Here is a 72,089-nt window from a genome sequence, read left to right on the forward strand (position 1 = left end):
TCATCATCTTCTATTTTAATTGCGCTGCCGTTGGGACATTTTATCTGATCACACCATGTTCCATTCAAACAGATTAAACTAAGTGCTTTCCTGTTTATCGATTATTATTTTTTTTCATGTGAAGGCACCACCAATAGTGCTCGTCCATCGAAGCCCAACTATTCAAGAAAGCATTTCGTGAGCAGCACATCTGAAGCGCTTGCGTCAACATTTGGCCGCGACGACGAAATTGCCACTGTTAGCGTCAACACGTTTGCGCCAGGTGCTTTTCATCTCCGACCAGGAAGGCAAAAAGCTATGCACCCCCTCCCCTACTGGTCAAGTCCGAAAGAAAAGCTTCGTAATGGATGCAAAAAGCGAAGTGATGTCTGCTCTGTTTTAACTGGCTTGCTGTGGAGAGGTTGAGGTTTTATTACCTCGGCTACTCCATTTCTATAAATTCTAGTTGCAGAGAAAAAAAAATGTTACCGGTGTGGGGATGCATACAAAGCCCTAGCACCGCTACACTAACCGAAGAGCAGTGGGAGGCCAAGCTATCGGACCCAGACCTGAAGAATCAGCGAAGCCCGCGGCTACCTGGAATATGGAGGCCGCCCACCTTGGGCGCACAGTGCGCTTGCTCAAAATAAACGTTCATTCTCTCTCTCTACCCAAAATAAAAATTGAGCAACTAAAGAAAAAAACATATAGCACACTCAAACAACTTAAAATACCATGGTAATGTACACTTTGCTCGCAGACGTTCACATTGCAATAAAGCGACCACGTGCACGCACACTAGTTCTATCACAACGGCCTGCCCTTATTCTCCGACTTTGTAAAGATGGGAGTGTTTCGAATGCTACATTGCCGTTACCGTCAAAAACTTGCACGGGCAGCACGGCCATAACAGACAGGTCCGAAGGTACACGACAGACTCGGCCAGGTTTTAGAGGCGCTCCACCCCCTGTGCGCATGCCCATGTCCGCACTGGAGACAGGAGCCAAATGAGTACGCCATCACGTTGTGTTCGCGGCTGTTATATATGTAAAAAACCTCTTTATTTGCAAAATAATTTCACGAGGTCGCTTTAGCGCCTTCTGCGTAGATGTTGCACGACGGATGCGAATGGCGCCGCTGCCAGCGCCTGGACGAGGAGTTGTAGCGCTGCGGTGTCCGTGCCCAGCGCCGCTGCCAGCGCCTGGCGGCCGTAGTGAGAGCGCAGTCCCAGGACCATGGCAGCAGTGGCGAACCCATGCGCCGACAGGCCTATCGCACGGTGGACGCGCCGCAGCACGGAGTACTTCAGCCACGGGTACTGCTTGCCCACCTGCGACAACGACCCTCTAATGTGGCGGATTGGCCTGCATGCGAACTTCTGGATAATATTTCGAAATATTACATATAGTTAGGAAACATGAAGGACGGACTGCAGGAATATTGTGCACAAGAGGTACGTTGGGAGGCTAGTCGGTTAGGCATTATTTTGAGAACATAAACTGGGACCAGTTAACCGTCAGTGTCCCTCTTCAAGAATTCCGGAGCTTTATGTTCTGGTGTAGACAGGGGTAGCGCACCACGGTCATGCGCTCATGATCGTTCTTGCGCACGCGCAGTGTTCGAAGAGGCAAGATAGTGTGCTTTCAATAAGCTAGCTAATCTGCGTTGTCTTCTTCTATCCCGATCGTACCCAGCGCGTTTGAAGTTCTCAAAATAAGAACGGACGTTTTTTTCTAGAGTTACTGTATAGGGAGTATGCAAAGCTTGACGTCATCAGCGAGGAGCGCTAGCGGCGGGGTCGCCATTTTGACGGTCCGCGCACTCGCCGCACGCGCAATAAACTCGCTGCACGCGCTGTGTCAGAGATCCGTATATACGGCACAAATGACTAGAGACCTCCTGCACGCCGACGCACGGACACCACGGACGGCGTGCATACGAACGGACCTCAGATGGCGCGGCGATGGTGCTGCCGCCTTGCGGATCAAGGCTCAGTGCATACTCCCTATACCCGCCTCCCTTAGGAGTCATATATAGTAATTTTAATCAACGCCTCCTCTAGAAAGATGCCTCCCGCGTGAGCCAAAAACCTCCTGCCCTACCCTTTAACTTCATTCAGAAGCCACGGTTGTGGCTATTTCGCGCAAAGAAACAACAAGGGAAGGGTTAACTTTCGACTGCTTATTCCAAAATTTACTGCAGTGCTATATATGTATATGCAAAGGCATGCGCGGAAAGCAAGGCATACATCGAACAGATAACGTTTTGTGCAATGCAATACATAGGTATAGAAATGCGCAATAGGGCAGGCTCACAACGATCGGATAACATCTTAAGCCATGAAGAGAGTTCGCGAGCACATGGAACCGTTCGCCGTAAGTTTCATTAGTTACACCGCTAACCACGCAGTCGATCCATACCTGTCGATGACTCAAAATCACTTCTAATATCCTCTTGAAGAAACACACACACACATAGTGCCGTTCCGCCGAGCGTAACACGGCACCGAGGCTAAAAGATCGGTCACTTCTCAACACACGCTAACAACGCGCCGGACGGTCTGGAAGGGAAATGGCCGCCGCCGCCCAATGTTTCCCGCGTGCAGCCTACCTTTGCGGTACTCTGATTTTCCAGTGATTCTATTGCAAGCCGGCTACCTTTCTGTGCACAGAAAAGTCGCCGCTCGCGCACGCTAGTTGAAGATTTGGGCGGTGCTGTCAAGCGGCTGTGCTCATATGCTTTTCATGTCAGGTCGGCATGTGACTCGACCACGTTGCGTATTTACGAAAGCACAACCGAGAATTGAAAACGCCCGCGTTCTAACGTTGCTCGCATTCGCAATGCAGTATCGAGTGAACCGGCTACGGTATGTTGAACCATAAGGTAGTATTAGCGTGTCTGTGATTCGTAGTCAAGCAATAGATTATAGCTGTGCGTAACAAGGCGGGTACTGCGTGAAAACACTCACGTTGGAAGTGCGCAGCGTCAGGGCCGCCACTCCGACGGTCCCCTCGACCAGGCTGAGCAGCAGGGCGGCCAGTCCCGTCCACGAGTGCCACGTGGTGAAGTGCGGTTTGTTTAGGCCGGCCTTGTGGACGAAGGCGGCCCAGCAGCCGAGCAAGGCGCACGCTATCGACGCCGCCTGCATCACCCAGTGCAGTCGCGTCCGGCCAAGGCGCACCAACAGCACGGCGGGATGAGTGATCAGGCCGTACTGCGCACCCGTCGATTGTAATCTCACTTATAATCAAGGGGCGCGTTTTCACAATTACGAACACCGTTTGCACGTCTCGTGCACCTTTACTTAAACTGACACCAATTTTCGACGCTGGCTTTTACTATGACCTGTATACAGAGACGGCTATGACCAAGTGTAAAAATCTCAGGAAATGCCGATAAAATATTTTGACATTAAAGCCGATTTTCGCAAGGCGCACCTATCGGGACGTCAGCAGCGGCGTATCAACTTGTTCACGAGCGGGCAAGCTTCGCTCACTCCGTCAGCCGCGTATTATGCCATGGACAGTGATTGACGCCCTTGTATACCCACACTGTTGGTCTTGTAACGCATTCATTTATTTATACAGCCCTGCTAGCCTCTAGATAAGGCTGTAAGCAGGAGTAACAAGTACAAAACGAAGTTTACATATTAAATACATCAAGATACAACAATCGTGTCACATGAATCGACAAGAAAAAGAAGGAAGGGGAAAAAAAGCGCTCCTGAAAAGCGAGATACAAAGCATATGCGCAGCGTTTCAAGCACTGGTATGCGCAAACTCATTGCAGAAAGAAAATGACAGACCTTATATTCACATAAAGAAAGGGAAAAAAACGAAGACGTGACAGGCATTTCACATCAACTAAAAGGGGTTCAAGAAAGGGGTTAGAATGTGCTCTCGAAAAAGCAAAGTAAGTGCGAGGCATATGGACAACTTTTGAAACTAAATCTGTTGTAAATGATTGTCAAGTGATTACAACTGAAGAGCAATCAGTAGTTGGACATTCCACAGCGCTGGCTGGTGTGTGTGTGTGTGTGTGTGTGTGTGTGTGTGTGTGTGTGTGTGTGTGTGTGTGTGTGTGTGTGTGTGTGCGTGCGCGCGCGTGCGCGTGCGCGTGCGTGCGTGTGCGTGTGTGTGTGTGTGTGTGTGTGTGTGTGTGTGTGTGTGTGTGTGTGCAGAGGGAGAGAGAGAGGAGAGAGAACTTAAGTCGCACTCAATTTGACGTGATTTTTCTTATACAGCGAGATAATTTGCTTAGCAGTGTTTAAACCCGTGAACAGGGGGCGGGTGCTCGAGCCGACGTTTCGACAAGTGGACTTGTCTTATTCAAGGCTACAACTGATTTCCTTAGCTCTCGTGCGTATATGCTTCGCGCCCTCTCCACCACAAGGGAGGAGGGGAGGGCAAACGAGGCAAGTGCCAAAGTGGGGTTTTCCTTTCTTTGCGCGTGCGCGTGGTCGTGAGACATGGAGGACAATCTTCACAGCGTAGGACAAACTTTATTACATAGTTACGTGATCGCTCTTCTGCTGATGGAAAACAGTTGGTTTCCCAGTGCGCCTGCGACCACTGTTCCCCTAACTTTTCTCAGTGCCCCCCCGGTAGATACGCCTATGGACTTCACGCACCAGTATGGCTACTTGTGATGACGTCAGGCACCAAACCATTCAGAATAGTCGCTTGTGCGTCACCATCGGAGACATGGAACGGAGCAGTTGTGGTGACGTCCCGATATCTTGCGCGAGTATGACGAGAAGCTCACTTCATGCCGTGACGTCAGGGTACAGGCAGAACCGAAACTAGCTTTTAAAAGCATGTTTTAATTATTTTTTTTTTCCAGAGCGCACTCACGCTTGTGCATTTTATAGGCTCTTGAGGGCTTGATGTTCCACTTGACAAAAAAAAAAAAGGCTGCAAATATTCGTGTTCGTAGCCCCTTAAAGGGGTCATGAAGCACGCCTTAGGCTTGTTGAAAAAACATATCCTGCGGAAAGCTGACACGGCCGGCTATGAACTGCTCAGCCAAATATTGCAGTCGTGCGCGCCGCGTAAAGGCTACAAGCGGAGCGCGAAGTTGCTGTTTTCTCAGGCGTCGTCTATTCAAACAGAGGCCGGTTCTCACTCTCGTCGGTGGGGGGTGGGGCCTGTCAGTTGACGTCACTGGAATGCCTCGATGCGCGCGCCCCCGCTTAGAGTGGTGTCGGCTTTTGGCAAGGCAGATGCCGCCTCCTCGGCCCTGCTGTTGTTAGGTGGGTGCTCGTTTCCCTCCAGTTTTATGCGCTCGCTGCTGTCACCATGGCCGGGTGTTGCGTGCCGCTGTGCACTAATCATTCCAGGAACGCTGAGAGCTGTATCGTTTTCGAAGATACGAGGTTTTTTTGGACAGTAAAAATCAAACGTGACAAGCGGAATCCGAAGAACACATTATGCACTTGCAGCGTAAGTTTCCGGCTGGTATTTCGAATGGCATGCAAGGATAACTCCTGCCGGTGTCAACCATGCGTAATAAATGGGCACATTGATATCAGCTACATGCTTAAAATATTTTGGTTCACGTGTGCATGAATCCTGCATTTTTCTTCGCAAACATTCTTTACTGCACTTGGTTCGTCCTGTATCTGCCTTTGGTTTTTGCTTTCGCTATTTTTGTGATGTGAAATGTATCATAGAATATATTATGCGTGTTTGTCTGCAGAGCAGATCCTTCTTTTTTCCTAATAATAATTATTTGTGAGAATTTACGTCCCAAAAACCACGATATGATTATGAGAGGCGCCATATATTGTCGAAGGCTCCCGCAACTTTGACCATCTGTAGTTCTTTAACGAATACCTAAATCGAAGTATACGGGCCTCTGTCATTTCACCTCCATCGAAATGGGGCCGCTGCTGCCGGGATTCGATCCCGCAACCTTCATGTCACCAGCGGAGCATCATAACTAAAACCACGACGGGTTCTTGTTTTCTATATCCCTTTCTGTGTTTCAAGTACGCCTTCTGTGCTGGTCTTATTCCCGTGTATGTGTGCTGTTACATTTTTTTATCCTTCCCTGTTTCTGTGTTTCAAGGTTACATTTTTATCCTGTGTTAAATCATTATGCAGTTCCTGTTTTTTTTAATCGTTTATGATTACTGGGAAGCGACTAGTGGCAATTGTATTTTATTGTGTAATTTGCGTTTTATTTGTGTAATTGCTTCTGTCAGCGCAGCATTAATGCGCACAAATAAATGCCCTGTACACTGGATATTAACGCGCGCGCGCGTTAATATCTAGTGCGCACGCACGCACTCACACACACACACACGCACACACACATTGAGTATTTTATTTCTTTGAGGAAGCATAATTTATTTATTTATTAATAATGTAAGCCATGAAGGCTCATACAGGAATGCGCATGCAAACAGTTCTCGCGAAGCGTCTATACAGAGAAGACGGGGAAGCATTGTGTACAGTAGACACAATAAGTCAGTAAAAAATAGAAGAAACAAAGTCAAGTTGTACAATGTGATGTAATCGGGGTTCTGCCCATAGGACCGGAGCCAGCCAGAGTCCCGGGGAGATGTCGAGGAGAGGAGCCAGGAGCTGTTAACAGTAACGTTTATTTACAGGTAGCGTGTTGCTACATGATGGGGTTAGCATCATGGAAGCTCTCGGAGCTCGTGAGAGCTTGAGAGAACTTGTGAGAGCTCGTCGGGAGCGCATCGGCGCTCGCATTTTATGTGCTGGCCTTCCCAGGGTTCCCTGTAGGAAAAAACAATGGAGGCCAGGACAGTCCAATGAAAATTTCCATCTTCACCTCCGCCCCCAAAAGGGGAAGGTGAAACGCCGCCTCCTTCCCAACCCACGAAAGGAGAAAGAGGCACATCCAGTTCGTCCCATGGCGAGGGAAAAACACTGCCCACCGCGCACACACGGCACAGCACGAAGAAGTTGAGTCTTACGTGGAAGTCAATTTCGTAGTCTGTTGCAATGATGGTTATGCGCGAGGCAGACCACGAATTGTGGAAACAGCGGCAACAAGGCGCCACGGAGAACGTGGGAAATGCATCCGCAGACGGTTCCCAGACGCTGGGTCCTTTGTCCGGGGCACCTTGACGACAAAGCAAGCCGCCTCGACGGCCAACAACTCTTCCTAATCTGTCAGTCGGTCAGGCGTGCCCAAAGGGTTTTACGAGGGGCGCAGACAACCTGAGAATATTAGACGAACGACCTTCGTGTTGTCGCCGCTCTTGGGGCATCTCTGGAACCGCTGACCCGGAAGAAATCAGGGTAGTCCTAGCCGCAACGTCTCATGCGTCAAAGCGGCACCAATCCAGGCAGGCCGATCATAACAAATGAGCACCCTCATGGAAAACCAATTAATACAAAAATTCGGCAGATCCCACGTACCGTGGGAGTCGATGTTATGCGAAGCATGCGGCGGGTAGGTGAATGTGGCGTAACTTTCTTTACTGAGGGACACGTTACAAAATGACGCTAAAGATATGTTTAAATTTTATACGCACACATATATATGTTGAAGAGCCGCATATGTGTCCCGAGAACGCACGCACGTTTCTCAAACTCGCGTGCATGTGTGGAAGAAGTTCTTGACAGTTCTTGAACAAGGGCATCATCACCGTGATCAGTGAGCACCAGCAGCTGGTCATGACTTGTTATAGGATCCGGTCGTGATCGTGGTGACGAGGGGCCCATGTGTAGTGAAGTATGTGGTATAGTAGAGCTGTTGGAATTCGTGGATGCCTCGGTCATTTCGTCGACAAATCGGCTGTCGACAGAGCCGGCGACAAGTAGGAACTTGAAGCCACCCTTCGCGTTGGTGAGGTATAGGCAGTCGAGGCTGGTAGGCCTGGATAGCGCTACGTGAACCAACATCAGTGGATGGTGTTTGTCGTATTCGTAGACTACCTGGGCGTATGTGGCCTACGTAGCCTAGTCTACAAAGCGGCTGTCAATCAATCTGGCATCATCCTCGGTCAGCATGAGGCCATCGCCCAGCCTCGTAAGAAATGAAGTGGACACTGCGTCGTTCTTGCGGACTAAGTCCAATTTACGGTGCGGCGATGTGGATATCATATGTAACTTTCGTTAATGTATTCCTCCGGGGTCGAGCATTGCTTCAACATAGCTTGCTGAATCGTATGAATACAAACGTAATGTTTATTAGACTGCTATAAAAGCGGAGCCAACACTGGAACTACAGACGTTAATCTGATATGATGCCTGTATCGTAGGAGTACACATCGTAAGAGTATCATGTAGTGTTTATTGCTTTCTTGTAAAATTAGATAGCAAGCACCACAACCACAATTGACGTTGCACCGATATTACGCCTGCGTAGGCTGTTTTTCCAAACCAGTTTATGGACCTGGCATGGCTCCGTGGTAAAATACCTGATTGCCACGCAGAATGCATGGGTTCGATTCCTGCAGGGATCCTAATTTTCATTCATTCCATTCGTTGAGTCAACGCTGCCATTGTTGGTTTTCCTTAACGCTCTAGCATTTAAGTTACCAATGTCCGTTCTCGCCGTTCCTGGGTAGATATAAACTGTCAATCACCTTTGGCGCATACCCGTACACCGCGGCCTGTGGTAAACGGGTATGTGCCACACGTTTCTAGTGGAAAGGGTTTGACAACGTACGCGACAGAATTTTAACGTTATTCATGTCATGACCCGGCAATCATATTCGTCAAATCCTCTTACCCTCCCATGCAAATTTTGGTCTTCACCAAGTTAAGGAGGCGATCATGAGAGCACCCAGACGTAGGCGGCTAGATAGATAGATAGATAGATAGATAGATACGTAGATAGAAACGCTCAAAGTGCCAGAGGTTCGCTAAGAAATGCTTCGCATTTAATAAAAAAGACGTCTGCCTCGATGCCATAGTGGTTATGGTGCTCGGCTGCTGAGCCGAAAGTCGCTGGTTCGATCCCAGACGCGGCGGTCGCATTTCGGTGGAGGTGAAATGCTAGAGGCCCGTGTATTGTGCGATGCTAGTGGACGTTAGAGAACCCTAGGTGGTAAAAAGTTTCCGGAGCCCTCCACTACGGCGTGCGTCGTAATCATATTACCGTTTAGGACCGTAAAACCCCAGATAATAATTTTAATTGAAAAGATAAATAAACGACGCAGTGGATATGCAGCACCAAATGCAGAACAGTATTGGAAACACTCAATAACAAGGGCCTGCAATCGGGCATCCAAAAAAAAAAATGAAAACTGTAGATACAAAAGGAAAAACACACAGATACTGCGCGTGTATGCAAAGATTTATGGCATAGTAAACACGTATTCATCATTCTGATAAGGACTCAAGGTATGCAACTCGAGTGCCGATACAAATGCGGCCTCAGATTAAAAGCAAGAAATGTCAGCAATATTAATCATAAAGAAACTCTCATTTCATCTTAGCCGGATATTTGCACCATACTGCCCCTCGGCCCCTTACCCTGTGTACAATATGTATGATGCCATTTATAATAAACGAGTACATTGTTTGCAAACTTAGCAAAATAAGCCACCTTAGTCGCGCTTAGGTAGCTTCGCATCACTAAAGTGAGTGTGTTGGGATATATATACTGCTGCTGCTGCTGATATGTATATAAATACTTTAAACGATTCTTTGTGTATTTGGAATGCAGAGTTTACGAGGAAATTAAGTAAGGATTTAGACTTAACTCTGTCATTTCTGAGGTAAGGAAGAGGATTCGTTTTCAACGTAACAAAGCCTACATCTACCTCTAGCGCATAACACATGCACAGGCCGTCAGCTTACATGAATTACATGCTCCCTTAATAAGCACTTAAGCAAGAACAGCACTATAAAGCTGTCCAAGCTTCAAAAAAGAAAAGAAAAAATCCGGCAGATCCCACGCACTGTGGAAATCGATGTAATGCGAAGCAGCCAGCAAAGAGCTGCATACATATCGCCTTGTTTGTCTTTGAGCCAAATGAAATCATTCATGCCATGACTATAGTTCACCATATATCGCATGTTTGTCATGCACGCATGCATGCACATTCTGGCATATACCAAGCCAATGAAACGTATATTCTGGTATATAAAATGACCATATACATATACAATATGCATGACCTGTCATTTATGTTCATCACTATTTCGTGTCATGCCACACCAATTTTGGTATATATCCAGTCAACAAAACGGCCGCAAGCGCACCATGACAGTGTCATGTAATTCATACCGTGCATGACATTCATAACATGATTCGCATGTTAAGACCTGTCATTTATGTTCATCATACAGTCACATCAGGCAATACCAATTTTGGTGTATATCAAACGAGCAACATGGCCGCAAGTGCACCATGAGTGTGGCACGTTAAATCATGCCATACATGACATGCAGATCATGGTTTCTGTTACCACCTGTCACTTATGTTCTTCATACGTCACATCGCGCAATACCAATTTTGGTGTATATCAATCTAGCGAAACGGCCACGACTGCGCCATGAGCTTGGCATGTAAATCATGTCGTACATGTCATGCATGTCATGACTTTCATGTTACCACCTCTCATTTAATGAACACTAACAGACAACAATGCCAAGGAAAGTATAGAGGACGTTATTAGTAGTAAATGTAAGGTAAATGTGAAGAAAGAAAAGTGGACGAAACGATAACTTGCCGCGGGCAGGGACCGAACCTGCGACCTTCGAATAACGCGTCCGATGCTCTACCAACAGAGGTACCGCGGCGGCTACGCCCCCGTCCACTTTATAGTGTATATATGTACATTTAAACGTGGGAGCGTCAGTCAGCGCCTGGCACTGACTGACGCTCCCACGAGGCGACATAATGCACTGGGCGGGGCACCTCGAACGGCGCTGCCCTCTCCTCCGGAATGAAGCGAGTTGAGAGGGAATGCGTCAGGTAAATGTAGCGATCGCTATATCTCCGGTCCTACTTCACCTTTTCGAAAAATTCTTTCGGCTATATATTCCCGGGAAGGGTCCGATTCGTTCCAGGGTGTTTTTCACGCCAAGCGCGAGGGGTGGTTCATGACCCCTTTAACGCACCAAAAACAAATTCACTCTGACGTTTTAAGGGGGAGTTTTTCCGCGCAGTCGTTACAATCTTGCAGACGATCATCTTAACACTGTAAAGAGCCCCCTGCAAGAAAACGCATGACTTCCAGTGAAACATGGATTTTAACTTCCATTCTTTACTGCAGCTTTTGGGGATAACGTACACTGAACTACACCCGAACGATTTCCTATAACCTGGTATTTAACGCAGTTAAACACGCAGGCAGTGTCACAAAAAGCAATTAACATGTGCTACTGTAAGAAATACGGGCGGGCACACGCGAGCGCCTGGCAAAAAGCCTCGATCCCCAATTCAATCGACACTCGGATGGCGCTGTCAAAGGCGAAAGTCTTAGATGCCTCCATGGAGGACAAAAGCTAGGAGGGAGCGTCAAGTAAAAATATTGAAGCCCCATGCACCATAAAAAATTAAACGGGAGCATGCAGGAATTCTGACCACCACGGCGTATGCAGAACGAGGAGGGGAGCGGCGTCCGAGGAGGTTGGCTTGTGGACGCTAATAAGCGCGCGCGCTCGTCAATTTTTGTTTTTGTTCTTGAGCCCACCAAAAAAAGGAAATGAAAAAAACGCCAGGCCTGCGCTGAAACCGCAGCACAGTCACAGCGAAAGCTGGAAGAGCAGCGTTTCTAAAGCACCGTTGTAAGCTCTCTTGGGGCTACTAATACAAGTACACTAGCAAGGTACCCACTACGCCATAAATCACAATTTTTGTGAAGTTCGGAAGCACCCACTAAGCCATTATCCGTCATTCTGCGGAGAAGCGAGGCACCAGCTACACGTCTGTAAGCATTATGTGCACTTTGTTGACGCGACGACTGATGACGATGAAGAATTATGGCTCAACCCTTTGTAATGGGTTGGAAGCTTTAAACGGCCCACCAGTTATGTAATTTGCATTAGGTGACGATCGGTCGCTACGTCCCTCTCCCGCCATGCTGTATAACATACGTTGACGTGGGAGAGAGAGGTAAGGGGGGGGGGGGCGAAGAACTTTACTGAGACCCCGAGGAAATGGATCATGCGCTTATGGGCTTCCTTGGCAACTAATACAAGTGCACTTGCGAGGAACCCACTATGCTATAAATCATTGTAATTTTTGAGAAGTAGGAAAGTAGGCATTATGCCATTCTTCGTCATTCTACGGAGAGCCGTGGTACCTGCTAAACGCATGTAAGGCATTATGCGCACTTTGTTGCTGCTGTGCCTGATGACGATGAAGAATTATGGCGGAGCCCTTTGTAATGGGTTGGAAGCATTGAACAACCTTCTCGTTGCGCAATTCGCATTGTGTGACGCCTGATTACAGAATTCGCGTTGTGCTACGCTTGGTGTTTATTTTACTCTTCTACCACGCTATATTGCATATGTTATTCTGGTTCCTTCCCGACATGAAGCCTGTATAGGACCTTTTTGCAAAGCAGTTTCAAGCACCGGCATGGCTGAGAGGTTGAATACTGGCCTCCCACGCAGAGGGCCCAGCTTCGAACCTCGTTCCATCCTGGATTTTTTTTCTTATTTCGAGCGATAGTGGTTACGGACACCGGCGGCGGCGGCGGCGGACAACTACGGCGCCAAAAACGGCCGGTGAAATGATCTCATAACAGCTTTCGCTGTAACAGAAGCATCATGGGAAGTGTGACACGAAAGCGAGGAGCAAGCGGCTTCAGAGGAGGTTGGCTTGTGGACGCTAGGCGTGCTCCCTCCTATGTACACTGCAAAAAATATATGTAAAAGTACAGACATCATTACAGAAAATGTCTGTGGTCACACAGAGAATTTCTGTTATTTGCCTTTAACAGAAATGTGTACCTGAAAAAAACAGACAATTTCTGTCTTTAAGGTCAGCGCTTTACAGACAATTGATCACGTGTCTCTTAGTACTTGAAAAACAACTATAAAAAATAGACTGCACCAAGTAATAAATTGCTTATATTTTAGGAAGTAAGCCAACGGTAGCAATTAATTTTGTTTCAAGTAATATGCGTATTTGTACATGTTGCGGTCCTTGCTTTCGGCGCGCTTCAATGCACAGATTCAAATTTCATGCTGCTAGGCCTCGTTTCTTCTTTATGGACTGGACCAACTGATGCTCCTCGTTGTTTGCTCGTCGACGGTCTGCTACCATTGAACTACTGCGCTTTGTTACAGTTCGTCCATCAGGTGAGTAAGAGTTCCCTTGCTACTTTATGTGATTACTGAACTCTATTATGTGTTACTGAAGTGCTATTACGTGATTATGTTGTTGCTATAACGCTCGATGACAACGGCTCGTGTAGCCATACGCAGTTAGCAACGTTTTTTGAACCAATGGTTTTAGAAACGTTGGTTGCTAGTGCACGTCGTATTTAGCTGTGCTGCTGCGCTTAGTCGTGCGGCAGGAGGTGTAAGCAGAGCAGTACTGCCATTTGAAATGTGCCAAACGGCTGCCGCCGTCTGCGCAGTGTGCTTCGCTGTCACCGTGTCGAGCGTACTATCGTGCACGCCCAGTTCAGGCGTTGAGTGCGCGAGATTGAGTCACACTGCAATGTGTTCGTCCGTTGTCTGATGTGTAAGGAGCTAGTTTAGGCGCACCGAAGCAGGGGCTCCGCTAATGTTGCCATCAAAGAATGTGTTCGTGTCATGTGGCGTTGGCGGAATGAGTCCCATTTATGCGGATCGCGTGCGTTCTTAGATTGCTATGATGCGTGATTTTTGTTCTGCTTTGCCAGCCTCGTTATAAACGGCCAGGGGCGTAGCCAAGGGGGGGGGGGGTTGGGGGGGTTCAAACCCCCCCCGAAATTTTTCAATTTTGCTTGCGTATATATGCACGCACACATACAAACGCACGCACGAACGTATATGAAGTATGGTTGAACCCCCCCCCCCCCCCGAAAAAAATTTCTGGCTACGCCCCTGTAAACGGCCCTTTATAGCCCAGCGCAGCGTTCGTGTCAACCAGCGTCAGCAGAAGTTGGCGACGCCACGTTCATTGGTTCGTCACGTTACGTTAACGCGAAAACCGAGCACTACGTCGACTTGACGCATGCGCAGTTCAGCACGCCCGGCGTCCCTTCGTCACGAAGAACGAAGAAATGCAGACACCGTGAAGTCAGGGTTTGGGTACAGTGTTCTTTGGGTAACGTCGCCGGCGCGGAATGCAGCATGTCGCATCTCGCGCCGGCTGCAGCAGAGGCGCGGCGCGCCGACGGACGCCGGACGCGCCGGTCGTGCCGGCCTTTGTGCTGCACGTTTGAATAGCGTAGCCTCGCAGTGCCGAGCGTGCGCACGCTATAGAGGGTCTTTGACACCGGAGCGGTAATGTCTGCCTATTGAATTGTATCGTTCGAGATTCTGTTGGAAAATATAACCATTTAAAAAAGTGACGCAACGCAACGCCTCAACCAGTTTCATATTACCGCAACGATTCTGTGCCCTACTCTACATGAACAGCACTTATCGAAAAAAATGCAGTCGAACACGCATATATCGAACCACACGAATTGTTGCGCATCTGAAGCAGTTGTAAAATCCCATGCAAAGTGTTGGGCTAGTTCACGCAAATATAGTGCTCCTCTTCACTGCACATTCGATATATCGAACGCGACGCCACGCCCAAGGCCTCAAAGTGCACTGCACCACACGTGCAGGAAGTCCGCGCACGCGTAGCGTAGAGACTGTAGCACCTGTCATTTGTTCCTTCCCTTTTTCTGTTTCCTTTCTTTTCTTTTTTTTTTTTGAACTTTGCGTTACTACAAGATATGTACGCGTGGCGACAGATAAGTCATTTTCAGTGCCACAGTCTGATAGAGTGTCTTTCCTCACTTCTGGCTCACTGGCTTCTTCGTTGACTGGCCGACCCACACGCCTCTGCGCGCTTATTGGTTCGCGCCTGGGTTCGGGAGAGTTGGACATGACTCATCTGTTCATAGTACAGCAGCGGCTCGGCAAAGATGTTGAGCCAGTTCGGCGTCGTCGGCAGACGCGCCGGTGAAAGCAGTGTCGTTTGAGACGGCGTCAGGCCTCAGGTTTGTTAGAAGCCCGCTGGCTGTTCTTGTATACGCGTTTCTCCGGCGTGGGGGAAGGGTGGGGATTTGAAGAAGTGGCGGCCTTTGATGAATGCGCGCTCCTTGAAGGTATCGGCGCCGTGATTTGACGCTGCATTTTAAATGTGGTGTAAGCGCTTACTTGTTCGAAACACGCTAGCTGTTCTTGCACGCGTTTCGCTGGCGTGAGGGGGGGGGGGGTTGTGCTTTGAAGTGGCGGCCTTACATGAATGCGCGCTCCGTCGAAGGTATCGGCGCCGTGATATGACGCTGGATCTTGAATGTAGTGTAAGCGCTTACTTGTTCGAAACACGCTGGCTGTTCTTGCACGCGTTTCGCTGGTGTGGGGAGAGGGTTTGAGCTTTGAAAAAATGGTGGCATTTGATGAATGCGCGCTCCTTCGAAGGTATCGGCGCCGTGATTTGACGCTGCATTTTGAATGTGGTGTAAGCGCTTACTTGTTCGAAACACGCTAGCTGTTCTTGCACGCGTTTCGCTGGCGTGAGGGGGGGGGGGGTGTGCTTTGAAGTGGCGGCCTTTCATGAATGCGCGCTCCGTCGAAGGTATCGGCGCCGTGATATGACGCTGGATCTTGAATGTAGTGTAAGCGCTTACTTGTTCGAAACACGCTGGCTGTTCTTGCACGCCGTTCGCTGGCGTGGGGGGAGGGTTTGAGCTTTGAAGAAGTGGTGGCATTTGATGAATGTGCGCTCCTTCGAAGGTATCGGCGCCGTGATTTGACGCTGGATCTTGAATGTAGTGTAAGCGCTTACTTATTCGAAAAACGCGTCGCTGGCTGTTCTTGCACGCCATTCGCTGGCGTTGGGGGAGGGCTTGTGCTTTGAAGAAGTATTGGCATTTGATGAATGCGCGCTCCGTCGAATGTATCGGCGCCGTGATATGACGCTGGATCTTGAATGTAGTGTAAGCGCTTACTTGTTCGAAACACGCTGGCTGTTCTTGCACGCGTTTCGCTGGTGTGGGGGGAGGGTGGGTGCTTTGAAGTGGCGGCTTTTCATGAATTTTCGCTCCGTCGGAGGTATCGGCGCCGTGATTTGGCGCTGGATTTTGAATGTGACTACAGCGCTTACCTATGACTAGAGAGTATGTCTTTCTCGGCACCAAACTGGCCTTTTGTAGCGTTAGCTCCACTGGCCTAGCCGAGCCAGTTTCGCGTGGCTCCTCAAGACACGTGCTGCTCATGCGAGGATCAGTGATGTCACGCACAGGAGCCGGCACCGGTCTGCGCTTTCCAGAGGCGTGACGTCGTAACCGTTGCAGACGTATTGGCGCCGGCGCGCGCGCAGCTATTCGCTTTGGCTGTGCAGTCGCCGTCTGACACTGCGCTGGAGCCGCCTGATAGCGCCTGTGACTGGCGTTTGCCAGTGTGGTATAGCCATGGAGGAGAGCGCAAATGCTGCTCAACGGCGCAGAAGAGCGGTGAAGCATAACTCATCGGATCCCGAAGTATATAGTTGCCTGGCAAAATAAATATACATGTGCCACATCATACGCATACCATGTGTGTGTCATTGGAGCAGCAGTAAGCATGATAACCAAGTTAATCCTAGACAAGCAGGAAAGCTAAGAATAATTAGCTGAACCTGTGCTAACGCTACGTTATCCTGGCATAGCCGAGCTAAGCCACTGCAAAAATTTTTTTTTTTATTCAGCACTTCTTCCTTCTTGTGCATTTCACGTGTGCTGCCCGTTGAACCCCGTTGACCTGATCGGCTTTTTGCTCATCAAATAAATCATTTATCACCGTCGTGTGCCTATCGAAGTTGCTACTTTCGGATACGCCAATCCGTAATCTGCCGTCTTTTCGCAAGTTTACATATTTGTCAGAGGCGTGCTAAGTTTTTATTACGACCACAATTTCGAATATCGAAATATTATATATGCAACTATTTCACAATCTCCATGGAGTTCGATATATCTGGGCTCGATTGTACACCGAAAATAGAGTGAACCATCGCAGGTGCAGACCAGCACTTTCAAAATGCGCCATTTCACTTCCACTTAGGGCAAGAGATTCGGTGCTAATGCAGCTTGAAAATCGTTTGTGGATTTTTTTATCTTCTTTCTTGCATTGAGTGTTAAGCATCGCTGGGGCGATCAGAGTGTTTGAGAGTACGCAGTGTTAAAATATGCGCAAACCAGGGGCGTAGCCAAGGGAGGGGGTTGGGGGGGTTCAAACCCCCCCCCCCCCCGAAATTTTTCGGTTTTGCTTGCGTATACACGCGCGCATACAAACGCACGCACGAACATACATAAAGTATGGTTGAACACCCCCCCCCCCCCGAAAAAAATTTGTGGCTACGCCCCTGGTGCAAACACCCAGTTTTACCAAATTGTTTAAAAGGGTATGAGCTTGAGCTTGTTGATTTGGCTTCATAACAGAAAACAGCGCGGGCAAACGGGTCTAGAAAGTCCTGTCAGCCTTTCTTGTACCGTTTGCCACGCTGTTTCCTGTTATTAACAAATTAACGAATTCTATTTTGCCTCGTGCCTACTTATTCGATCAATGCTCGTTTCTTTACTCAAGGATACCATCTGGGATGATGACCTTGAGGAAATGCCAAGTTGACCTTTCATATTTGCGAAAGGTATGCTATTCTCCCCTTCTAAATATGAGTAAATTTTGAACCCAAATTTTCAACTTGCAGGTGGTGGTTTCCTGACAGCGAAGTCCTTCACAGTTTGCATTGACGACGTTCCTCTCATGCAAGCATGCAGTCCTAGAGAGGCGTTCAAGATATTATTCCTGGCAGACTTTGCGCCAACGTTGCCTACCCAAAAAGAGGCAAGTCTCACTCTGGAGTTCACTCATAGGTAAGATTGAAACTAAACCTTGGGCACAGTACTTTGGTCAATAACTCTAGCTTTCCGGTAACATTGAAAAAAAAAATGTATGGCATATCGCTCACATAAAATACCTTTATTTATTGAGATGGCTTCATTTAGTTAAAAGGAAAGGAAAGCGTTTTGGAACAAAATTACTAAAACTAAACCATTATCCCTTCAATGAGAAGCTACCTGTTTTATGGTATACTGCTTGCGAGTATCCACAAACATACTGGCTGTCAGTACTTGACATTAGAAGGTTCAAATTCTAGTTTTAGTGTTAGATAGGTTAGGAGTTTTATTTTAGACTTATGTGGCAATATTGTATTTAAAGTGAACGTAATGTAAGTAGACATGGATGTATGCAGAAAAGCCTATTCTTAATGAAGAGCTAGTGGGTAACTTTGTAGTTACACTGTATCTAAGAATATTTAGGTACTTCTGGACTGCTAAACAGAATTGCCTCTTCTTTTTAGGTCACTTGCCACTGTCAGTCCCGGAAAGGGCACAAAGACTGAGCATACACGAGGGAAACAGCACATGAACCCGAAAGTGGCGTCATTGATTAGCTTCCTCAAGGACTTGACTTATCATCTGTGCCTGCCAACTCGAACAATATCGCCGGGAGATTTCCTAATCTGGACCCGCTGTGATACTGTGGGCATAGTGAACGAAGCGGGAATTGTAATGCCTTGTTTTTCTTTGTTAGACACAACATTAATTACAACAGACAAGAAAGCCAAGGCAAGTACAGGGGATGTTATTTGTAGTCATTACGGAGCAAATGTCAAGAAAGCGAAGTGGACGAAAAGATAACATGCCGCTGGCAGGGACCGAACCTGCGACCTTCGATTAACGCATAGTGACCGCTTGTGATAGTGTGGGCATCTCTCGTATTTCAAGATGCACATGTTGGCAACTGCCTGAACTTCTATGTTTCATGTCAATAAACTTGTTTGCATTTCACTCTATGGTGCACTGAATTAACGAATTTGTGAGAGGATGCGTGCTATAAAGGGGACAATGCAGATGCAAAAAATTGTGGTGCTTTCTGTTTGTGAGATTTTCTGTTCTTGCACCTCATACATTTTAGGTTTGCATAACCTGTCAAATTGCAGAATATTTGTCAACTGACGTTGCTGCGATGAGAAAGAAATGCAATTTCAAAAATTTCTTGTTACTTAAAGCAGAAAGCTCATTTTAATTACAGAAACTTCCTGTACTGAACAAATGAAAAAAAAAACTTGTCATGTCACAGAAGATTTCTGTACTAAGAAACCAAAAGTGTAGTACAATTACAGAAATTCTCTGTTAGTGAGAACCGAAAAAACATTGTAAAGGTACAGAAGTTTTCTGTTGCTGAAAACAGAAAAATTATTTGAAATTACAGAAATTTACTGTTACTGAGAACAAAAAAATATGTAACATTACAGATATTTGCTGTTACTGAAAACAGAAAAAACCATGTATATTACAGAAATTTTCTGTTAGCAGGAACAGAAGAGACATGTAAAATTACAAAAACGTAAAAACAGAAAACAGAAAGAGAACAGAAATTTTCTGGCAGGCCAGCTGCCAGAAAATGTCTGTTTTTTTCAAGAAAAATTTTTTACAGTGTATATATATATTTTTTTCTCCATGGACGCCTCATCAAACGCGAAAAGTGACCGTCGGCGTCGGCGGAGTCAACACGTGATGCAAAAACTCATCATCGTGTGATGACGTCATCACGACGTCACAGGCCGCCACAATTTGTGACGTCACATTGCGTGACATCTCATGATGACGTCATCACAATACATCGACGCTTGGTCATCGGTGGGCCGATCACGGAGGCACTGCAAAACTACGTGAGGTGCAGAAAGCTGCCAATTCCTCCGATCCCGGAGGAGTGCAAGACCACGTTGGTTGCGGAAAGCTTTCGGGCGGGATCAATAAAATGGACTGAGAAGAAAAAAATCACACTTTCACCGCAAGGGCGAAGGAATGAATGCGATAGCAACAAACAGTAATGTTATACGAAGTAAGGCTAGCAGCTAACTCTTTTGGATCCGATCTCGCGTAACTGAACAAGACGCTGGTGTAAGAGAATACGGCCGCTTCAGGGACAGAAGCGGTTCTCGAGAAGTCTCTTCGCGTTGAGAGCACAGCACGCAAAACGGTATGCGAGTCGTTTTCTGATGCCTGCCGAGATAGCCAACAATCGCGACCGCGCCCTTATGATCAAAGTTCACAGTTGCTGCATAGCGTCCATTCATGCTCCGTCAAGACGGGCGGGGTGTTTCCTCTGCTTGAGGAGCAATTGACGGCAGGCCTCGCACGCGGGATGATGTAGAGTGCGCGGGCATCAAGGCACCCTAGGCTGATGTTATCACATGCGCCTTCCGTGCGACGGAGATGGGCCGGCTCGTTTCAGCTCTGCTTCAGCCGCGTTGGTCGCCAGCGCTGGCGCGCTTTTACTCGCGGGTAGAACATACGATGCGCGGGGCGATGTTTTCGATTTGGACTTTATACGGAACATGACGGCGACGGCAAAAACCGGTCGGGAGTGTCCATATAATTGTTACCGCAATAAAAAGAATTAAAGATGACTTCCGCCTTCTATTCGTCTTAGTGAAATGCATAAGGGACCTTGTGACCTTTGTGGAAAGCGCGACGCTTTTCCAGGTTGCAGTCTCACTGACAGCAAAGAGCAGTACTGTTTTTCTTAGTCATATTTTACTGTTTCTGTGTGTCTGTGCTTGTATGACGCACGCACGCAAGCACGCACAAAGGGAATGTAAGGAGATTAACAGTGGACGCTCTGCGTGGCATGAGCGCCTTATCATTGCGAGCGGGTGCGCTATCAGCTGCCGTTTCGTATCAACACTTCTAGCGAGGCAGGAGTGCCAGGAGAATTGCGGCGTCCTTTACACTTTGTCTGCGACACCGCGAATCGCCCCACGCAACCTTTGGCCCCACACCAGTTTTGAAGCCACGCACTCAGCGTGTTCCAGCTCGTACTGCTCAACATAGCACGTTTTCCAGCATGCGCTGCCATTCGAGTATTTCGTTGAGGATGCTTTCCGGGTTGTTAAACTGAGATATATGAGCTTCTATGTGTTGCTCGCAAAATAATAAGAATTGCGAGACCAATTATCTGAATGAGGAGTATGCTTAGACGAACTATATGTAGGTAATGAAGATTACTCGGCTATTTATGCATTCTGCACGCTAAGGTAAACATGAGCACAGATAAAATGCGAGAAGAAACGCACATGTCAGACGGACAAATGCGAATCTGTGTTGTTTTTGTACACTCGTGTCGCAGCAGCTGCCGTGTGTTCAAAAAATGAAACCTGCCCATGGTATAGACTCTAGAGGAATGTTCTGTGGATACTGCGCAGGAGAACACTTACCGCCAACACCGCGAGCGTGGGGTGCCACGGGAACAAGAGGCCTGCAAATATTGAAAATCGACTCAGCATCGGATGCGCTCGAAGCACTCTGTATTGTTTTACTTTCTTTACCGCCCAGATGCTGGCGATCGATGTCGTAACAAATTGGCAGTACAAAAAAAAACAAAAACAAAAGAAAAACAGCGAGAACAAAGAGCCAATAAACAAGCTACTTAACTGGCTGATCATCCTCTTTGAGGCAGTTGTTGCGCCTGTGTAATTGGGGACCGAGATTATGCTTAAGCCTCGTTGAGAGTAGCACACTTACAAAAAAGAGAAACAAGAAGTGATGTGTCCACGTTTTTTGACAGCGCATTACTCTTAACTATAAGTCTTGGATAATCAAATATACAGGGTGTTTCAACAAATGTGTCCGAAAATTCTCAAAAATAACAGAAGCGTGATGTTTGCTGGCTGCCTTCATAATTAATCCTTTTGTGGTAGCAGACGTCTTAAGGTAGCTAGAGGAATCAATTAGGGCAGTGATTAAATAAGTTAAGTTAACTACCTTTTTAATTGGTGGAGACAGGCGGACGGGTTAAGTGGTATAACTGGAGCACTTGCTGCGATTGCCGATGTGAGATTTCCAAAAAGGGGCTGCTAATCATTTTAGCAGAGTGATGAAACCTGACCTGGCGAAACCGAAGTGCGGAAGAGCGCAATTGCCACGTTCTTCCGAGATAACGAGCGAGCGTCGATCGTTGTACCAGCCCACGCATCCATCGATTTCGCTTCGTACGTGGTTGTGCGCTTGCGATTATAGCACGCGTGGTGCACGTACACATTTGAGCAAAAGTACACGGACCACGGGAGCGCGTGCCGAAATTGCCGTCTGCTGTCGAGAGCACTGCTAGAGTGACCGCACTGCTCTGGCGAACGCACTGCCACAGCTAGCCTACCACAGCTATACTGGCTATGCTTTCGAGAGCAGACGGAATTTCGGCACGCGCTCCCGTGGTCCGTGTACTTTTGCTCACGGTAACGAACAGTGGAGAACTAAGAACACTGCACTCTTTGCCGAAAACAGTGACGTCATTCTGGCCGTCTGCTAGTAGCGCTCATTGGCGCTTCCGTTTCGCTTTCGACGGTGAATTTGGTCAAATTTCATTATTCCGCAATAATTACCACAGGCCACTTTTTCGAAACCACAAAGCGGTAATGGTCTCTTCGCAGGAAGGACATGAAATCTCATACTTCATTCGACCGCCTGTCTCCACTAATTAAAAATTTAATTAGTTTAATTTATTCGTTACTGCCGTAATTGATGTGTCTACTCATCTTAACTGTCGCCACAGAAAAAATAATTAGAAAGGCAGCGAGCAAATATTCCATTTCCTTTATTTTTGAGGATTTCCGGACATATTTCTTGAGACAACCTGTAAAGTGGCGAAGTTATACACCTTTTCAACGAAGGCTCCCTGGGTGCCGCCATAATTCGCCGTGGTAGGTGTGCGTGATCCACCCAAAATGCACTGCCGAGGCAGTGACGTCAGAGTGCGTCAGCCTTTGTATACTCTCGTGCCACAGTCCAAAAAGGAGGTGCTCCCCCTTTCCATTGAAAAGGTCTATACATTTTTAGAATATGCACTTTAAGAAACGCAATTTCCAGTACCTATGTGTACCATGCAGTTTACAGTTTGTCAGAAGCCTTCTTCGAGCGCCCAGGGACAATGCAAAGTGTAAAGCAGCATTTTTAGATGTTGAGGGCGGGAATTACGAATTTCTACATACTCAGTGAATGGTTATTTGGCGCAATTTTGCCATTGTAATACGTGCCTGGTGGTCATTTATTTTCAGGTTGAACATACCGCTAGCTGACCAGTGAGCCTTGGAATGTAGGTATAATGTCTTTCATTCAAGCAAACCGATCTTCGATCAGTCTGCCACAGCTGGCATCTACTATGTATAAAACCGTGCGTATTATATAAAGCGTGTTTGAAAAACATAAAATCGTTCGTTATCCTGCACTTTCTTGAAATGTAACTTCATCGTGCGTAATCATCGTCTCTGCCGAAAGTTTTACCAACTTTTCGCGAAAGACAAGATGGATGCGCGGGCCTCGTTCTGTTTCATCAGAGAGGTGTTACGTGATAAAAACCACGATGATTGCGGAGCACGCGTATAGTGGGGCTCTCCCGAGTAAATATGAGCCACTGGGGTTCTTTAACACCCACGCAAATCTAAGCACACGGGTGTTCTTTGCATTTCGCACCCATCGAAATGTGGCCGCCTTGGCCGGGAATCGAACACACGTATCGGAGCTTGACGAGCGCGACGCCTTAGACAAGCCAGCATGCAGTGCGAGTATTCTCTCGAACTCGGACGCTCATGCGCGTGCGAGCGACAGCATCTGTGCGACAGCTGTCCTATTAGGGCTAACACCAACAGCAAAATGAAGCCCGAGAATTGTTCGTTGAAGAAAACTCAGTAATAAGCTCAGCAAAAATCTCTTTCTGTGTTGCAAGTGAGTCACTATATGCTCTGTTTAATAAACGGGCAAAATGGGACACTTCACAGGCATGTTGTAATGAAGCAATGTTTTCAAGGCGCTCATTTAGGCCATAGCAGCGGATAGCGAGCAGTAATCAAGGCACGCGTAAAATCCAAATTGCTGTCCGCGGCACATGTTGTAGCAAAGTAAAAGTTCGTAATAGCTTTCTTCAATAGCTCGGTAGATGGTACCATCAGTAAGAGCGGCGCCAATTTGAGTCGTTTTTTTTTATTGTGAGTGTTTGAAACGCAAGGAAAAAGTGGTACACATTTGTACCACTGTCCTGAAAATGGTTAGTGTTGTTCGAAATACCGCACAAACTTGTGATAACAATCAGGGGCGTAGCCAGAAATGTTTTTCGGGGGGGGGGGGGTCAATCATACTTTATGTATGTTCGTGCGTGCGTTTGTGTGTGCGTGTATATATACGCAAGCAATATTGAAAATTCGGGGGGGGGGGGTTGAATCCCCCCCCCCCCTTGGCTACGCCCCTGATAACAATGCAGTAGTTCTGTTCTGCTATAAATGGGCTGCTTTGGAGAGGTTGAGGTAAAGAGCAGCTAGGCTATTCCATTTATGTATGTTGTACATAAAAGATAGATAGATAGATAGATAGATAGATAGATAGATAGATAGATAGATAGATAGATAGATAGATAGATAGATAGATAGATAGATAGATAGATAGATAGATAGATAGATAGATAGATAGATAGATAGATAGATAGACAGACAGACAGACAGACAGACAGACAGACAGACAGACAGACAGACAGACAGACAGACAGACAGACAGACAGACAGACAGACAGATAGATAGATAGATAGATAGATAGATAGATAGATAGATAGATAGATAGATAGATAGATAGATAGATAGATAGATAGATAGATAGATAGATAGATAGATAGATAGATAGATAGATAGATAGATAGATAGATAGATAGATAGATAGAAGTTCATCGCATAACTGAGGAGTCAGGTATAAATTTTGAAATTATTGCCGGTGGGTATGGTGTGGCCTTTAAATATATTGCGCTCCGTATAAGAACTCTGTCAAAGGTTTGTAGGCCACTGCGCACGTGACACATAACACAACCGTGTACATCGACAGCTTCCACTAAGAGAGAAAAACAGGGCCCATGCTTAGCCAAAAAAAAAAGTGCGAGAGCAATGCATGAAAAATGCCTCTATCGAAACTCACTTCCACAAGGGGAAGCACTGTCATGCATCCATCTAGTAGAACGAAGTTCGTAAGAAAGCTTCCTGACGAAAAATGCCGGAATCCGTATGGATTTCTAATTTGGCTTCGCTCTGCAAACGGGTGGATAAAAATTCTTCCCGTTCAAGAACTATACGACCTGTAGTGCATATCGAGGCTCGCGTGAACCGACAAATACTTCAACTGCGCTTAAGTCGTCTGCAAGTAAGTACATGCAAAAGTCGCCAATAAAATATTCGCTTCATCAAATTGTGATGTCTCGATTCAGTGGCGGTTACAGATTCGTAAAAAGCGGCCGCCGTCGCCTTGTGGTCACGGCGCTCGGCTGCTGACCCGAATGACGCGGGTTCAATCCCGGTCGCGGCTGTCGCATTTTGATGGAGGCGAAGTTCTAGAAGCCTGTATACTAAGCAATATTGGCGCACCTTAAAGGACCCCAGGTCGGCCAAATTATCAGGGGCCCTCAACTACAGCGCCTCACACGGCCTCAAACCAACCGACCAAAGAGATTTGTAACACCGATGCTTCACTTCTTTGAAACTTGCGGGTCTGCCAGTATAGATTAGTGCGGCTTACCTCACAGACCTTCATTCATTTTGGTTAAGTGGTTTCAGAGTAAGAGGAATATCGCGTTGTACGAAGCTCCCCGCAAAAACAAGGCCACCGAAACGAGATGCCGCGGACGAAGCCGGTTGACGTCACAGAATCCCGTTTTCTTTTTGTTCTTTTTTTTTTCTCCCCGCGGCGTTCCCATATTCGAAGAGGGGTGAATAAACCCTCTCTTTTCTTTCTCACTCCCGCCCCAAAAACAGCATCGGGACGACGGCACCCTGACGTCACGCAGACTTCGCGAACAGGCTACGACCATGTGCATGGTGTGCGCCTCTCAGCCGAGTTTTCTTCGAACGCCAAGCGTCAAGCTGCTGCGCTGTCCCACAACGCTAAATCCGAAAGCCTTGTAGCGCGCGTACGCGAAGCTCCCCATAGCGCTCTGCGCATGCGCATCGATGACCCGCTATTTCTCTCCAGAGTGCGGCTTCTCCTGGCAACTCTGCTGTTCGCAATCCGTCGTTTCACTGAAGATAGGCACGTTTCATCACCATCAGCCTGACTATACGCCCACTGCAGGGCTATAGAAGTAAGACTGACACTTGGGCGAGAATTGGTATGGATTCATAATTAGGAATCGTTGCAATAATAATAAGTGCTGGGGTTTTACATATACCAAAACCACGATATGATTATGAGGGACGCCGTATTAGAGGGCTCCGGAAATTTCGACCACCTGGGGTTCTTTAACGTGCACCAAAATCTAAGTACACGGGCCTCAACATTTTCGCCTCGATCGAAAATGCGGCCGCTGCGGCCGGGATTCGATCCCGCGACCTTCGGGCACCATAACCTTTAGACCACCGTGGCAGGTATACGAATCGTTGCAAGAGTCAGGACATCGTGACAACTCGAGAGATAATCGAGGCATATACAAAATCAAAAACAGTCATATATCAGCTTCCCAACCATCGCGTTGCATCACAAAGAAATCTCGTATTTAATGATTAATTTGTTTTCTGCATTTTTGCTCTATTTGCGTAGCTACGTGTGGGTCTACCTTTTATGTTCTCCTCATGCGAATAAAACTTCAGTTTTTTTTTTTTTTTTCGAAAGTCTGCCCTTAGGCATAATATTTATTCAGAAATACACATATAAATTTGCTTCGTGTATGAAGTCCAGTAACGAGCGGTGGTGAGGTCCACTAATCCAGCGGTCAAGGTCGGGTGGTCGGCCAGGCCTGAGGCCTGTTGCACGTAGGTGACGACGACGGCTTAATTGTAGACCCGTGCATGTCCACAATAGGTGTGTGACAGTTACGTCGCTGATTGGAGCGTCGAGTCGGCGCTTGTGTCTGTGTGTTGTCAATGTTCTCGTCTTATTTCACGGCGCCGTTTCATAATTATGGACAAAAGGCATCTCGCACATGTTTCTCCATGCAATTAACCTGGCCCCGTGTTTGCTGCGGCCACGTTATCCCCGCAAACTTCTTAATCTCACCTGCATCCCCTGGCCTTCTCTTGGAATCTGGTTTGCAAGTCTCAATGAGCAGCGAGGCTTCTCGCCACATGCCCTGCCCATTTCTTTTTGATTTTGACTGAGATGTCCTTAAAATGCGCTTGTTCCCTGAACCAGTCTGCTCGCTTCTTGCGTTACACCCATATGCGGGTGCGTTTCAGGGTAAGGAGTTCAAAAGAATCTGCGCAAACTTAACCGTGCTAGCACTATAGCCTTGTCGTAGCAAAGCCACGTTCACAGCGCACCAACCCACCGTTACCATTCTCCGCAATGCAAAGGGAGAGGCAAGGACACAAGCGGGGAGTACCTTGATGACGAGTTTGTTTGGGCACGCGTAGTTATCATAACCTTTGCAAAAAGAACTGGGGCAGCTACGCACTACAGGCGCGAAGACTGAGGAAAAGCTGGTGGCCTTTCCCTCCTCCTCAGTTCCCTTTCCCTTGCTATGCTATGCTATACGCGGCTTTGATACGATTTACCCCCTCCCCCTCACCGTGACTTCCATTTCCCACCCCTTGCTATAGCGGCTATGCTATATGCTTTAACCTCTCCCCTCCTCCTCGCTTCCCTTTCCCTACCCTTGATACGTGGCTATGCCACGCCTTAATCTCTCCCTTCCTCCTTTCCCTCATCACCCTCACTTCCCTTTCCCACCCCTATACTATACATGCCCTATACCCTTATACCCCTATACTATGCATGGCTATGCTATGCTTCCACTTCGCTCTGTACAGCGGCGCCGAGTTTTGAGCGGTCGTCGGCCACGGACAGAACTCCAAGCAGCTGCGCGGTTATTAAAACAAAAATCTCGCAGAGTCCCTTATGCACGCACCTATATAAGACGGCTCGAAGGCGAAAGCCGTCTTCTTCTCACTCGGTGTGCTGATACTGCCCCGCCACCCTCCGAAAGCTTTCCGCACCGAAAGTGGTTTTGCACACTTCAGGGTTGGGCTTGTCCAGGATCGGAGGCACCTCACCTGGTTTTGCACTGCCTCCGTGATCGGCCCACCTTTGACTAAGGTACGATGTCATGTGACGACGTCGTCGTGTGACGTGGCGTCACAAATTGTGGCGGTCCGTGACGCCATGATTACGTCATGTATGGTGACGTCATCGCGTGATGATTGTTTGCATCACTCGTTCCCGACGCCGCTAGACGCAAACGGTCAAGTTTCGCGTTTGATGAGGCATCTAAGGATTTCGCCTTAACATGCGCGAAACGTGTACAGGGCAAGATGGTGTGAGTAAATAAGGAAAAGACGGTGAAAAAAATTTGCACTCCCCACCCCGTGCCTCCCCACCGCCTTGCCTGCGCACGCCTATGGCAATGCGTCTAATCCTTATAGCATGTCTTTACTTCGAGCATCTCATACGTATTGTCAGCAAATGTACGTAATATCCCGAATACCGGCAAAACAAAGAAGAAGCAAGATCTACGCAGAATCTTCTTTGGGGGTGGTCTAAATGATGCATAAGTGTTGTGTAGAGTTTTATTGTAGGCAACTCCAAGGTTGCGGCTTTCCCCAGAAGCGTCAGCCAGCATCGGCACGGCGCAGCCTTCGTAGAAAGTGTTCTACTTTCCCATTTGTTTTGCACCGCTGATACAACGCACTCGTATGGTTCATATATACTCACCCTTTACAAGCGTGGACTTAAAAAAGAAAGATGATGTCTAGCCCCGTGGTTAAGACACTTGCCTTCGGAGCGCGGGGTGGCCTAGGTATTGAAACTCAGCACCACAAAAAAATAATAATAATAATAAACTAAAAAAATAAAGGAAAAAGGGTACTTCGTTTCATACACTTTATTTCGTTATAGCGATTCGTAATACGTGACAGAGAGACGGACGGAAAATTTCCTCGCTGAGCCGGCATCGGAAGACTTACGCATCTAGAGAAAAAAGGTTTCGCGACAGAGCACCGTACGTGTACATAGGCAATAGGGGCTTCATTCACGGTTTCAAGATGTCTTTCTTTTTCTTTTGTTCACCTTAATTTGGGATTATTACTTCCTGCCTTTATTTCACAGCTTTTAAGGCGAGGGAGCCGTCGCATATTTATTTTCAATCGCGTAGAAGTCGACGACAATCGACCCTGACTCTGGTAGCAATTACTCGCAAAACAGTGAACGCCGAACCCGGTTACTTCGTTTATGTTCGCCTCTTGCTCTCTCCCTTTCCACTGTCCTCTTTTTTTCCGTACCCCTGCGCAGGGCAGCGAACCTGAGCTAGATATATTTAAAGGGGCCCTGCAACAAAAAATTAAGCAGGCTGTTTTCAACGCTTGTTCTGGTACTGTGGAATGCGCCGACATCGTTGCGAAAGTGGCACCGCCGAAAACGAAGCCGTTATAATTTTATTTCACCGGATATACTACCTTGATTTCGGACTACAGCGACACACGTCGGCCATTTTTGTTATGGGAAGTAACGTTTCGTCATGTGGCAGTGACGACAAAGGCCGACGTTTCTACAAGCGGACTTCTCTTTTTGAAGGCTGGAGCCAGCCTTGAAAAAGCTGATTCCAGCCTTGAAAAAGACAAGTCCACTTGTAGAAACGTCGGCTCGAGCACACAACCCCTCCTTACGGATTTTTAAAATATTTTCTTATCTTTTACGATTTTGGTTGATCTCCCTGCCTTTCTCGCATTTTATTATCTCTTGCTTTTTATCTTTCTTTCCCTTCGCACACCCTCAGCGTATGGTAGAAAACCAGATATTTTTTTTTAATGTTTAACCTCCCTATCCATCCTTTGTTTCATCTATCTCTCTCTCCAGCAATCGGTTTCGAACCCAAATCTTCAGCACAGATGCCCGATGCTCTAATCGTAGACTAACTAGTCTCACTAGATAGATAGATAGATAGATAGATAGATAGATAGATAGATAGATAGATAGATAGATAGATAGATAGATAGATAGATAGATAGATAGATAGACAGACAGACAGACAGACAGACAGACAGACAGACAGACAGACAGACAGACAGACAGACAGACAGACAGACAGATAGATAGATAGATAGATAGATAGATAGATAGATAGATAGATAGATAGATAGATAGATAGATAGATAGATAGATAGATAGATAGATAGATAGATAGATAGATAGATAGATAGATAGATAGATATGCATAGGTGTGCGTACAGAGCGGTCAAGGGGAGGCGCTCCCCCTCCCCTAATCATCTAGCGAGGGCGCCAAGTCAACGCCATATCGGACCTGTCCCGTCATTGTCTAATATGCAGGGTTGTGGCCATGCAAACTTTCGAATATCATGGCAGCAGAAGTCTCCTGATGTTACACAACAAGAACGGTTTATTTCCCACCTCTACACGTAAGAGAGCCGGGGACCAAATGCAGGCCATTGTAAGCAGAACATCATTGCTTCATTTTCATTTTTGCATCCATTGAGAACCGCTTTCGTTCGGAGTCTTCCAATGGGGGAAAAACTACGGTGACACCTTGCCCCCCTATTAGAGAACCCTGCGCACGCCCTAAGCAGATGTGCCAGGTGTCCACTCCACCTCCGCGCACAACTGCTTACGCATCTGCCACGTGATGTTCTGTAAACCTAGACCAACGTATACGAGCATTGGAACCCACGACCTCGAGTATACGGCATTGATATTTGTTCCGCCAAAGGACAAGCTTAAATTGGAAGACAATTACTTCCTGAATCTCGTCCTCCGTTCCAACCACACTCTGCAACGGCGTATGAAGATTTTCTTACCGAAGTAAGCAATAAGAAAACAAAAGAAATAAAAAGAAAAACATAAGGTACAAAAAGAATCTAGAACTAAGGAATATGCAATAAAACAAATATATTTTTATGTATACGTACGTAAGAAAGAAATGAAGTTATGAAGCGGGACCCGATATTTTACCGAAAACTGCGTTGTCCACACTCAGTCTCAATCCAGTTGAAGAAAGTTTCCCCTTCTTCCTTGTTCCCTTCGAACCACACAGGTCAAACTATTCTGACATGCCCAAGCTACGCTACAAACGAAAAGCTAACATTATCTACACAAAATGCGTGAATTGAGACGCCGAAAGACATCCCAACTGGATGGTGTCCGCTACGATTTGAGTTGCTGCAAAGGAGACTCGCGCCCCCTACCGCCACGCCAGAAAAGCTCACGTTTAAAAAGCGAGTCCTGCAACAACTGAGGGGTTGCGACTTGTGTTTGCCGCTCGCGGTTCGTTCGGCGTCTTTTACACCAACAGCAAATGCGTCAACGTTCATTTCTGCACAGGAATCAGCGTCCAGGGTGCTGACATTAAGACGGGGCTATTTGACAACGCCCTCAATCTCGTGCAACATTGTTTCAATCGTTAGAAAGCATGGTCAGGTTCTTTGATACGCGGCTGCTCTAGTGACATTGCTTTTAAAAATTGCGGTTTGTCTCTGTGGACGTAAACGGTAGCCGGTAGCCTCTTGGAGCACACAGCCGTTGAACACAACGCGCCGCGCACAGTCACGGAACAACGTTCAAGCTACTGCCTAGACCGCGGGCGCCATCTACGTGCGGCGAGCGAAAACGGTAGCATCGAACTGGAAGCAGGAGTACGCAGGAGCAACGCACACACGTGGTATGTACTCACGCCAGGTGTCCGGCTTCACGGAGTACAGGACGAGAGCAGAGAAGAGGAGCGTCGTCGCGAGAGCGGCCGCCGTCGCGGACCTTGATCCACTGGCCCTGTTCGCCATTGCACTTGGCCGGCTTGGCCTATGCGACTGCTTGGCCTACCGCGGCAGAGGCAAATGCTGAGCTCCGGCAGGGGGCGCGCCCCCTTTATAGCTTTTATTTTCTGCGGCGTCTGCACTACAGAGCGGAAGCCACACACATGAATAATCTGTACACGATATAAAAAAAAATAATAAACGATGATAGTTCGGCGGCAGCACTGCCCGGCGTCCAGCGCTCGGGTTATGGTGTCACTGCAGCACTGGGATGGACTTTGCGGCGGGCGAGAAGACGAGCTGCGGCTCGAACGGCGAGTATGGGACGAAGGGCCCGAACGGCGGGAAAGGCGGCAGGTTGAAGGGACGAGTGGCCGAAAGCGGAGGGTACAGGGGCAGCGTGAGCTTGCCGCGGTGGTGCGCGGCGGCGGCCGCCAAGAACGGGGAAAGGCACAGGGCACCGGCTCCTCCGCTGCCCGGCGACGGGCACGAGTCGGTGTCGGACTCGGGCCTCGCCCGCTTGCCTCCTCCGCTGCTCGTGGACGAGACGTCGTCGGCCGCCGGCTCGTCCTCGTCGGAGAGCGAGCGCTTGCGCTCACGACCTTTGACGCTGAGGTCTTGCGGCGCCTGCGCCATGCTCTCCATCTTGACGTGGAAGGGTATCTTGTTCTCCGTCTTGACGATCTCCGGGAACGAGACGAAGCGGTAGACGAACTTCTGGCCCAGCACTTTCTTGATGATGTTCTTGTCGTAGTAGTAGCGGAGCGCCCGGCTCAGCTTGTCGTAGTTCATGTTGTGCTTGTTCTTGCGGAGCCCCCACAGGCGCGCCACCTCTTCGGCGTTGACCAGCTTGAATTCGCCGTCTTCGTTGGTCCAGGTGATCATGTGGCTGTAGCGCTGGCTCAGCAGCAGCTCGAGCAGGAACTGCCACAGCGTGATGTTGCTCTCCATGGCGGCAGCTGCTGCGCGACAAGAGGAGCGGCCGCCGACCGCAGGAAGCGGCTCGTTGGTGCTGGGCGGCCCCGCAAGCAGGAAACGGCCCAGCTCAGGAAGCGGCCAATTGCCCGGAGGCCGGGGCTCACCTGCGCGATGGTGCTGAGGCTCGGGCGCCGCGGGGGCGGGCTCCTCTTCGTCCGTCGGCGGTGGCGGCGGCGGCGTCGCCGCCGTCGCGGCAGTCGTTCGCTGGTGGTCGTTGCAGGGCGGCGACTCCGAGGGCGGCTCCGGCGTCTGGGCCTCGGGCCCGGGGCCGGCCGCCGCCATGGAGCGCTGCAGTAGATGCCTGAACCTGGCCAGCGCTGCGCCGTAAGAAACAGGAGAAGTCCTGGCGCGCGGTTGTCCCGTTCGACGGACTGAGCGCGACTAACGGTACATCGGGGCCAGCGGGCCGCCGGGCGGAGAAAGGGCGCTTTCCTTCCCGCGCCGCCGACTTGACCCGCTCCATCCGGGCCGCCCGGCTTTCCCGAGGCCCTCTCCCGAAAAAGTTTAGACCGGGGCTACCCCTTCCCTCTCTCCAGAGAGGAGAGGAGGCCGGGCCCGGGTCCCGTCCGGCGGCGTCGCGAGAGCGATGACCGCGCAGGATGCGCACTGGGTCACTGGCACCGGAGAAACGCGGCTGACCCCATTGCCCAGAAATCCGGAACGGCTCCTTGTGTTTGCCGCCGAGGACGTTCACCTGGCATTGAAAACGAGTGCAACGGCCGCCGGGAAGGAAGGCCGGACGTTGACCGGCTCTGGCGTCTCTGCTGCGTATATCTCGAGCCAATCGACGATAACGAAGCAGCCTTTAAGTAATCGCTTGACGAACGTTTTTTATAGAGTTAAAGCAATACGCCAGTGTCCGGTAAAGGCTTTGTTGTTGTTTCCAAGATTGATTCCGAATCCCTCACGAACAACTTGGCATTTAGCGGTTCCTCAATTTCGTCTTGAAAATCCCATCGAGAGCGGCTGAAATCGAAGTGAAATTACAGAGATGCGAATCCTTCCGAAGGGTCAACGTGTTTCTAACCTTATATTTTTTCATTTATTTGCTCATCCTCTTTAGTAGATACACACCAACTGAGCAAGGAGCTATGTGAACTATGAAGGAAAAGGTAATCGGCAGTGCCTGGAATTTAAGAAGTATATTGAGGCATTCCCTGTGGGTGACTCGCTCCGACCACCCTCGATTAAAGGGGGGGGGGGGGGGGCAGATTTACTGCAGCGCCCATATCGGTCGGCTCCGAAAGAAAACAAGCTTCGCAATTGATGCAAAAATTAAAATTAAGCCACGACGTGCTTCCCACAACGGATGGTCTCCTACTCTCTGAGGGTAAAGACGGGAAGTGCACGCGCTCAATCGCAACTCCGGTAATCTGCCCCCGATATACACCCGTTGCTTACGTCACATGGTGAAGCTTACTTAATCTGCTTTCATTTTCAATCATTTTCATTGTCAACAAGGTCGTAGGACCGCAACGCCTTTGTCTTTGTGTTTTTAACGATTGGTCGGCGCTCGGTTTCACAACCTTTCCAAACCAGACGGGTTTCCGTCGAACCCTGGATTTCAAGAGGTGGAGCACAATATCAGGGATCGTCAAACACCTGCGCGCCCATAACCACTGCACGGTGAGCGCCCCCCCCCCTTTTTTTTTTTTGCACACACATGGTTATAAATAGCGAGCACATAAATGAGAGAACGCCAACGTTACTCTTTACATTTCGTCACCGTCAAAAGCATATGCACAGGGGAAAAGCCAGTTACGGATATACTGAGCGACCGAACATGATCGTGCCCCACTATACCTCAGTGAAATATCTAACAGAGTCGGTTTGCAATTATATGTTGACAGCAGCGCAATGTAGTTATACGTCTATTGGTGACATGGCTGAGCGCAGTATTTCGACACATGTATCGGAGACTGATTAAGGTAGCATCGCACTAGTGGTGGCAAGGAAGTGCGGAGCTCCTTCCTCATTTCTCTTCCACTTCTTTCTTCTTCCTCTCTTTCTTTCCCTTTCCCTCTGTCGCCCTGTGCACTGTGTTCTTTTCTTCTCTGCTTAATTTTCTTTTCATCTTTTGCGCTAAAAAAATGCCATCTGTGATACTTCCCCAACTAGCCCAACAGGACGTTTTATTGAATTTCGTACTTAGTTGCAAGGTATGTGATCGGCTACGGTTAGAAATTTCGTGTAACCTCTGTAGGTTGTGCTGAACAGCCTCGTTGGCCATACATCTTCACGGAGTGCAATGGCTCCCGATTTCTCTCCGAGAATCTCAAGCCTGCGTAGTGCCGCTACAGCATGTGCAGCTGCGAGTTAACCGTAATTTATTTTATTTTGCTTGGTGAAGTCCATTTTCTTTGTCATTTTCAGGTTTATCATATTGGTGCACGTACGTAGTTCATGCAACCTGTATGTACAGTCGTAAGCAATATGTAAAGAAACACATAGTTCGCGTTTAAGCAACAATTACTGGCCATGTGTGCATATGAATCTGTCGTATACTGATTTTCAAGAGGCACTTTTCCACTTAAGCATTTAGTGTAACGAACACATTTGCGCTTGACGAATGCGTTTAGCCACTATGGTCTTTTAAAGATAGTTTCAGTGTTCCCTTTCATATTGCACACCACTGTACATAATAAGCGTGTTTGCTTCATTCTGAGCGCGCGGGTGACTATATCGAGCAATATTTTCCCTTTCTGCGCATTGTTCCGATGGCGAAGCTCATTTACGTACACTCTCTAAAGTCTGGGAGTTAAGACGTATAGCTCAAATCAGAGATGAAAAGCGGCGAGGATGCGAATAAAATGAGCCCCGCTAACAGCTTCGAGAGGGACGGGCGCCCGCGAATTCGGGACACTTTTCCTGGCATACCTGTTCTGCCGTACCGCGACTACTTTTTCGTGCGTTCAGTGAAGGTCTCTGTGGCGGAAAAGCGCGTGGGAGAAGCGGTCGTCGTCTTGCACCGCACAACAGCGCTGTGCGTCCTTTTCCTTTGCGGAGGACAACTTGTAGCGTGAGCTGCAACCCTACACACGGCGTGTGTAATCGCAGTCGTCCCTTCCGGCGGATCACCCGGCCGGAAACAAATGTACGCTCTGTACCGGAATACGCTAGTTGCGAGTGAGACTCGCTGACTAACGCAGAAAAACCGGAGCGGATACAACAGTGCGCTTTATATGCGCCAACTATAACCGAGGTTTCAGTGTGTCAGCTGCAAAATATAAACTTGCTCTTGAATCTCTTCAGGAACGAAGAAGAAAGCTTAGTCTGAAATTTTTCATTATGTACATCATTATAAGACGCATATAGCGTGAAGCATAATTTTCAAGAACTGAGTATCTGTTTTCACGCCTTGACCATGTGCACGAAATAAAAGCAATACGATGTAAAACAGACTCCTTTAAGATGTCCTTTTTCCCGAGAACAATCCATTACTGGAATACATTACCACAAGACATTGTTAGCATTATCTCAAATGATGCTTTATTTTCATCTCTACGACTACCACGTGAATTTGTGTTTTGAGTGTTTAGTGTTCTGCTGAAATCATGATAGTCTAAAGTTTGCAAAGTTGTAAGTTATTTATGTGTGTTTTCCGTGTGCACCAGCTACGTGTACTGTTCCTCTTAGTAGTTGCCCCACTGTAATACCTGCGAGCGGTGTGGGTAACGTGATCAATAAATAAAATAAATAAATAAAACGCTCGTGCTGGCTTCGCTCTTTCGTGCGCCGAGATGGAAGTGACGAGAATGATACTCAGCGTCGAGGAAAGTGAAGAGAGATGGTGAGGATGAAACTCCAGCTTTGTGCAAGTTTGTAAGGGTTGACGCTTGGGCAAGCTGGTGTGGATAAATGTTAACCGCGCATAGAAGGTTTGGAAAGGGACGAAACAAACAGAGGCAAAGAGCGCTGACTTTCAACTAGCTTTATTTCGAAAAAAAAGTGCATGTATACAAGGCGAGCGAGAAAGTGCGAGACAAGACAAGAAAAGAAAGGCACTCACATCATTGCCACATCATCTGAAAGGCTTCGAGCGTACCACCACGTATGCCCTAAAGCCCAGCCAGGTAATGAAATTCTTGATTTGAAAGCGCAATAGAGGGTGCAAGCGCAATTTATTCGGCGCTGCCGAAATAATTGGCGAAGCTTGCACTAAGCGGTGCAAGCCTTGACACAGCGAAACTTGACAATTCTGAAGACTACTCTGGTTGCTTCTGTTGTTTCTGGGCCTTAGCTGGGAGATGAGCGTTGTTTCTAGGTTGCTTCTACGTCGTTGCTAGGCTTTAGCTAGGTGATGGTTGTTTCTACGTTGATTCTCAGCGCAGAGAGTTTCGAGTTAAACCACAGACAGACACAGACACGATACAGATGTCCAGATGCAGAAGCTCGCGCTGAATCCAAGCGTTCGCGCCTCTCATAGATCTATACGGGCAGGTCGTCGTTGGCCTTCCATCACTTCGGGGTCTTCTCGCAGCCGCCGTTGCCTTTCTCGTTCCCTAGTGTTGGGCTAACTGTTGCCTTCTTTTTTAGTGGACCAGTGGTGAGTATAGTGAGATTTACCCAAGTTATGTGGCACATACCCGTTTATGACGATGATAGCTGCCTGATAGGTCGCGCAGATTTCTGCGGCACATACCCGTTCCCTAGTGCAGGGTTAACTGTTGCCTTTTTCAATCAATCAATCAATCAAGAAGAATTTTATTGCATCATAATATGAAAAATGCGTACAGAAATATTTGGACCCATAGCCTAAACGGCTAGTGATGGGTCCAATAAAAAAAAAAGGTTATAAGAATTAGCATTCTTGTGCAGAAAAAGAAACAAAAGCGAAAGTATCATCCATAAGCGAAAGGTATTATACAGATTCAAGGAATCATACTAAACAACAACGAATACATAACTATCATGAACACAAAAATATACATGAGAAAATTTTTAAGAATAAACAAAAACTGAAGAAAATGCCTAGTTAGAAACGAAGTATTGTTTGCAGGTAATGTCAAAACTTCTTGCGAGTTTTATTTCAAGAGGCAAATTGTTCCACAGCTTAGCACCAGAAAATTGGATTAGTCGTTCACCATATACATTCGAACATAAAGGAAGGTTAAGATTACTGATGCTTGCGTGCCGTGTGTTTAACGACGGGAACGTGAAAATAGTACGGGGCGGAGGCGTGTTTGTGTTTATTATTTTATTTACTAAACAGGAAATCTTGTAATTGCGTACCTCCGTAAACGGCATGTATACGCATTCTCTGAAATAGAATATTAGAGGGGTAATTACCCGGGGAGAACGTAATCACACGCACAGCTCGTTTTTGTAACCGGATTAGCGGAGTAAGGTATGTTGTGTACGTTTGGCCCCACGTGCACTTTAGTGGACCAGTGGTGAGTAGTGGGATTTACCCAATTTATGTGGCATATACCTGATAGGCGCACAGGATAGGCCGCACAAATTACGGCTGCCTTGAACAGCTTCGTTCGTTAAAAGATGCAGAGCTCTATTGATGACTGAAAACCATGCTGAGATTGTCCCGACCCCCGGTGCATACCGAGTGGAGCAGACTGTCGTCTGACCCCCTCAGAGGACAGTCTGCTTCATATTTACTGATTAGGAACGATGTAGGCACTAGTGGACGCCGTCAAAATCTACGACGTGACGTCGATTGGTGCGGGAATTTCGAGGTGGCGCCGCATTTCCTTTTTGCGCGTCTTCTCGCTTACCAGGCGTGGTGGTTTTGGTATTGTCGAAGGGTAATTTACTAGTACGGCAAAAAAAAAAAAAAATGTCTTTCCCCTTAGTATCCCTCTAAACCAGGGGTACCAAACTCACCCCAGTCAGCGGGCCGCACTCACGCAATTTGGTCCCGCAAGGGCCGGGACAGGGAAGAAGGTAAAAGCGGAGGGCTGGAGGTATCAGCAAGCGTTACCGTCTGAAAGAAAACCTTTCCCATATCGCATATAAGGTCACTTCCGAAGAAGATGTGGCGCGCAGGATTCCAAAAACATGTCTCACCGATGGTCAAAATGACGTGGAGCCGATTCTGAAATATAGCTTTTGTTTCGCGGTTATATTTCAATACATACATTGACCACATGAAGTGTCTCACGAAAACAATGCTTTAGACTAGTCATGCATGTGTTGCTCACGAACTTACTTATGAAAATAAAATTGTGGGATGAATACAGTCATGTGCGGGCCGCGTGTTTGAGACCCCTGCTCTGAACAAACGTAAAAGCGTTTTCAAACGAAGCTACACTGACTGTTCCTAAAAAGACGCTACAAGTGTGCATCTTGCCTCCATTACCACAGTCGACCTCAATGGCGGCCATTATAATAGAGGAGAATACACGTATATAGAGTGATAGCAAGAATCTGTGCTCAAATAACGCAACACTGTCTTCACAATATCAACACTTTGTTCACACGCAGTGTCCCATGGCATGCTCTCACAGCGAATGCTGTTTGTAGAGTAGCCGGCGTGCGAGTCCTGACTGCAGGGGCGTAGCCAAGGGGGGGGGGATGACCCCCCCCCCCCAAATTTTTCAGTTTTGCTTGCGTATATATACACGCACACATACAAACACACGCACGAACATTACTAAAGTATGGTAGAACACCCCCCCCCCCCCACGAAAAAATTTTTTGGCTACGCCCCTGCCTGACTGCTCCAGAAAGTCGCGTAGTGGATCAGCTATGGAAAGTTGAAAGTATATATGTGTATCCATTCCAGCATTTAAAGCTGGCTGAAGAGCTTTCAAACGAGCATTTATTGTTCTTTTTTTTAATTTCACATATCAGTAGCATATATATCTTAGGGCATTACTGCATTATGCACAGAGATTCATAACTGACCTAACAGGGACAGTTGGGCGAATTGGTTTATATTCATAGTTAAAGAAAGCGCGAAAAAACACCAGCCCTGTCCCCTTAGGTCCTCTGGGCTGTTTCTTCACGTTTTCCAACGTGCCCGCATAAATTAACTTTTTAACTATAGGTTGTTTAGGAGAAATGTTGACACTTTTATGTAGCGCCGAGCTCCTTTTTAGAGATTCAGAGATAATATAATTTGGAAAAACCACAACCTTGAAAAAAAAATCGACATAAAATCACACCTATAAAGACAGTTTGTCAGCCCATACCGACATGAAAAACAACACAAGATACAGTCCAGCGTTACAACACTGCAATGTTCACATAAAGTGCAATCAAACGGATACCGATCAAACGGATTACCGATCAGATAACAACGCTGAAGTTGGCAAAGTCCAGCCACTGGAACGCGGTATAAGTTCTTTTTGTCTTTCTTTTTTGATATGCTGAACGACGATCGCATGGCAGCCGGCAACAACGCCGAGCCAGAGAGAGTTCTATCGGTCGGCGCCGAATACGATGTTCGGGCCGCAAGTGTTTTCGTCGTCACTCGGCGACTGAACTGTCCGTGATGTGATTTGCCTTGACGCTTATATGGCTGCATCCGCTGTGTCACGGTCGCTGCTCAGCCGGGCCTTTCCGGCTCAGCCTAATCTGTGGCGGCGGATTCAATCTACGGTGTCGCCAATTTCCGGCCCCGGCGAAACCGCGCCTATTTGGTCCACTTATTCGGGCCTGTGAAAAATGTGCGCCCGCGGTGCCCGTCGGAAGCTGCGTGGACCCGTTGTGCCTGTAGTCACTGGATCCGCATTGAACGAACATGATGCTGCATTTTTTTAAAGTCTCTCTGATGCATGCGCTACACCACGTCGGATTTCTCTGTTTTGTTCTGTTCTGTTACAACTTGTTCGCTGTGGAGAGATTGAAGTTTATAGCACCTCGGCTGCTCCATTTCTCTTCTTGTACCGCACGCACGCACACACACACACACAACACACACACAATAAAACAGAATGGTCGCCCTAAAATAAAGAAAGAAAAAGAAAACAGCAAAGTGAAAGAAATAAGGAAAATAACATGGTAACGTACTGTTCGCTGATAAGAGTTCACTTTGTAGCGGAACGTTTACACGCACACAATAACGCATCACTTCATGTATATAAATGTACATCACAAACGCTTATCAAGTTCAGTGTCCACTAAGAAGTATTTTAACATGATGCTTCCCTTTTGCTGATGATGCTTTGCAGGCCATGGTCCAAGTTCGCATATTCTAATATTTTCTTGCTTTTTATTCTTCATTTTACTTTGATTTTCCTTAATTGTTGCAGCATTTTATTTCTTTATGTCTTGCTTGTTCAGTTCCCTTTCGCTTTCTTTGATGTTCATTTCGATCAGAAATTGACACCCCTCAAAGAAATACAAATGTAAATCAGTGATAAATTATTGTTTGAAAACTCTACTGTCGTTAATTTCACCATCGTGGTTTCGCCATCATAGAAGACAAAATGAATGTCAATTTTCAAAGTTTGATTTATTAACTTCGCGCCGAAATATCTACACAGGAATGTCGGCTTGGCGTCACAGATTTCAAAGTGTTTTTTTTTTCGTATTTTGACCACACTGACTCACAAAAAAATTTCCTGAAACTTGGCATGTTATTTGATATGTAGCGTTTGTGTTTGCGTCATTTTATGTGTGCGTGATTGTGTCCTTTGTGCGCTGCTTCATCAAATATCTTGGTACGTTAAGTCGAATAGAGGACAATGTACTTCACTTTTGCCGGCTGAGAACTATGTGAAGCCTAGTACGAAATGTCTGTCCAAAAAGTCTGCTTTGAATTTAGCGTGTCCTCATTTAAAGTTTTTCATTTGAGCAGCATGCGTATTTTTGCTGCGGCTCATGGCTCATATTGTCTGGCTTACCGCATGCGCTGGGCGTTTCGTGCACGGTGTTAATTGGTGTCTGCCGGCCGTATGTTTCCTTCATTTTTAGTGGACCAGCGGTGAGTGGTGTGGTTTACCCAATTTCCAAGTGGTGAGCAGCGGGGATTTGCACATGCATGCGCTAGAGATTCTTGCATGCACGCAGACGCAATGCCCTAGCCGTATCTTCGCTGTAAAAACAGCGCTTGCGTGGCTCTCACTTCGTCTTTGAAAAAGCGTGACACCGAGAAGATAAACAATAAAAGTGTCTGGGACTGAGCACAGTGTTGGCATGGTTTCATGGCTGCAAGACAGCGCGAAAAACGAAGTCAAACGAAGCGCTTGGTCCTGTGTCTTCGTTTTCCTCGCCGTTTTGCAGCCATATGAAATGAACAAGAAGGTAAAGACGATCCCCTGCCAAGGGAGAACGCCCCCCCCCCCCCCCCAACAGAACTTGTCGTGGGTCCCCTCCACCACAGTACATATGGATCCACATGGATCCGAAGCTCTTAATCGTGTCGGTAGCGGAAAAGCTCCTGAGGAATCTCAGGGCGTCTAGCACATGCGACCTTCCCACTTCCCGAGAGGATGGACAAGAAAAGAAGAAGTTCGCGGTGATTCCGTATGTCCACCAGGTTTCCCACAACATTAAAAAGATCGCCCAAAGAGCAGATGTTAAATTAGTGTTTTCTGCTCCACAGAAACTTGCCAAGGTGTGCAAGATGACAAACCCAAATCGTAAAGATAAGAAAACCTGCACTAAGAACCATAAAACTAAATATGTGAAATGCAATGAAGGCCTCGTCTATGAAATTCATTTAACATGCAGCCGTTCTTACGTAGGACAAAAGGGCCGATGTATAAACGACAGGCTTCGTGAGCACGCCAACAATGTAAAAAACAAAACAGGGGGATGGCTTGCAGTTCATTGCAATAGCTGTGGCTGTATTCCGGAGTTTCACAAGTGCAACATAATCGCAAATAGCAACAACGAAATGTCGCGTCTCATTATCGAGGCTCACAAGATCTCGGGCTTAAAAGAAAAATGCGTCAGCCAAGCGTCCACCTCACTTTCCGACAAGGAAATCGCGTATCTGTGTGGCACAACACGTGTATATTGAGTGGACCGTGTTGTTGGTATGTACTTGCTGTCATGCGCATTGAGGTTTGCCAGGTACATAAGGTCACGTCGCTCTGCTAATAAAATTTGTTGACAGTGTGCGCTCCGTGTGTGTCTTTTTGTGTTCCCCGTCTACGTCTTTCACGCGCAACAGTTTACCAGAATGACAAACCAACAAGCCCAAGTCGACACCCTTCTCGTTAGGGACCCCCTACTAAAATTTTGCACACTCTTTTCTTTGTGTATAGCCTGCGACCGTCAGGCAGACTAGAGGATGTCGTTCGTGTTGCACGCCACGAGGCCGTGGGGAACTGTACCGTTCAACTTCTTAAGAGTTGTAAGTGCCACTGGAATCGCACTATACGCTGTCGAATTCAGACATAACTAATTAGCGCATACATGACAAAGGACAAGGCGAAGAAAACAGACAGGACGCCTCGTCCTTTTTTACGCTACTTATTTACGTCTGAAGTGAATTTGCACCAACTAACCAAACTCGCATCTCTAGTACGCTGTCCAACGATAAATGCTCTGAAGGCATGCAGCACGTTTTTAAACAAGGCTAAAAACACGCACATACATACATACATACATACATACATACATACATACATACATACATACATACATACATACATACATACATACATACATACATACATACATACATACATACATACATACATACATACATACATACATACATACATACATACATACATACATACATACATACATACATACATACATGGCGTGTTCGTAAATTAATGAGATTGGGACAGGTAAAAATACCGTATTTACTCGAATCTAGGCCGGCCCCGATTCTAAGCCGACCCCCGAAATTCGCAAGGCCAGAAAAAAAAAATAACCTTAGTCACTGTACTCGAATCTAAGCCGATCCCTCCACTTTCGCACATAGTTTTTTCGAAAGAAACATCGGCTTAGATTCGAATAAATACGGTAATTCATTGATCCAATCGGCACATATATCACTAAAATTTTTCAAGATAGTCTCCTTGGGCGTCGATACATCGCTGCCGAAGCGATTCTCACGCACGAAAGACTCCCTGAAAGTCAGCAGCCGTGAGCTCCTTCAGACTCTGTGACAGCCAGTCAGATAGCGGGAACACGGTGACTTTTCAAGGGCGCCTAAACCACCCAGTGGTCAAAATTTCTTTGTGGTGTTGCAGTTATACACGATACTACAACGAATGCGTGGCCGCGAGAATTTTTCGAAATGTTGCCTTAATAGCGGAGTTATACGCATTTGATGATTCGAAATGCGACCCTCGCTCGCTTCGCTACGCTCCGTCCGTTGGCTCGTCTCTCCTCCTGGCTGAGTGTTCCTCCTCGCCGAGCGAGGAGGACAAGCAGAGAGCGCGCGTACCTGGAGGCAGAGAAACACGTTCTTTATGCTGCTGACATTAACAGATTCTCCTGGCGACGTCACACCAACTCTGGGTATACCGAAAGGGCCGGGGAGGAGCACGGGATTGTTTATTTTAATTTGCGGCGCGCCCGCGGCGCGTATTGCCGCCACGTTTGGCCCTGTTGATCGCGACGGCACTTTGAACTCGATGCGTGCGTTTACTTCAAATGTTAAAAAAAATATATATCGGCGGTGATTTAGGGGCCCTTTATGGCTTCTCTTGAGCTTTCAGAACAGGAAAGAAGTAGGCTGGACTGACATCAGGGCTGTATAAGGCTGTATGAGCCATGATGTGAGCCAGGCTCACTCGACTGACGCAACAGAGAAGCCGCGTTTCCTGCGCGCCGGGAGAGGTCAGCTTCGATATCGTCATTAAAATTCGATTATGAATATCTCAAATAACGTGCAGCTTTCGTGGTTCCTAAAAAATGGGTATGCCATAAATGTGCACGCACTACAACTTTCCAATATAAACAAGCGTCCTCAAGTTAACAATTAAAAATGTTAATTAACGCCTGTTTGTTAATTAGTCGTGACAATGCCATTTTAGCGACGGCAAAGTATTGCCGCCTCGACATAGAGCTCGTGTGTGAAAATGACCGGAGCCTGGCTGTCATGGGATTTGTATAAAAAAATCTGTATTATATCTGAAAAAAACCACCCTGTATAAACAGCGGTCAGCAAAAAAAAGAAAAAAAAAAGAAAGAAATATCGTATAAAATCCTCATAGCGCCCGCAACGCCACGGTGTTGAATAATTTCTATTTGGTGCAGTTTCACAAGGTATCCTGCTCTGTACAACTGTGAAATTGCATTGATGCGTTGTTGGTACACGCGATTTTTCGTTGTGTGCGAGCGGCAATTCATGTGAACTTGTGTATTCACTTGCAGCGTTTAAATAAACCTCCTTTCCAGACTCACTGTCGTCGAAGGTGGCGTTGTGAAATACTGCTTTGTAAGGCGAAAGCCTTGTATGTCAAATGCTAACGCGATCTTGAAGAAAAAGCCGGCGTGGAGGATATATGGAGCAAGATATGTCACGCGATCTGCGCGTTCACTTCGCGACGCCGCAGAGACGAAGTGAACGCGCAGCTCACGCGCCTCGAGCCACGCGGGTGGTCATGTGACTTTAGGCCGCGTCACGCGAATGCCCTTTTTAAATTTTTAAATATTTCTTTTTATTCATGCGAATGTCTCTAAGACGAAGTGAACGCGCAGCTCGCGCGTGGTCATTTGCTTTTGTGCACGACATGACGGCTTTCCGCTAAATGTCACGTTCGCATGAACATGTAAGGCCTCCCCTCCCCCTTAATATCGGAAAGAAAACGAGATACTTCCATAGCAGTATCCCGAGAGAAAGCGCACGCACGCACACTAAAGGGACACTAAAGAGGAAAACGATTTTTCTCGTATTAGTGAACTACTCTTTAATGGCACTAAGATCACCATGCTTATTGCCGCGAGAAGGTGCTTGGTAAGCGAGAAAACAAGCAAAAAGAAAATGCGAGTGGCGACGTCACATTCAAGTTCCCGCACCAGTCACCGTGACGTCATAAATTTTAACGACGTCTAACTAGGGCGTACGTAGTTCCTAATCGCTAAAAAGCAAGTACGTTCTCCCTTGAGGAGGCCATAGAATCATTTACGTACCAAGTTTCAGGAAATTTGTTCAACCAACGATGCCAAAATACGATAAAAAAAGAAAAAAAAAAACATTGTGAAATCCGTAACGTCACGTGCGGAGATTACGGCGCGAAATTTAAAAATGAATGTTGGATCTTGATATTGTCTTCCATTTTAAAACGTATGATGGCAAAATTAACGACAGTAGTGTTTTCAGAGTAAAATTTGTCAGTCTAAACGGATGTATTTTTTCCATTTAGTGTCCCTTTAAAGCAGCTCCTCCATGAGTAAACGTCAACGCGGCGCCTCAAAGTGTTAGAGAATCTGTCTGCCAGGGGACGATGTGCTCAAGTACCGGATGCATAGCGTCTACAATTGAGGTAGCGGAAGGCGGCATGTCTCGCGCTCCTTTTGTTTAGGACGGCATCTCTTCTTTCGCCCTTTGTGTTGTTGCCCGGCCTACGTCGTCATTCCAATCAGAAACACGCCGGAGCGGATGCGGGCGAGGGAGAACCAACGGGTGCCTCGCTCTCAAACGGCTCGTTCCGGCTTCATTCCGGTACCGCGATGCGTGCCTCGTGTTCGACTTTTATTCACATCCTCCTTGTAAGGGGGGGCGGCGCATACCTAGCCTGCTTGTTATGGTCAGCTGTTTTTTTTTAATGCGAAGCATTTCTTAGCGAACCTCTGGCACTTTGGGCGTTTCTATCTACGTATCTATCTATCTATCTATCTATCTAGCCGCCTACGTCTGGGGGCTCTCATGATCGCCTCCTTAACTTGGTGTACACCAAAATTGGCATGGGAGGGCAGGAGGATTTGACGAATATAACTGTCGGGTCATGACATGAATAACATGAAAATCCTTTCGCGTACGTCGTCAAACCCTTTCCTCCAGACACGTGTGGCACATACCCGTTTCCATGGGCCGCGGTGCACGGGTATGCGCCACAGGTGATTGACTGTTTATATCTGCCCAGGAACGGCGAGAACAGACGTTAAATGCGAACGTTGAGAAAAACCGACATCGGCAGCGTTGACGTGACAAATGGAAAGAATGAAAATTAAGATCGCAGCAGGAATCGAACCCAAGCATTCTGCGTGGCAATCAGGTATTCTACCACTGAGCCACACCAGGTCTATAAACTGGTTTGGAAAATCAGCCTGTGCAGGCGTAATGTCGGTGCAACATTGGGGTGCTTGCTATCTAACGTAATGTCGGTGCAACGGTTGTGGTGCTTGCAATCTAATTTTACAAGAAAGCAATAAACACTACATGATACTCCTACGATGTGTGTACTCCTACGATACAGGCGTCATATCACGTTAACGGCTGTGGTTCCAGTGTTGGCTCCGCTTTTATAGCAGTCTAATAAAGATTACATTTGTATTCCTATGATTCAACAAGCAATATTGAAGCATTGCTCGACCCCGGAGGAATACATTAACGACAGTTACGTACGATATTCACATCATCGCACCGTAAAGTGCTCTTAGTCCGCCAGAACGACGCAGTGTCCTCTTCATTTCTTACAAGGCCGGGCGATGGCCTCATGCTGACTGAGGATGATGCCAGATTGACTGACAGCCGCTTTGTAGACTCGGCTACGTAGGCCACATACGCCCAGGTAGTCTACGAATACAAGCGCCATCCACTGATGTTAGTCTACGTAGCACTATCCAGGCCTACCAGCCTCACCAACGGGAAGGGTGACTTCAGGTTCCGACATGTCGCCGGCTCTATCGACAGACAATTTGTTGACGAAATGACCGAGGCATCCACGATTTACAACAGCTGTACTATACCTCATACTTCACTACACATGGACCCCTCGTCACCGCGATCACGACCTGATCCGATAACACAGTCATGACCAGCTGCTGGTGCTCGCTGATCACGGGGATGATGACCTTGTTCAAGAATTAAACTGTCGAGAATCCCTCCCACACATGCGCACGGGTTCGTGAAACGCGCGTGCGCTCTCCATTATAAGGGACAAGTATAAGCGCAACATATCAGCTTACCGCTTCTGGTGTTGGTATAATACCCACGTTGCCGTTGGCAGCGTTACCCAACTGTAAACAACTGGTTATATATCACATATGCGGCTCTTCAAGATATATGTGTGCGTATAAAATTTATACAAATCTTTAGCGTCATTTTGTACCGTTTCACTCAGCGAAAATATTTACGCCACAATCACCTTCCCGCCGCATGCTTCGCATAACATCGACTCCCATGGTACGCGGGATCTGCCGCATTTTCATCTACAGTATACGCTTTAAGAAGAAAAGTTACTACCTGGTGCTTTTTTTTTTGCCGGGGGGGGGGGGGGGGGGAGTTGCCAAATATTCTCTTTAACGATACACGTCATCTTTCTGTTAAAGATCATTGCACATTATTTTGAGAGTCGCGGTAGGCGCAACCCTCCGAAATAGAGTTCGCGTGTGCCATTAAACGGGGCTATCTTTGTGGCAGGTCAGCACTCACCAAAAAAAAAAAAAGTAAGAGGTTTTTTTTTCTTCAGAATGTAGCATCATATCTCTGGTTTTTCATTCTTCGCACAGGCCCCTATTTCTATATTACACTGTCACCTGAGCCTGCAACTATATACACTTAAAGACAGCTCGCACCCTTTGGGGAGACTATCAAAACAGTTATCATGTTGAGTGCTTGCAGCAAAAATTAGACGCACGGACAAAGGAAAGCAACACGAAGACACTGCTGTTATCATGGTTAGCCGGTCTTTCCCAGCTTGTTATAACGTTGCGGTCCCGCGTGCACAGCGTAGGGAACTAACGAGCCAGCTGACGATTATTGTAGTGGAACTACCCAAAGAGTGAGACCGTGTTTTACAACGTGCTTCGTTATATCACTCTGTTCCTTGCCTTTTTCCACCAATGCTCTAAACGTGCCTTTCTCATCTCAGTCGCGGAGCAGTTATAAATCCCTATGAGAATACGGACGCCTTCCGCAGCCCTTTCTGGGTGAATAACCTGACAGTAGCCAGTGCGGGCTGCCACTTCCATTATGATACAGATCTTAACTTCCCAAAAAGACAATGTCTATAACTACCGGCCTATTGCCGTATTACCGATTTCCTCACTACAGCTCCCAAAGACAACAGCTCTCAGCAACGCTAGCACGCCTCGATGACCAGCCGCTTTCTGAACAATCAATTTTGGAGTGCCGGAACGTTCTAGCTTCCAACCAGAAAGCGACGAAGGCGCTGCTGAAGTTTCTCCGCTCAACCGACCTCGCTAAACGACCGTGATGCTCCCGTGCTTGAGTGTGTGTGCGTTTTTTTTTACTCCTTTTTCCTTCCTTACCTTTCTATCCCCCTTACCCCTTCCCCAGTGCAGGGTAGCAAACCGAAAAACCTCTGGTTAACCTCCCTGCCTTTCACTTAACCTTTCTCTCTCTCTCTCTCTTCCAATATTTTAAAATGCAATTTTAGGTAAAGAGCGAAAGTTGTTAGGAAAACATTGTCATAACGAAACTTCAGTGTGGTTTATAAAAAGCACAATCAAGAGAGCAAGCATTAGATTTATTGAAACTATTGAAGGAAGAAAGGTTTCCCCGGGTGTAAACTTCAGGAAAGCATTTGAATCTAAAAGCTGCGAATTTTCATCGGCAAAATTAAAATTACAAGGGTTTTTTTGTAGAATAGACTTATCGGAAACTATTCGGAGAATAGGAAACAGTTCGTTCAGCTAGAAGGGGTGCTTTCCAAAAAGGGTGTTCTGTGAGAGATCGAAACTAGAGCCGTTATTATTTCTCGAGCCAACACCACGTTCTGATTGTGGGGCACGTCGTATACTCCGGATTGACCACTTGGGGTTCTTCACGCAAGCCTGAATTTAAGCACGGAGAAAAGAAGGCCCCCCATGTCACCCCTGGGGGGGGGGGGGGGGGTTGTAAAGTAAAAAAAAAATAGTTTTTTCACTTTTACGGATGTTTACCCTCATCGTGGCCGGGAATCAAACCAGCCATCTCGAACTTAGCAGCATGGCACCTTGCGTGCTGAGCTACCAATCAGAAGGGAGGACGTTTTGGGCGTGTTGGTAGTTCATCGTACTTCAGAAACTATAGCGCGCTAAACGAGCACGAGACAACACATGTAGGACAAGCGCTTACTTGCAACTGAGGTTTATATAAACACGCACGTGTCGACATGTGTGTTAGATGACATGTTCCCATTTATCTTCTCCATTTTCCTCTTGCAGTTTCAGATGCGTGTTTATATATGCTCAGCATCTGCAATAAAACCTGAGTTGCAAGTAAGCGCTTGTCCTGTGTTCATATTGTCTCGTGTTCGTTTAGCGCGCTATAGTTTCTGAAGTACGAAAAGCTACCAATGCAGGCGTTATTATCTCTGTTTTATCTTAATGACCTTGTAAACACAGATAATTATTCAGAATTTATTATGGACGCTGATGACACCAATGTGTTCTTTCCAGCAAACTTAAAGTGAATGCAGCCGAATATTTGCAGTCGCTTAGTGACTGGCTTGCAGGAAATAAACTCCAAGAAAAAAAATTTTTAATTCATAGAGTGTATATATTTCATTTGGTGCATAAAGAAGTTCCAATGACGTTTACAATATACTTCGAGAGGGCTGTTTTAGAAATGGACAAAATTTAATACAAAATATTGGCGCCTGGTTCAATGAGGGGTTATCAGACAACGTTCATATCAATCAGCTTTCCCGTGAGCATGCTGTCGCATATACAAAATAGAGCACTTCATTCAACTTTGGTTGATGTTAAAGCTGTATGACCATTTTCATAAGCTATGTTATGGAGTGTTATTGGGCAACTAAGTCCAATTACAGGCAGCTATAATCATATTACAAAAAATGCTTATGTATCTATAGAGCAGTGATACAGGCCGAGTAAAAAAAAATTCCGGACAGCGGCGTTGTTTACAGAGAAACTTGGAGGGAAGAAATAAACTGGAGAATAAATTAAAGACCGTCCGATGCCGTGGAACGAATAACGATAGTCAAGGAGCGTGTGTTGGGGGGCCAGTTGGTAAGACATTATTACGTAAACTGCGCTTGGGACGAGACACCAGAGTAGGAGTAGACAGGACGAACGCAGACTTATTGAAATCACACAAACTTGCCTCCTGAAACAATGCGCGTGCGCAGTAACAGTTTCATGATAGGCGTAACATTAAGAGGCGGGAAGAGAGCCGGCTAGATAAGAGAACAAGCAGGGCTAGACGATATCTCAGTTGACATTAAGAGATGGGCAGGTCACGTGCGTAACGCGTAAGACAGATAAGCGATACCAGGGACGGCAGTGGGTTAGGTGATGAAATCTGCAGGCATAAAATGGAATCAGCTCGTGAAAGGCCTTCGTGGACATCAAATAGCTGGCGGCAACGATGATGTGTTACGTCATCTGCTAGCGAACAGCGAAGGAAACATTTTTATTATTCGAAAACAATATTTTAGTTCTGATAAGGATAACTTATGGTAAACAGAGCTGTCGTCACAGAATTATATAATAAAACTGAGGGTACAGACAAGTGTACCCTCAGTTTTATTTTATAATTCTGTGACGACAGCTCTGTTTACCATAAGTTGTCCTTATCAGAATTAAGATATTGTTTTCGAATAATAAAAATGTTTCCTTCGCTGTTCGCTAGCAGATCTGTACCGTTCAAAAAATATTTTGACATTGCTATTTGTTGGGACTTGGATAACAGTGCATAGAAGAAACAATACAACGCCGACAGTCACCCTTATTTAGCTTTAATTACCTTCAGCACACTTTATTCTAGTCGGTTGAGCGGTGGACAGAGACTGACCAGTGGTGGGCACTGAGTTTGCGTATACGCTTTACGAGCACCGGGCTGCACGTCGAAAAAAAGTTACACCATCTCCCACTAAAGGGAACCATGTGGGGATGCGAAGCAGCGCTGGGTGTTCACTTGTGTTTCCATTGTTGTTCCATTTGTATGTTTGCGTGTATGTTTCATTTGTGTGTGGAGTTGTGTATATGTTGTGTACCGCTTATGTTACCCCCCAGCTCGATGTCTCCGTTGCGCTTCGGCTTCGCGTTGCCTCGCAGCTTCGAGATTCGCTCGCCGGCGTTGCCGTTCACGTTCAACTTTGCGAAGGAGAGTGCAACGGGAGCGAGCGCAGAGAGAGAAACGGGAGAGAGGAAAAGAAGTGGAGGCAGCGCTCATGCCCCTCCTCTTCCCTCCTCCTTGCGCTCACGCGAGCAGAGGGGGGAGAGTTGGCGCATGCGCAGTGGGGAGCGGACGCGTGAGGGAAGGACGAACACAGCCCCGAGCAAAAGCTGCTTCGCATCTAATGGTACATTCGACTGGTCGTTTTCGAGCGCTCCGAAGGCGCTGAAAAAAGTGTGTAAAATAGCAACTAACCATTGCTACTAACATTATCGGGTCAAAACATAATCAGGAAGGAGAAAGATGACTTGCATACCAGCTTGTTCTCGTTGAAAAGGTTTAAAGCTGTTGAATTCAACAGTTTCAAACTCAGTCAGAGCGCTCTCAAACGACCAGTCGAATGTACCATAACAAAGACAGTCGAAATTATTTGGCTCATACGTTCAGTTTCTCGCGATATGTTCCGGTTAATTTGCCGGTCATGTCATTTTTCTCAGTATGATTGTGTCCTAAAGACTGAACACAAGACACGCATTGAAAAATGCTTGCACGTGGTGTTAAATGACGTCACGGAGAAACGACAGGCATAGGTCGGCAAACTCACCCATGAGTCGGCTCACTCAGATCGGGCCGTGAGTCTGAGTCCGAGTGAGTCCGGGTGAGTAATATTTTGGTGAGCTTGAGTCCGAATGCGTCCGGTTGAGCAAAGTTTTAGTGACTTTGAGTTCGAGTGAGTTCACTTGAGGAAAATATTGGTGAGTCTGAGTCCGAGTGAGCCTTAGCGCGAAATACATTTCTTGAGTGAGTCTTAGTGAACTTCACCTTTTATTGCTGAGCTATGGTCTTATCTACTCATCTTCAGCATTACTATCAGCCTTATTTCGGCTTACGTTTATACTCAAGTCTATTCACACGCATATCAACGCACCAGAGTTCATGCGCCACCTCAATATTTATTGATGAGAGGCGTGAGTTACGGGGGGAAGTGCCACGACCTCCCCCCGCAAGCTCTTTCATGGGGAGTTCTTGATAAAGATATCTCGTGTGAGTCGCGTATTTCTTAAGAATGTCCTCACTGGATTGATACCACTGATAAATTGTATTTGAACGTACCAGACTAAAAAGAGTATCGTAAAGCACAGATTACGTCAGATATTGGCGTTAAAGAGCATTGACACCATGATCGAAAAAGCTAATTTAACGCTAACGGACTCATGAGTCGACACATTCGAGCTCACTCAGACTCAGGTCAAGCCGTGAGATTGAGTCTGAGTGAGTCCGGCTAAGAATGTGTTGATGAGTTTGAGTTCGAGTGTGTCTGGTTGAGCAAAAGTTGATTGAGCCTGAGTCCGAGTGAGTCCGGTTAAGGAAAATGTTGGTGATTGAGGACGAGTGAGTACTCAGAGCAAAATATATTTCTTGAGCGAGCCTGAGTGAGCTCCAATATTTTTTGCCGACCTATGACGACAGGACTTCATGGTATGCGGTTACTTGGGACTAGAGCAAAACAGACACACGTTCTTAAGAAGAGCGCAAGTAACCATGAATTCCTGCCTACTAGCCCAGACCAGTGCACATCTGAACGACAGGACAGCAACCATGCAACTAAGTGTGGTGACAACGATGATGGCAGTGAGTGATGACAGCATAGGAACATCAAGTTACACTTGAATTACATAAAAGAAGGCGAACCTCGCATACTTTCATCAGTCAGATACTAGGGTTGAGGCTTCACGACTTCAAGGCGCAAAATTTTGACGCACGAATAAGGGACAACAAAAGCGCGCGCTGTTGTCGACCCATCTATGTCTTGTGACCCGTAAAAATTTTGCGCTGTTTCCACTCATGCTGCAGTCAGACATTGTTCTTCTTTCGGGGTTAGGTCACTTGCTCACCGCTTAAACAGCGAGGACCAATATTGAACAGGCACAAGCGCTATCTTTCAACTGGATTTAATGGGGTGACGATATATATGTTCTATATACATGTGCATATGTGACGTATCTTTAAATACATCTTGACATATACACGTATGAAAACAGATATACAGCACCGCACATACTTGTGCGGCCACTATATTATCGATGCCTTTCATATATTGTAATAGAAACAGCATAAAGACAGTTCTTTTTTGTTTTTTACGCACACACAAGAAAGGAGAACCAGCAGAAAGAACGAGCGCTCCCCGTCTGGTTCTCCTATCTTGCGTTCCTTTTCTTTCTCCGCTCCTAACTACCATCATGGAACCTTACAAACTCGCCCAAGTATCTCTATTCTAAACGCAACGTCACTTGCACGTCTACACGGAACGTCACTTCTCGTGCATAAATAGCTCACGATCGTCAACTGTATGCCTTTAATTCCCGACATGCTCTGCGCCCAGCACGACAAACGTCACAACACAACGCGTTCAATTTCTTGGGAGACAGTTGGAGGCATACCATTTATATGTGGAAGATGTGGGTTCGTTTCCCAACGATGGCAAGTAGTTGATCGTCCATATTCATTCCCATTTACCTCATTCTACTCTAATTATAGCAATTCTCTACTCGTATTCCTTGGCTTCAATTTTCCATTGGCTTCGCGCGGTTTTGACGAGCAAAGATCGGCCTTTCGTTCTTCGCTCACTTGTATCATAAACCACCGTACAATATACGAAACCGACCAAAAACAAACCTTTTCAATCTGCAGACAGTACGGGTGTCGTCCTGGCATAGTCCCGAATTGCTTCGTGTTTCTCTCCGAAAGATTTTAGCGCCGCTAACGTAATTTCCGACGTTCTGACCAACAAAGCCGTAGATTAGAGCAATAAGCTGTATAATCGCGAGTTTGACTAGTTTGTGGATGTTCGTCCACGTGCGACTACGAGAGCGATCTCTTTCAGTTGAGCACACGGGAAATCGCTGAAGCCATGATTGCACATAAGATTAAGCGACAAATGCATTAGTCGTCCTTCGATCACATTTTTAGATAAAGAACACGATTATTTGGCTGCCTAGACACGATTCCTGCTGTTTTGTCACGCATGCGCAGAGACATGTTGGCTCACAGTCATGTATATACGTTGTGAGCGGACAGCCTCCATTCAGTTTCAAAATAAGCTTAGTTGAGCGCTCGTGTGCTTCTATAGTCACTTTTCTGTGTTGCTCTGTAAGTTCCACACTCCGTTTCACACATTAGGTTCAACGCTGTTGAAGCCATGCAATGTCAGCAAAATGTATAACTCCGCGCGTCTCGTGGTCGGCTTTCGTGGTTGTAAATGCTGGTGCGAGTCGACCGGCCGCAAGTGAACACCAGTAATCAAAAACAGCGAAACGTTAAGGAATGCGCAATAACGTATTGATAGCCGTATGACGGAGTTTGTCTCTAAGGCACAAAACTTCTTCATGTATTACTCAGCCTAAAAAAAAATCACAGCATATCCACGGAGTGAATGATGATGAGTGGGCGAAGCTGCGGAGGTTCATCGGTAAACCGTGAATCTTCCGTGAATTCTGCCCAGTACATCATCACTGACGTGAGATCGGGCGCGTTTATACTAAAGGTTCGATGAGTTATGACGACTTGCAGCTCACTTTAATTTTACATGTACGCTGTGAATTTTCATTGTTTAGAAAACCATTGCTTTAGAAAACATCTGGCGTCTTTCGTTAAGCAGCTGGCGTCTTGTCGTTTTGCTTTAGAAACATCTGGCGTTCTTCCGTTTTGCTTTTACAAAACATCTGGCGTCTTTCGTTGGTTTATTTCATCAATCAACGGCGTTTTGAACAAAATTTTTATTGTTTAATCACGCACAGGAGAAATCTCACCAGGCACTACCTTGGAGGTAAAGAATGGCTGCTAATGGGAATGAGAGACAGAAGAAGTCGGCTTTTAGCTACCGCTGCGAATTTTTTATTGTTCAACAACGCACAGGAAAAATCTCCCACCGGCACCACCTTGGAGGTCAAAGCGTAAGACTGGTTACTCACTACGACTATGACTACGAGGGACGAACGGGTGCCGCCTTAAGGAGCTTCGGCCCTAAAAAAGGGAATCAGTGAATCACACCTAGAGCTATATCTTGGTGCGAAGACATTCAGTGCAAGAAGTCTCCCAAGCTTCTACAGTGTTGCAGCTGGTGTATGAAACGGAGTGTATAAGTCTAGAAATAGAAGCTGCTCGTTGATGTGGCATACCCGTGTTCTTCTCTGCCTGAGGAGGCTGCATGTGCGTAGTATATACCCACGCAACACACTCGCCGAGGCTCCCAACATGGCCGGCTTGGCGCGCGTGACGCAACCGGTCGTTGCCGCCAAGGTGAAGGCCATCTGGGTCAGTGGAACGACGGCTGCTCCAGTGGCCGGCTTCGGAGCCCGACGACGGAAGTGGGCCGCGCTTCGCTTTCACGGCCGACGACCAAGCAGCGAGGCCTCTTTCGTGCTGCCTCGTATAATACGCATTTTCACCCCGAAAGCGGAGATTTCTCCCCCATTGTCGACTGGCCTGCACGGGCAAGGGGACCGTAATTGCGCAATGCGTCGCCCCGTGTGGTACACACACTGCGCTAGACTTGAACGCCAATTTTACCGTCGTTTTTACCTTCCCTCCGAGATGCTTCGTTCGGATCGGAGCAGATTCACCGGGCTAGCCTGCGGTAAAACGTGGCGGGAAAACGTAACGGGGATCGTATACACTGCGCCCTGCACTACAAGGTTTGAACGCGCCACCAATTTTGCCATCGTTCTGGCAGTTTCACACGGCATTGGCTTATAGTGAGCGCCAACCAGTCACGTCCTTCGAGGCAAACAGCCGTAATGCAGCGCGTCTTATACTCGGACGCCACGGGAGGAAAGTTTGTCGCCGTCGTTCTTACGCGAGGCGTTATTTTGTTCCGTTGTCGAGATCATGCCCTCTCTCTGTGGATTGAACTAAGGCCATTCATTAAATAAGCACATGGAAAGCAGACGCTCTCTTTACGAGACGTTAAAGAGCGACGGCAAGACGTAGAGTCAACGACCTTTCAGACCAGTCAGACAGCGTGCTCGCGCGGGATTCGACTGCAGTGCTGACGCCGTCCCGCGTCTGCAGCCGGTGACAGGGGTGGCTAGACGAGACGCACTATGCTATATTTCAGCTATAATGGGCATTGGTGTAGCCCGGGGGAGGGTCAGATTCCACCCCCTCCTCCCAAAATTTTTCAACTTTTGTGTGTTATGTGTAACCGTGGCCTCCAATCGCGGAGGCCACGGTGTAACGAACATATACAAAGGGTGGTTGAACGAAAGGCGAAATGTAAAGACGAAAACCTACTTGAGCCTTCTGTTGATCTGCTGGTGTATGCTGATGTGCTGAACTTAGTGATGACCGCTCTGCTGGTGTGATGTTGAAGTTTGCGTTCAACTGAGTGCCGATGTCCTGGTATTCCTGTCAGACTTTATATTGAAACTTGGTCATACTTTCTCTTAGGCTTTCTGTTGGGCGTGTTGGTACAGCTTGGCTAAAGAAAACGACGAGCGCTCGTCGTCTTGTTTCGACCGTGTGTCTTTCTTGCGCTGCAGTTTTTAGCAAGAAATGCTGTAATGATGTTCGTAGAATTTCCGAGTATCGTTTACTTTACCTTCTGCCAGAGTCGTGTGGGAATTGATGCTGCGCCACGAAATAACGTACAATAAGACGCTGGAACAGGCGGATACGGTCCGTCGTCTTTTTGTGCGCTATTTCGTTACGTCACAAGTCATCCACTATAGCCCATCTCTCTGCCCGCTTAGCAGCACTGCAATCACGTGTACATGCAAGCTCTCCAGCCAGTTTCTCTTTACTAAGTTCCAATGAACTCAGAACAACTCAAATGCACTAAAAACTTCCATCTCTCAAAACACTTTCTCTTAATTAAGTTGCGATGAACTCAGACGATGGCAACCATATTGTTCAATTGCATCTTTTATTCGCACCCTTTGAGATCCAACTCACCCAGTACGCACTTCAATCACAACAACACATATCTTCCACAGCCACTACCAACGACATATCATTGTCTACTTGATTCACAGCACAAGTGCACAGACCGTTCCCGTGAGCAGAGTTCCCCTTCAGGAGGGGGGGGGGGTGCTCATCACAGCGCCACCACTTCCTATTGAGTCAAAGTATGGGGCAGACATTGCCCTCCCTCCTCTTAGGTGACTATAGGAGGTGCCCCCCCCCCCCCCCCCCCCGTGCGCACGCCTATGATTTCCAGCAACGCTTAAGCGAGCGCTTGGCGTCCGCGCACACAAGCGTTACCTTATGATCTGTCAAGTAGCATGAAGCATACTGCATCGCTTTTACACATTCCGGTTGTGAAATGCCAGATTGATACACGCGCCATTCATTATAGAGTGAAGCACATCAGCAGACAGTTCAACAGCGAAGTTCAAGAGAAGGTCCATTACATTCTTGGAAAGTTCTAAGGATCCCCCGATTGTTTTTTTTTTCTTTCTTTTTTTTTTTTACGCGAACGCCGTGGGAGAACAGCATGCGTAACGAAGGCGCGCATCCACTTTTCCGGGAATTAATGAATACCGTTCTGTATATTTCCGCGACCACAATGCATCCCTTAGTATTTTTCACACAGATCCTCTATATACGAATAATACACAGACAGATTAACATCTTCAGTTAAAACCAAAACTCCGATTGGTATTTATTCAGCAGGTCCGATTCGAATACGAGGGCCAATATTTACAAACTGCAATTCAAAACACAAATGATCCGGAATGCTGCATTCCTCGAGTCCGGGAAACGTGCACGAATATACTTGAGCGCCAAGTTGGCGAAATTGGGGCGAAAGCGGAGAAACGGCGGCCTGCACGTTCGCTGCGTCGGATGCGTTGGCACCGACGAGGAAGTTGCTGACGCAGTCAACCGAGGAAAGAGAAGAAAAAAATACCGTTACAGAGACAACGGCCTTACAGTGACGTGCAGTACTTTTGCTAGAACTTGAGGATAGTTACAAGTGTCATCGGACGAAGAGCCACTGAATATATAGCCGGAGTTTACAGATTTTATTGAGAGCTAGCGGTCCATTCTGTGGGCAACTTGATCTCCAACCTGTTGTCTTCGAGTCGACGGCTGCGAGTAGGAGGGAAAGGGCCATGCACGCGCTGGCAGGGCGCCTCCAGAAACCTTATAGCTGCGAAAATAAATTTTGCTAATCGATAACAATTGATGAGACAATGAACAACAGTAAGGCACACGCAGGCGCTGAATGTGTGTGTTTATTGTTCATACTTACAAGACAAAAGTTGAGGGGGAAATGAGGGCTTGAAGTGATGAGAGACCGTTGCAGCCATTGTTTCGACAAGCACCTTGTCTTTCTCAAAATTGCTGCTTCAACCAGTGGCGTAGCCAGAAATCTTGTTCGGGGGGGGGGGGGGGGGGGGGGAGGGTGTCGCAGGTCAACACAGACGTTATATATATATATATATATATATATATATATATATATATATTATATATATAATATCTGGGGTTTAACGTCCCAAAACCACGATATGATTATGAGAGACGCCGTAGTGGAGGGCTCTGGAAATTTCGACCACCTGGGGTTCTTTAACGTGCACCTAAATCTAAGTACACGGGCCTCAAACATTTTCGCCTCCATCGAAAAAGCAGCCGCCGCGGCCGGGATTCGATCCCGCGACCTTCGGGTCAGCAGTCGAGCGCCATAACCACTAGAACACCGTGGCGGGGAGTATATATATATATATATATATATATATATATATATATATATATATATATATATATATATATATATATATATATATATATATATATATATTCGAGGAGAGGTGTCGCCGGATCCGGGAGTAATAGCAGAAGCAAGGTGTTGACGCACAAGTGAAAAGAAGCTTTATTTGACGTTTCGGCCGTGGGCCCGGCCTTCGTCAGAATGAAACGAGGACACTGGAACGGTCACTTATATGCCAGCGGTCACATTGATTACACAGTGATACAATAGATACTTGCGGAAAACTAAATAATAAATAATAAACTAACAATGTCATCATAGTCGTAAGGCTCATGTCGCAATCATACACACGCAAGAAAAATAGAGAAGGAAAGAAGCAGGTATTGATATATATATATATATATATATTTATATATATATAAAGGAAAGCAGATGATTTTTCAAAGGCTCGTTTATCTTTGTTAGACACAATATTAATGAGAACTAACAGACAATAACGCCAAGGAAAGTACAGGGGGTGTTATCTGTAGTACTTAGAATATAAATGTGAAGAAAGTAAAGTGGACGAAAAGATGACCTATATATATATATATATATATATATATATATATATATATATATATATATATATATATATATATATATATTCTGTTGAAATGCTTAGTTGTTTTTTTTTCTGTTACACTTCTCATCGTTCGCAGCACCCCTTCGGTGAACTGTGCCTGCTTACAACTGCAGGGGCAAATAAGAGTATTTCCCGTAGAGCAGCCCAACTGTGTGAACGAAAACTCTGGAAACGAGCTACAATATTTGGCACTCATTCTCAAAAGTGCACGTTGTTCAAGCAGCATTCTAGTCCTACGGAAGTTTTACATTTCCCTCTTAATTCCATAGTGACACGGCGTTGCTGCATAACGCGTTTCCTGACAAGAAAGCTCTCATAATTTTTCTCTCCGGCAATTCACCTCGTTCCACCAGGATCTATAACGCGGCCGCAATCGTCATGCGTGCTTTATATAATTACTGGAAGTAAATCTTTACTACGACTTTCGAATACAAAAGCTCGTATATTTACGTTACCATCACTTGATCATTTCAGTTCCGTCACGTCAGGAAGCCATTTAGAAAACATAAATACAGATATAAAAATTAGCGCAGCTTACACTAAATCGCGCCAGGCTGGGTCACAGCAGAGCTGGTGGGCGCGTTTCTCTTGTGAAACATTTGCGCAGAATGCTTGGGCTGTCATCGAGAGGTTCAGATTGATGGTAATTTTCTGTCCCCGACGCTCGGCAAACCTCGACCATAACAGCTCTGTTGTAAAAATAGAAAGTAATGCAGCCAATTTAAATCTGGCTACATTTTTACTGCGCACTTGTCTGTTCCTATCTTTCCACGCGTGTCCCTCTATATAATCGGTCCAGTAGAATCCACTCCAAGCGTTCTATTAGATGCGAAAGCATCTTACGCTCGGGGCAGTGTCCGTTCTGCGGCGTCCACACCCATACTGCGCATGCGCCAACTCTGCTCCCTCTCCTCCCGTGGGGTGGAGGAGGGGACGTGAGCGCTGCCTCCGCTTCGTTTTTCCTCTCTCGTTTCTCTCTCTCCGCCACAGCTGTGCGCTCGTATATAATGCGGTGCGCGCTCGCTCCCGTTGCACCCTTCTTCGCAACGGGGCCATGGACGCTCGCGAAGCTGAACGTAAACGGCAACGCCGGCAAGCGAATCTCGAAGCCGCGAAAGCGCGCGTTCGCTGTGCTTCCGTCATTCTCCATCTGTGCAACGGTGTGCGAAACGCCATGAACAACGTCAACGTCGGCGCTAGTTGCAGCGCCACCACCTTAGAAGAAGGCTCGGGAAGCCGAACGTAAACGTCAGCGTCGGCAAGCGGTAATTCAAACGCCTCGACAACCACCGTCTCATAAGTCACATAAGAGAAACGGAAACTCGATGCGCACCCCCGCGATGCTTTCGCATCCCACCATGGTTGCCCGTAGGGGGAGATGTGTAATTTTTCTTAGTCCTATGACACGCTAATTGATCAAAGTGTGTTAAAATATACATCGCGTACGAGCATTTTCCTTACGTGCTATATACTTCTCATTGTTGGAACAACCTCACCCGCGAAATGTGCCCGCTTACTATTGCAAGAATAAATAAAGAAAAGTAGCGTTATATCCAGCAGACTTACATCTATGAACTGTGTCATAGACAAAGTAATCAAGTTTATCTTCTGTTAGTGCGCACAGCAGCGCAAGACTACGTAATTTTGTCTGCCCACCAGGTAGTATTGTCCACCTTTCCATCAGACGTTCCACTAAAAATACACTGCTACGCTTCTAAAAATAAGTATTTGCAAGAAAAGTAAGTAGGCATGCACACGGATTGCAAAACCTGCGTGGTACGTGTAATGCTACAGGATGAACAGCCGGTGAGGGAAATTACGAGGTATTATCTTGACCGCAAGCCAGCGAGCGACTAGAACAAGGAGTGAAGTGTAAAATTTCCTTTGGGCTATATAGGATGCTACCTGATGCTTTTGCGAATGAGCCCCCAGTATAGTTATTCGGTTCCAGAGTTGCATAGACATTCATTCGCTCGCTTGATGTGACATTCGCTTTTTACGTGAAAATTCTGGCAACGCGCCACGGCACATTGCCAGAGCGAAGGCCACGAGACGCTCTTCTCCAACTCGTCGGCAGGTGCAGCTGAGCCCTCAATTAACAACGTTCATGCTGCTTCTCAGTACAAACGAAGACATATTTGCGCGTTCTAAGTTATAAAAGATTACAGTAAAAAAGTGCACTGCATTTCAATGCTAATATAGAGACAATTGATAGCGCACACCAGTAAAAAGTCACGGGATCACCATCAAATGCATCTTCACTTTTTCGCCGCGTGAGGCGCCAAAAGTAATTTTTAGTGAAGAAATAAAAATATAAATCTGCGTTTAAAGAGAAAAACAGGGTTCGTTTTTAGCCTAAAATAGACAATCTTTCCATTGGTGGGGTTATCTCAATTATTGGTCTGTCCCTTTAACGCAACGACTATCGACATAGACCTTTCGCCACCTATGCATTCTTGCCACAATGTTCCTGCTTTATTCGTTCCAGCAGTATTTTTACCATTCAGTATATGAACTTATAAAGCCCATAGTATGAATATATTCCTCACGAAATAATCACTGTTTTTTATTAAAAACGTTGAACACGCAGCATTTCGCGATGTTTCGTCATGTCCAAAAATAACGCTAATTGATACAAAAACGAATAGACTATCAAAGTCATGGAAGACGGACGCCTTCAGATTTAAAAAGTAAGATCGAGAACTCAGAAGCCGAGCCACCGGGGCGGCGCGGCTGGGGCTCAGAGAGGACTCGGGGAGATATATTGTGAACAGATTGGGGAGGGTCCGTTTGCCCCATCACTTAATAAACAGCAGGCGGTGACATGGCGCCTCCTTCAAGCTATACCTATCGAAACCCGGTGACATACGTGATCATTATAAGCCAGAACAATATTCGGCCAAATGTAAATTTTGTCAAAGAAGGAATGGATCACATTATTTGTGCCTGCCTACAAGCGCGCACGACAGGACCGAAAAATTCACGATGGGAAGGAGACCGTGCTGCTCAGCTCAGATCGTCCAGCAGGGCAGCAGAAGCAGCGTCTGGCCGCCATCTTGGCGGGATTGGCCACACCGCCAAGCTGCCGGCAACCTCATTAAAGTTATTTCTCTCCATCATAGTAATGGCTCAAAGCAGCGATTTTCAATTGTTTTGCGTGACACAGTTTTCCGTGCGTGAAGTTAGAAGCGCTCTCTAGGAATCATAACTATTTTCCCCGAAAAATACCTCCTCAATAATTGCTTCTCACATACACATATATTAGCAGGATTTTTTTTTAGCGGGATTGAAGATGGTCAAAAAGCCATCGGGCACACTCGATATGGAATGACCCATTCGTGGGTTTCCAGATAAGATCCAAGGTCCCGGTTCCCAATTTAGATGAAATTTGTTGTAGAGACAGGCCCAGAACAATGCTTTCGAAATTAGTTTTGTGAAGAAAAATTTTGTTCGCCCGAAAAAAATATACAGGGTGTTTTTTTGTTTTTTTAGACAATACAGATATTTTTATAAAAAAAAACAATGACAGTAGAACCTCTGTCGTCTTCGCAAGCGAACTCTACGCCGAGGCGGAAAAACTTTGCCGCACCTAAAGTTACATTCAAATGAGTAATTAAACAAGCACTCGTTAATTAATTTTTTTAATTATTAACTTTAGGGTCACTGTTTGTATGGAAGAGTTGTAGGATGTGACAATTTATGACATGCCCATTTTATTTTTTTAACGCGAAAAACGCACGTATTTTGAGATAATAATAATCGAAAATCAAGACCCCGATTTTGGCGAAACAGAAAGTGAGCACCCCGGGAGTGCAGGAAAACCGTCACCTCTGTCGCGAAAGACCGGAAGCTCACGTGACAATTTTGAAAAAAAGGCGCGTCGCAGTAGATTATGGTCAGCAAAAACGACAAGCCGTCTCAAATACCCAAATGCATCGCTTATTCTTTGTACGCGACATAATCACAAATCAGCAGCTCCACAACAACAAATGCGATGCCAGGTTGTATGGCGCAGCAAAATTTGCAGGAAAATTTGCGCTAAACTAGAAAAGGACAACACAAAGAAGGAACACTTCAACGATCGAGCGCTCGATCTGTTGAAGTGTTCCTTCTTTGTGTTGTCCTTTTCTAGTTTAGCGCAAATTTTCCTGCATAGTATGAACCAACTAGCCCCTCAAGACGTCCTGAGCAGCAAAATTTCTCTAGCGATCAGCCGCTTGACCAACCCGCAGCAACGGCCGCTCGAGGCTGCGGCCGCTTCGACTGTGGGCGAACTCTGCTTGCGCGTGAAAACTACGCTCAGAGGACGAATGAAATAAGTACTGCATCACTGTGAAGGGTAAACGTGTTAATTGCCAACAAGTTCCATATTATAGAACGAAACCTCTGCCGGGAATTTTGCAGTGAGCGCCTCCAGTACAGCACGCATGTATTTTTCCCCTGCTGTTATGCCCGAAGCCGCAAATTATCGTGATAAACGCACGGCTTGTGTTGAATATTATATCTGCAGACATACAAGAATACAGTATTGTAAAAGCGGCACTTTCATAAAGCAAAGATCTCGGACTGACGCTGCAGTGTTCTGGCACGAGAAGGAGAACAAGTGCAGTTTGAACTGTTCGACCATCGTGAGCACGTATGACAGGTTCTTTTTTTAGACGTCACAAGCTTGCTCTTGAGTCATATGTTGCTGATAGAGTGAACCTAATTATTTTTAGGCCATCAGAAGAGAGGAAGCAACACATGTGCGCACTGCTGGAGGTGCTCACTGTAAAATTCCCGGCAGAGGTTTCGTCGTTGTATAATACGGACCTTAGCCAATTAACGTTTGCTCTTCCCAGTGATGCATTCCTTATCTCATTCGTATTTTGAGCGTAGTTTTCACGCGCAAGCGGAGCTCGCCCACCGTCGAAGCAGCATGCACTCATGTACTGTGAGCGCCCGCGGACTCGAGCGGCCGTTGCTGCGGGTTTGTCAAGCGGCTGATTGCTAGAGAAATTTTGCTGCACCATGCAACCTGGCAGCGCATTTGTTGTAGTGGAGCTGCTGCTTTTTGATTATGTTGCGTACAATTATTTTTAACAACCTCTATCCGATCTTCAACACATGACGAGCGGCGCAGCCGCTATAGGCTGACTTGGTCACATGTGACGCATTACAACTTCTTAGCAACCAAAATAATTCAACGTTTTTTACGCAGAATGGTGGATGACATCCTTGACTTCGACCCTTCATCCCCCCGCGTCCCTGCCCTGGCTACGACATCGATTCTGAGATACTGCAGCGCAAGAAACACACGGACGGAACAAAAAAGGCATACACGCTCACATACAAACATTTTCCCCACCCTCTCCGCTTGCCGCCCCTGAAAATTAACAAGATATCAATTTTAAATTTCGCGCCGTATTCCCTGCACATGATTGTCAGCGTGTTGTCACGGATTTACAATGTCTTTTCCGCATTTTGACCACATATTGGATCAACAACGTACTGATTAAGAACTACGTAGGCCCTTGCAGACGCCTTCAAAATCTATGACGTCACAGCGAGTTGGTGCGTGACGTCATTACCTGCATTTTTTTTTACGTGTTTTCTCGCATACTCATTCTCGCGGTAAGCTAATTTACTAGCAAGAGGAAAATCGCTTTTCTCTTTAGCGCCCCTTTAAGTTTTTACTGTTGACGACAACGCCTCCATTGTGGCATCACTTAACAACTGAACCGAACTGGTTCATTTATCCTTTACTCTCGAGTCCCCACTGATGTGTGTGTCATGAAATTTAGTTCTGAGCTTTTCAAGTGTGTTTTGTGAAGGGGTGTTCTCCGCGAAACGCTACAATCGTACTCACCGTGATCGTGCTCGAATCGGTGCTGCCATGTCGTGGCCATTACGCGAAGCGCTTTCCATCGGCCTCCGAGATTGCACACTACCGGTGTGACCCCATTGCGTCTACTGCTACCGTGTTTTACTGTACTTGCATGCTTCGAGTATATTTGGAAGCCACATGGACGATCACTGATGATGCTTTGGGACGTTTCCACCGGAACAAGCTTTGCAAGTCAGTTCTGCTGATTCCCGCAAGGTGGCGGTAGGGTAAGAAAGGGAAAGCGATCGCCCTTGGAAAGGCGTTGGTACCGGGTTCGATCCCTGGACCAGGACGAATTTTTCAGCAACTAACAAGCTTTCTCTCTGTGGAATCCGCATGGACTTCCTTGTGGCTTCGTGCTACAAACGGGTATTTGTCGGTTTCCCGTTCGGAACAAGCTTTTATTTTACAATTTGTCGAATTTTGGCTCACTCAGCACACAGCTTCAAAAAATGCGCGGAGGCAGTCTTTCCTTCTTCGGGTCCGAGCGGATGAGGAAGAAAATGCGGCGCGGTTCGCGAAAGTTTCTGCTAGTTCTGCGCTACCACATATCGGAGGCCACGAACCTTTTGTTGCTGCAGGGTCATTCTAGTCTTGGAAAAGGGCAACTCCATCCAAGTGCGAACACGTGGAAAAGTGCCCGCAGAAGCGGTAGACACACGACTTCTTTTTGCAAGTTTAGCAAATGAGAACACGAAAAAGGCACATGAATACATTCCAAAGCTGTACGCTCACAAAAAAAAGAAAAAAAAGGGAATTTGAGGATTGAAAGAGCTTTTTTCTTTCTTTTGTTACACAGCGCGCAAGAGGACAGTTTTCTGGTACTAAGACCAGTTTTCTGGTACTAAGACCCACACACTAATTCCAAGTGATTCGACCACATGGCACGGACGAAGCTTCACCTAAATGCACAGCCGGTGAGGGACAACCAAACACGCATACGTACAGTCTGGATAGAATGCGTTGCTGGGCGAGAATTGTCTGAAAATAAATGCGGAGCGCAAAAAAGACGGGACACAAGAGACAAGACGGGACGGGCGCTCTTGTCTCTTGTGTCCCGTATTTCTTGCGCTCTGCTTTTATTTTCGTACAGTCTGGAGATGCCCTGGCTCACTCAGCACGTGCTCCAATGTATCCGTACAATACCGACTGGCGCAACATCAGGAACAGTGGCAAGTATTGGCACAATAAAGCCTTTCGCCTTTCACACCAGAGCCAATATGCCACCATTAAATGACTAAACATCAGCTTGAACATGGATTGCTGCATGCTTCTGGTCAAGTTCACGATTTTTAAAAGGTCAACGAACATAGCCACGCTTTCATTCGGCTTCTGAAACCTGCTTTGAAGGGCTTGCTCTGCTCGCTCTTTCCTTTCGGGACCGCGGTAGGTATCGCTAAAGCCCCTCCATGCGTTTTCTGCGGCAGCAGACGCGATGGAGGGGCTTTAGGTATCGCGTATCTGCTGCTTAAATTCCTGCCAGGTGGCGATAGACGGCTCGTATGGTTAACGAAGCATACTCGGGCACTGGCAGAATCCTCCAAGGTGAAATACACGTCCCCTAACTTCTTCCGTCGAAGTCATCGAGCCAGTCCTCCGTGTCCTCAGAAGGGTCACCCTGGGAGGGCCACGGCAAGCGCAGCGTGTTCAGAACCAGCGACAGGCACGATCGAGTCCCGTATTGTATGTCTCCAGTGTCCGACTTGCGGATTGTGGTCGACATCCTCGGCAGATCTTCCAGGCCGTACTCCGGAGGCAATCCTTGAAGCCGAAAGCTTGCACTTAGTCACGCAAGGCTTGAAACAGCGAAACTGCACAATTCTGAAGTCTAATCTGGCTGTTGCTAGGCTTTAGCTAGGTTAGTCACGACACGGATGTCCAAACTCCAGAACAGAGCGTTCGCACCTCTCATAGATCTACGGGCACGTCGGCGTAGCCTCGATGGGCTTCCATCACTTCAGGCTCTTCCCACAGCCGCCATTGCCTTTCCTGCAGCTTCACACTAGTCGTGCCAAGCCTGAAGGAAGAGAGCAGCTGGGTGGCCGCCTTTGTTTCTCATTATTTCTTTCTCTCTGTTTCGTTCTTTCTCGCTCTCTTTCTTCCCTTTCTCTCTTGATCTATTTTTTTCTCTTTCTGTGTTTCTCTCTCCTATGTCTTTCTCTGTCTTCATTCCCATTATTTCTCTCTCTCTCTTTGTGAACCAGTGGCGAGTAGTGGGTTGATGATGATAGTTTTCTGATATGCTGCACAAATAACGGCCACCTTAAATCGTTTTACTGTTAGAAGAGTAATCTCACATTTACCACGGATAAGAGTTCATTACCCAACATGTGCAGCAGGTATCATTCACTGGGCAAATCGCCTCCAGTCTGACGACCAACCTGATGAGCCACGTTTAAGTGCTACAGTTGGGTACAACCGTTGGTACAACTTTATAAGGCCGCAGGATTTCCACCTAAAACAAAGATGAACATGAGCCTGCACCAATGGGCGTGCCGTCTAGACTCCAACCGTGAGCCAGTCCAAGAATATGAGTGGGACTATTTCTTTCATTGGTGTAGCCAGGGGGAGGTCTTGGGGCTGTTCAAACCACCCCTGAATTTTTTCAATTTTGCATATGCATATATACTCACACATACAAACACACGAATAAGCATGCATAAAGGTTGGTTAGAGCCCCCCCATTTCTCGAAAAAGGTTTGTGGCACTGATTTCTTCAGTCGTGGAGGCAATCATGCTTCAATCATTAACAAAACGCAAATATTAAGTATGTGGATTGATTAAATAGTGCTCCAGAAACCTCACTGTATGCCAAGAAAATTATTATTAAAAAATATATATCACGTTATATTGGTCCGCATACCGTCAGCGCAATTTAATAATATTTAATAATATTTAATATTTAATGTCCCAAAACCACGATACGATTACGAGAGACACCATAGTGGAGGGCTCCGGAAATTTCGACCACCTGGGGTTCTTTAACGTGCACCTAAATCTAAGTACACGGGCCTCAAACATTTCAGGCTCCATCGAAAAAGCAGCCGCCGCGGGTGGAATTCGATCCCGCGACTTTCGGGTCAGCAGTCGAGCACCAAAACCATCAGACCACCGTGGCGGGTTCTGAGCGCAATTTAGACCACCAGTGTCCGAGAAAGGGCTTGTAACGTAGCGTTTGCCATCAGTGGCGTAGCATGAAATTTCTTTCGGGGGAGGAGGGGTTAAACCACCCTTTAGTATGTCGCGCTTGTGTTTTTATTTTTGTGTGTATATATACCCATGCAAAACTGAAAAATTTCAGAGGGGGGTTGAACACGCCACTCCCCCTGGCTCCACCAGTGTTTGCCATGCCCGCCTTTTCCCGCACGACAGCCGGTGCTGCGGTACAGTGGCAGCAGGGTACGGCCACAGTCCTGTAAAACTGAACTTCTGGACTAGCCGCATTGTCTCAAGGGTAACGCAGAGTATCTTTTTTTCATGAATCCAACTGAAATGCACAAGCTGCACTTGTCCTGTCTTGCAATGCACTGAAATGTTCTTTTTTATCATCGATATCTCGAGTACTAGTGATTAACTGCACCGATGGCCTTCAACATCATTGGGCTTTAGTACCGGTGTGTCCCTCTGGTGGCACAAATAGTGTCTTACATGTACCTTAACTTCTAGATTACTAATGCACTGCTGTGCATAATATTGATGTTTCTGACTTTCTGAAGCACTGACCTTTCACTCTGACATAAATTATTTGCCTTTAGTGTCACTTTAATAAATTCTTTTTGGAAGTCCAGTGCTTGTCTCCTTTCTCTCATATGCTGGGCACAAGAATGAAAATAGTCCAAGGCTAAAATTGTGGAACGTCGTTGCTTTTCAGGGATCCATGCCACTGATATAACCTAAAAACAACCCCCCTCCCCTCATGAAGGCATTGAGTGATAATCATGGTAAATGCATTCAAGCTGTGAAAGAGGAACAATAGAGTGCTTTCTTTATTCAATATAAAAGGATACAAAAATATGCATTCACTGGTCATCGTTCTCCTTGGCACCATGTTTCAAGATGCGTGTGAATTCCAAGTAATTGAACATTCCGTTCTTGTCTATAGGTGCTTCACGAAACATTTCATCAACCTGCAACAGATAAGATACACGTGACTTAAGTTATGTACAATAATAATAACAATAATAATAATAATAATAATAATAATAATAATAATAATAATAATAATAAACTTATTGGTCAATTTTTTGCAATACAACACTTATACACAAGCAGTACAGAAAGGTTCTTACTTTTAGAACTAACTATGGCTGTCAAACATTAAGTGATAACCTGGGATTACTGAATTCCTGAAATATAGCAGGCTGTACTGTATACAATCTAAGATTGTCAGAATTTAATTATTTTTTTTATTGCTGCAAGAATTCATTCAAATAACCAAATATTTTTCTGTATCACTTTTTTTCTTTTTGAAAACATTATTACTTCCAGGAACACTTTTCCGTGTATTGTATAGCGTGTTATGTGTGTGATACCATGTAGCCAGATACAACAAAGGGGGCGACAGGCTCATGCTACATCTGCATGATTTTTTTCCTCAACCTCCTCCACTTATCACATTGTTTTTTGTAAATGGACATAATAAAATTAGTCAAACTACTACAGCCTACTTAGGTAACTAGTGCATCAAATAATTTTCGCAGTAATAGTAGCGAGTAGTGTTCCAATCCAAACATCCTGCCTTCTCCCACTCATCAACAACTGGCCAATGGCAGCTCTCTGTGTTCCAATTCAAACACTGCACCTTCTTCCAGTCAACAATCTGCCAATGGCAGCCCTCTATGAGAATGTGACTGATGTCACAAGACTGCTGGTGGCTGGTCCATTGCCTCTGTTCGAAAGGAGAGCTTTTAAAGAAGTCAAGTCTGCACTTCACATGCGAACTCCCTGTGCCACGTACGACTAGGAAATGTGACCGAGATGTTCAAAGCTGCGCCTTCACTCCATGAAATCTGTTTTCTCATTAAAGGGGCCCTGCAACACTATTCCAAGCAATAATCAAATGGCCACAGCATCAGAGTTTATTGCCACAAGAATCGATTGCTGCAAAAATTTCCTGAATCCGTCAAGTACGAGCAGTTACAGAGGTTTATCACACACTAAGCTCTTTTGCCCGTCGTCCTGACGAGTGTGCTCAAAGCTATACAGGGGGGAGGGAAGACAAAGGGACAAGAAACTATGTCAGTGCGCATCATTATCTTGGGCACTTTCTCTTTCTTTCTTTGAATGCGTTGACTCAAATTCGGTGTGATCACGAGCACAATAGCGTTGCTACTTCGTCATTCTAGCACAATACACGATGCAGTGTTGGCACGTGGCGGCGCTCCATGGTGGCAACTATGCAGCACTGGACTGCTCAAATCAGCCAGTTGCCATGCCCTCCCATCTGATGATGTAAGTAGAGCCCTTGATAACATAATTTGCCAAGAGAAGAGCAAGCAATTTCTAGCATATAAGTGTAGAGGCCTGGGCTAGTTGGTTAGTATTCATACTTGCAGCCTAAACCCTGCAAGTATGAATTTCTAGTAGTCTCCAAAACATAAATGTAAATTCCCTGCTGCATGCAGTGCTACAATATTTGGCTCATGTTGACAGGAGCCTTGACTAACAATTAGCAGCATTTCTGGCCATGTTCAAAAAGTGTTGCAGAGCACCTTAATGTCCAAGGAGTGGTTCAAGGCTCATTTACATAGTATTAGTATCAACACAGCATTTCTGCATCACTTTATTGTGCCCGTTCAAAACCTTTAACTGTAGAGAAATTATAAAAAGTACCAGAGAATTTGCGAAAATGCTTGTTTCAACAAACCAGCGGCATGCAAGAAACAGATGTGTGATGTAATGCTTTATTCCTAAAGCTGCTGCAGTTGCCACATGTGAATACAATTAGAAGACACGTGCAGCTTT

The 72,089-nt window shown here is 46.6% G+C and overlaps 3 protein-coding genes across 3 annotated transcripts in view; all 3 read right to left on the bottom strand.

The window, feature by feature from the left end:
- Positions 1-1,021: 1,021 nt before the first annotated feature.
- Positions 1,022-31,889, bottom strand: LOC119406862 (transmembrane reductase CYB561D2). Its single transcript, XM_037673615.2, has 4 exons — positions 31,750-31,889; positions 21,328-21,368; positions 2,948-3,193; positions 1,022-1,309 (listed from the first exon to the last, which is right to left on the bottom strand). The coding sequence occupies exons 1-4, from the start codon at positions 31,853-31,855 to the stop codon at positions 1,070-1,072; spliced, it is 633 nt and encodes a 210-aa protein (XP_037529543.1). The 5' UTR covers positions 31,856-31,889; the 3' UTR covers positions 1,022-1,069.
- Positions 31,890-31,918: 29 nt separating this feature from the next.
- Positions 31,919-33,255, bottom strand: LOC119406861 (protein FEV). The gene has a single exon (XM_037673614.2). The coding sequence runs from the start codon at positions 33,086-33,088 to the stop codon at positions 32,084-32,086; it is 1,005 nt and encodes a 334-aa protein (XP_037529542.1). The 5' UTR covers positions 33,089-33,255; the 3' UTR covers positions 31,919-32,083.
- A 36,829-nt stretch (positions 33,256-70,084) lies between these two features.
- Positions 70,085-72,089, bottom strand: part of LOC119406864 (myosin regulatory light chain sqh) — a 3,795-nt gene continuing 1,790 nt past the window's right edge. Inside the window, exon 4 of the mRNA XM_037673618.2 lies at positions 70,085-70,252. Coding sequence (XP_037529546.1) covers positions 70,145-70,252 — 108 coding nt within the window. The 3' untranslated portion in view covers positions 70,085-70,144. The remainder of the gene's footprint in view (positions 70,253-72,089) is intronic.

This window comes from Rhipicephalus sanguineus, chromosome 10 (assembly GCF_013339695.2).
Source record: "Rhipicephalus sanguineus isolate Rsan-2018 chromosome 10, BIME_Rsan_1.4, whole genome shotgun sequence".
Lineage (NCBI taxonomy): Eukaryota > Metazoa > Arthropoda > Arachnida > Ixodida > Ixodidae > Rhipicephalus > Rhipicephalus sanguineus.

What these genes read in the sequence shown, in the direction of transcription:
- LOC119406862 (XM_037673615.2), bottom strand. Translation starts at nt 31,855, where the DNA reads ATGGCGAACAGGGCCAGTGGATCAAGGTCCGCGACGGCGGCCGCTCTC. An exon ending in CCACGCTCGCGGTGTTGGCG is followed by an intron (nt 3,194 to 21,327) that starts GTAAGTGTTCTC and finishes ACGGGTGCGCAG; the next exon opens with TACGGCCTGATCACTCATCC. An exon ending in TGACGCTGCGCACTTCCAAC is followed by an intron (nt 1,310 to 2,947) that starts GTGAGTGTTTTC and finishes TCGTTGTCGCAG; the next exon opens with GTGGGCAAGCAGTACCCGTG.
- LOC119406861 (XM_037673614.2), bottom strand. Translation starts at nt 33,088, where the DNA reads ATGGCGGCGGCCGGCCCCGGGCCCGAGGCCCAGACGCCGGAGCCGCCC.